Source organism: Haemaphysalis longicornis, unplaced genomic scaffold (assembly GCF_048455015.1).
Source record: "Haemaphysalis longicornis isolate Haplotype H1 unplaced genomic scaffold, Haemaphysalis longicornis Haplotype H1 scaffold_13, whole genome shotgun sequence".
In the NCBI taxonomy this organism is placed as follows: domain Eukaryota; kingdom Metazoa; phylum Arthropoda; class Arachnida; order Ixodida; family Ixodidae; genus Haemaphysalis; species Haemaphysalis longicornis.
Window position 1 is genome coordinate 61,788,844 of NW_027526233.1, and position 72,089 is coordinate 61,860,932.

A 72,089-nucleotide genomic window follows, 5' to 3' on the forward strand; every position below is an offset into this window, starting at 1 on the left:
GGGTGAACAGTTCTAAAGAGCTCACTAGACCTTTTCTCCTCATAGGACCCCCGAGCTACAAGGCGCCTTCTACCTCTCCCGCGTCGTTGTTATTTTATACTTTCTCTTTCTTTTTGTTTGTCCCTCTTTAATGGAGCGAGGATGCTAGTAGTCGCCTGAAGCAACCACCCCTAGGCAGAATACCTCCCCTCCTTCCATTCACGGGAATGCGACAGCTTTATACGCGCCACCACGCTCGCCGGGATCGAGGTACACTCACAAGCAGCCACTCCGCGTTCCCCCAAGGGTTTTACTATCTATGTAGCAGCAGTCGCTTTTTTACTTCGCCTTCTAAGCACTCCTTTCGCACGGTGTATTTTCTGCACGAAATCGCAATGCAGTCGCCACCTTTCCCATTTTGAACTTCAATCTCTCACCTACATTAATTCATCTCATATATCCAACTATCCAGGTCTTTCTGCGCCGTTTCCCTACCCCTAGTGGGCCTGATAAAACGTCGAAACCACAGGTCAGAAAGTTTCGGGCCCCTTTCACACATCTTTCCCTTCCCAACAACACCTTCGCCTTGCTTTGCCCTGCTTTGCTTTGTTCCTGTATAACCCCGTCTGAAGTTGAAATAAATTGCCATGTCAGCGTTTAGGTAGATAAGAAGCTACAAAAAGGTGTGGCTTCTGTCGTCATGCGGCACGCGGGCAGCAGGTTTCGGAACCCCTGGTGTTAAAGAAATTTTTCGGGCCGGCAGGGGGCCGATCGCTCTGTTTCAGTTTCCTTTTAATTGTTTGGTTTATTTCGGTTTTACTGATAACCTTGGAGAGCACTTGTGAGAGCAACAAAATGGGGCTGCGGGATTATTTGAGTACACAGGTATGATTTTCAATATGGCCAATCAGTGGCCTAGTGTATGCAGTTATATGCTCGTCTTTCAATGTGTCTGTGGCTGTGGCGTCCCTTTCGAAGGCGAGAGTAATAAATTAAAACTATCCTGTTCAAAACTTCTGGTACGGCAGGTGGAAGCCCTGCTAGATACGGGCTTCCACCTAAAGTCTTGTCTGAACACAGGGACAGCGACTGCGTGTACATAAATTGTTCAGATTACACCATTGCGGCGAGTAGCCCATCCCCTGTTACATGTAGTCGGTCACCGAGTCTTAAACTAGTTATTGACCAATCAACCATGGGTTTACATCAGTCGAGATGTTTAACAGTAAATAAGCCAAAGAAGGCATTATTCTTAATTTATTCCACAAGCGGCACGGCCAAGGCTTGTTGAGACTGTTTGAATGTGAATGCGAATGCTTGTTTTTTTTCAATCTTCTAGCCTGGGAACCATATGATAGCGATATATTGCCGCTCGTTTTAAAGCAGTGTATAAATAGCCATTGAATAAAAAAATTGTTTTTATTTGTGTGGGAATTTCAACGTTTCATAGCGGTGTTTAGAGGTCAAAGAAAAACACCATAATAGGTTGTTTATACTGTTGACGAAGAAGTATACGGGCTTGGATGGAGTAACGAGACAAAAAAAATTAAACTGGAGCATTCCATGCCTCAATATTATATGGCGCCCGTACCGTCACCAAAACGCGCTTCCTGGAAGCCTATTTCACACGATAGTCTTCACAAAATGATTAGGATTATAAGCCGAGGTACCTCAAGCGACTGAAGCGAGACAATGCTTCCCGCGGACTGGAACGAGCCTGGGTCTTTCGCGGTAAGAAGCCGATCGACGCGAATTCGAATGCGCCATTTTGGCAAGCTTGCAGCAGTTTGGATTTAGAGCGAAGCAATTTTAGTCTCCCTAATGGCGGCCCCCAAGCCACCATATTTCTCAGAACCCCCGTAATTCGAAACGTTACCGGGTAATTCCCTCACGAGAAATTTGAGCGTCGCAAGCATCGTTGTCCTTAGATTATTAGGCATTTGATTTTGTTACAGACATCGCCCAAACCCTGATCATATTTGATTCTACGTCTAGGAGGAAGCCCTTACATTTTTTGTACAGTTTTGATATTATCATTTTCGCTTTTTTGGTTTATTGATATATCGTGCGTGTTACCCAGAAAGAGAAATGCACTATATTCTCTTGTGATTACATTTAGCGTTAGCCGTTTGCCATCTGAGGATTTACAATAGCAATTAGGTACCATTCGCAATAAATAACTATATCTTTATTATTCTTTCTCCTCAATAAATCAAAGCAGCCATAGGCGTAAACTGCGGCTTACCCTTTTACCAAACAATTTTGCAAGCGGTTAGAGCTACACAGTAAACCAAATAGGTGCCAGGAAAGAGTACTGAGGCGCTGAATCGGCTATCGACAAAGAATAAAACACATAGTATTTAACACGCATTATTAAGGCCTCATGTCAGCAAGTTTGAAGTAATTATAAACTAATTCCTTGGACGCGATAACGACAAAATTGTGGGAAAACGATGCATTTAAAGAGGAATTGGAGAGGTTTTTGCATTCACATAATTATTCCCACACTAATATTGCTGAAAGCACTGAGGTAATAAAAACGTGCGCGGCGTTTATAAGGCCAATATATGCTAGATTTTGCGCAGGAGTGGCGCTGGTTAGATGTCATAATATCATGGATATGAAAGTTTGGATGCGCTTCCTGTGAATAGTGTGTACCTAAACGTTCCTTCCGCTGGGTCTGGCGAGAACTTTTCAGAAAGCGTTTCCTAAAGCTAGACTGTAATCCAAATGCGATGCGCTCTTTTATGTTTCTTTAACGATTACCGAGTTGTTTTCTGGGTCGTGAAGAGGTAGCCGGGACTACAACTTTAAAGATGCACATTAAGGAATCAGGCCGGATAATTGGTTGTAACTACTGTAACACACTGGCTGATTAGATACAGCTTCCGTTTGCGCTGAAACACATGCACACTGAGGCTTGCGGGTGGGACATTCATAGGTGGGACTCCGCGGCCAAAAACAGAGAAAGCAGCAGCTAAATTCCTGCCCGGCACCTTGGTAGAGCCGCGTCCAGGCTCCAAGCCAGCGCAGCTCTTTCGCCAGTCCAGAGTGAGTCGCGATGCGTGTCCTTTTGTTGGCGCACGTGTGCTCCCGCGGCTCCTGGTCGTTGCGACATGGTCAATAAAGTTACGAGACAAGGGGTAGTACAGCTTCCGTTCTAAAATTTCTTGTTTACTATGACACGTGTGGACATTAAAATTGTGCTACATTCCGTAACATCAGTATGACGTCATGAAAAGAGCTGTTGCGGCGGCCGCAAACGTTCTACGTGTTTTTTTTTCTTTTCTGTGTCTACCAATGATGCACTAGGTTACCCACATCGACTACGTGATTATGTTTTGGAAAACATAGACCAAACAGAAATGCGGGGCACAATTAGGAATCAGAAATTTCCTTAATTGCTTCTCCTCAAGAGCAATAGCATTTAGAACATCAAAGGACACATGTGATTTGGTGTATGCTAATTAGTTATGAAATGTTTCTCTTTTAAACAGATCCACAGGAACACCTTTTGGTGAGCCCGACACGATTGGTTCAAGCTCTACGAAAGAAAAGGATGTTTGAGCCGCCCTTCAACATTGAAGTGCAACACCAGTGGGCCCGACTTCTTCTTTACGATCTTGGAGCGATGGTGCCACCACCTGCAAGGCGATTCATGCCATGTACAAAACCTGGATCCCCGTATTCAAAAAGCATCATTTACCTCACGAACGAATTGATACAGGGCAAGGAGTATCATGCATAATCGTGACTAAACTCCTTGGTGCTCGCGCTTTTTTGCAAGCTGTTAGAAACCCACAGAAAAAAAACAATTTAAACATGAAACGTACCAAAAATAACACTAAAGTTCCAGTACAAATGGAACACAAAAATAAAATAGAAAGATCACATTGCGGATCGATTTGCACTTTAAAAAAGTATGCCGAATGTTCAGTAGAGCTAGGACAGCCGAACTTCTTGAGCAGCCAAAGCTCTTTAAACGAAGAAAACAGCCACGATTTTATATTCTACAGTGGAACTCCGCTAGCACGTCCCTCGGTCTTACGACAACCCGCTTTTTACGACGCATCTTCGCAGTCCCGGTAAACTCCCCTTAGAAACAATACATAAACACCCCGATGATATGACGCTTGGGTTCAGGCTGTCCACTTCGTACGAATGACCCTGCGCTGATAAAGCGGCGTTTTTTCAAATATTTAACGCCGCTTCGTTGCCTCGTCCCCATCCTTATTCTTAACCCCCGTTTGATACTGCTTGATGTGCAAAGGATCGGTTTCAGGTGAGACCATTGCTGAACAGACGCAAGCAAGCGGGTACTCGTGGGCGGGAGGTAACCTTCGACGGCCCCACGCAGCAGCATTACGACAATGCGCCAACCGCGATAATTCATAGTTCAGGGTTCAGGTGGCTAGCGGAAGCGTGAATTTGAAGCGCCGATCGAGCCGCTGACGAATGCGAAAACGCTATGACGCAACCCCTTGCGATGACAGAACACCTGCTTTCCTTGCCCGCTCCATACAAGTTTCTTCCTTTCACAACGCTCTTTCCCCCTCGCTCTGCTCTCTGTTTATCAGTGTCTCTGAAAGCAGGGTTTCCACTCCGCTTCATTTTTGGCAGGGTGCCCAAATACGCGATTGCCCACCTTTAGGGTGGAAACATGCTTACGTTGGCTCCGCCATGTTGGGTCACTCGCTGGCCGCCGCAGCAAGGCGCTGTAGCATACCCACGCTTTAAGTTTCTCTGCAAAACGTCTTACTCCCGAAGTTTGAATCATCTTATCTATTTCGCGTTGCTTGGTCTTGTGGGACAGGAAAACGCCTACGTGTTAAGCAGTTTGACCCAATAGCGCCAGCACGGGACCATTCAAAGAGTGTCTCCACATGTACTCCGCATGTACTATCATTCGTTTCGCTTAGCCTTGGCCGTTTCGCACTCGCCTTTTTCCCTTTCGGTTTGCTCGATCATGTCGGCCTGATCTCGCGCACGCAAGGCGCGCTGATAGCGGGCTGTAAATAATCTTGCCGAATGGCACGGGTTTCGGGCAGCGCGCGGCTGTTGGCTAGCGGGATAGCTATGATGCCCTGGAGTTGAGGGGCGCAAAACATAGACGGTTCTTCTTTTTTCAACTTGCATTTTTAGAAAAATGTTTTCAAATCATGCGAGAACACGCTAAATATAGTACTTTAAATAAGTTCTTAGCCCATCTGTCGCGTGAAACTGTCTACAAAGCCTGCATTTAGCTGCACCCACGGTCGTACGACACCCCAATCATACGACACTTTTTCGCGGTGCCTTGAAAGTCGTATTATCCGGGTTCCACTGTAATAATACCCGTAACATGCCATCCTCAAACTGAATATTGCGTGGTGTTAGACACTAAAACAACGTCGTTAACCACCCACTGGAAATCGCGCATAGGCCAAACGAGTACCAAACCCAGTCGATGAACAAGACATGAATGGGCAAACAAATGCCCGGGTAGCGACGGAAGCCCGATTCCTCTTAGAAACCTACCCGGGAGTGTCCAGGGACAGGCGTGAAGTCTACACAGCCGGTTTTTGAGATGGACAAAACACAAGCGGGAATGTGCCGCTCCTCGCACATGTGTCTGTCATTTGAAGGAGCCATGAGGACAAAAGACAAGTTTATTTTATTGAAAGATTTCGAATTTTATAGTGCCCCCATTCCCGTCCGGGTACAAACGATGTTTTCTTTACTGAGAAATAATTCAATGTACGTTAAAATTTTGATTTTCCTGCTAAAGCGTGTGTTTTCGTGGTCTGCAATGACATCACCAGAACCGACCGCTCTGCAGACTAGGATCCCTTGATTCAAGCGTCCACCGTACAGGGTGGAGACACGTATACGCTGGCGCTACCACTTGGGGTCACTCGATCGCCGACGAAGCAAGTCGTTGTATCAAAACCGCGCTAAAATGATCGCCGCAACGCGGTGTACTGGCGAAGTTTCAATCATCTTATCGGTTTCGCGCTGCTGGGTATAATGGGAAACAAAAGGAACAACCCGTTGAACATGTTGACCCAATTGCAGCAGCACGGGACCGGTCAAAGGTTGTCTCCACACTGTATGGCAGCGCTTTAATCGAGGTACTCGCGCGTTTGTTTACGTTACCGAACCTAGATGGCGCCACCATATCGTGGCAAGCCGTTTGTTTTTGACCGTATTTAAACCTGGCTTGTTTTTGTTCCGGGAGAAATTAATCCTTTCCTGAAACATATTCCCCGCTCGACAAATATGGTCACGTAAGGCACGGTTTCTTGCGTCAATCGGCCACTCGTCTCAGACAATCCCAAAGCCCCGCAGTGCTGTGCAGCTAAACCAAGCATATTGCGCGCAGTACCCACAGCAGTACGCATGGGTACTTCTATGTTTACGTTTTCTTTCGTAACTTCCAGTGTTTGTCCCACCATTCTTATTGCTTAAAAAGAATGCGCCCTAAATTTAAGCACAAACAGCTCGATCTGTAAGCTTATAAGCTCAGCCTAATTTGCGTTTGCTTTTGCCGGCCTACGCCAATCGCAGAGCATTCTGGTTTTTGTCATCATAGGTTCTCTTGCGAGAAATGAGCGAGTGGGTCAAGTCAAGTCAAGTTTATGCGACATCGAAATACAGATATTACTAGGGACGATAACTTCAGATGTCAGGAGCGCGGACAAAAAGCCAACAGAAGCGGCTTGACGGAGTCAGTTCACATTGGTCATGCGACGGGGCCCGTAGCAAGGTCATTTTTTTTCTAATTATATCGCTTATTTTTGCGAAGTTTACGTTAAAACTGGTGTCAGTATGATTCTAACGAGGCCGTCTTTTAAATAAACCAAACTTGTATTTTTTTTAATAAACCAACCTTGTGTTTTGTCTTCATGGTTCCTTTAAAGAGGGGCAAGAGGACTCAGGGAATCAAATAACTCACTAAACCGTCGCAGATTAAGGGCGTGCTCAGGAAGGCGAACACAAAAGCGCTGGGGTGTTTACCAGAACACACTACAGCAAATGTAAGGTTTCGAACTCATCACGATGCTAAACCTCTTAGGATCTCTTCCGGCACCCCCCGACTACCAAAAAAGAGACATGGCCTGACTGAAATTTTGACGTTCACAAAGCGCCAGTAATGTTATCTCTGAGCGTTGGCATCACAGCAAATAATTGAATATTCCTGTAAAATGTAAAACATTATTTGTACAAGCCGCACTTTGTTGCTGCTTTCTCATTGCACGTTAGCGTGGAGCGTGATGCAGGCCTAAAAATTCAGAGACACAACTTCTCAAACGACGCATGTTATACAGCCAAATACCGCTCCGTGCACTAACTTGTTTCTAGCGACAAATATAAACTTAGGGTTTTGGTTGTTGAGAGGTAACATAAAGAGTCGAACCTGTGGCAAAGAAAACCGAAATGTTTTCACGACCCATTCGAAGTAAAGGTGACTGACAACGTTACATCGCCCGTCAAACTACACTAAAAACATATCAAATGGCCTGTAAATTATTCCCGAAAAAATTTTGAGACGTGCTTGCTACCCTCTTGAATTGTATGGACCCATCGGAAAAAGTAAGCCAGAAGCGTCTACCCAGGAATTATTCATATGTGCATGACACCTTGACATTGCGTTTCCTTCTCACATGTACATCTGATGTTTGTTGATGTTGGAGAACGACCATTCTCATCCGAGTGTAGGCTTTTGTAACGCAAGTTCAGTAACTAAATGAATCAAAATTCCTCTGATATCTCAAGCCGTCAAAATTACGGAATTGGTCTAAAGATAAGGCATAACATCATTCCAAATGTTCATTGTATTCGAGAGTCATAAATAAAGTATCCCACATTAGCACGTTCTTCGTTCATCTGTATTTTGTGTATTTCTGGCATAGGTCGCTGGAGCGCAACCTTGCACTCCTGTATAGTGCACTGCGTGGAATTTATTCTGCTTGCAATGAAGCTTTAAAAATTTTCCACCCTTTGGAGTGGAATTTGGTGGCTTAAAAAGACAAAGAGAGAAGTTTATTTTAAAATTCGCTGTTGAAAGATCCGTCTTAAGAAAAACTGACACCTTTATGTTTCATTCTGACTTGAAGTCCTGAGACCTAAAATTCAGCAGTGTCGATGAATGGGACCCCTACTGATGGCTGTGCATTAAACGCCTTTGGTTTGCAAGTACTCCTCATTTACCTAACAGTATCGTTAAATTGTTTCTTTTGTCACCGTTTTTTTATTTTTATGCAAAACTATTTCCCCTTTAGGTAGAGCTGCAATGTTACACGTGTTCACTTAGTCAATTGCAATCGCTTAAGAGCGCCAGTACGGCTCGTCAACAGATTCATTCGCCAAGGGTGGTTCGAAGATCGAAGTTATTTTATACTAGTTATATTGGAAGCAACCAATTTCGAAAACTTGTTTTCTGTAAACGTTGAACTTACTTACTAGTTAAGGTCGAGATCCCTCAATTCGTCGATTTCATTGTGTTGGTTTTTTGGTTGTCGCTTTCGGATTAGCTGAAAATGTCGTCTTGGTACTACCTTTCGCAAGAATAGCTGAGAGTTTTATCATTGGCAGTGCCTATAGTTTCATTTTTACGCGCAACTACAGAAGTTTGTATGTTATTTGGCTATATATCTCTGAGCTCCCGGTTCTTCAGCACATTTGCATTCTAGATAAGACAAAACTACAGCGGGAATTGTTATAAGATAGGAGGCTCAAATGATAGCACTGGAAATGTCACCATTTAGAGAAATTACGTAAGGAAAAGCATGTCTGCCTATCATCATCAGTGTGATTAGTAAACAAGAACATCATTAGCCTACTCAGGTTCACTGGAAATGATAGTTGAAATAAGTAGATGGTGGCAAAAGTGATCAATGGGTTGAGTGATATTTTGTTTCACTGCAGTGGCTGAGAGCGCCGAATCAAGAAGATGGCAAGTGAGGTTTTCAGCACATGAAGGTAAGCAATTTAGGCAATTTCACCGATAAACCACCTGTCTTGTAGCGCGAAAGCGTATATCTTTAATAGCATGCGCATACATAATTGTTCGCTTCGGTAATCATGACTTTACTTTTTACCTTACACACTCAATGCGACAGAACAAAACGAAGGTGATGCCGACCAAATACTTCGTTGCCAGATCGAACGGGAAGACAGCATAAACGGTAAGCTAAGAACTTTATAATGTTTTATCTTTCACATCCTACAACGTTTGAGGTAAGGCATTTTGGTATAACGTGCACATATTCTAATTACTATTGGCAAATATTCAAGATATACTATAGACAAAATACCCCACCTTTTCGCTGCGATCGATTTCTGCGTGGCCCAGATAGTGGTTTACTAGTTCGCCTATATCGCCCCACAGAAATACCGATTGCATTAGCTGATCTGTACCTACAACAGCTTTTTTGTGTTTTCGGGCGTCGCTGTTGTGCAATGATATCCAATCGTTCCAAGAATGATTTGGATCCTAGTTAGGCTGTGGGTTTATAGACACGAACATATTCAATGTTACTTTGTAAGCACCCCCTAATTAGAGCAATGACCACTATCTGAACAACATAGCGTTGAATTGTCCCCACGAGTGTAAATATAAAGTTGCTCACTGTTACAGAATGAGTACTGTTCGTCAATACGAGGGAAAACACCGGCTTCACAGCGCACGCCCCCTTTCACTAAGGCTGCATGCTATTTCAAGAGAATATTGCTGCTATTTAAATACATAGAACAATACGTATTCATTATTGCCTTCGCTGAGCTCTAACAGATGGGATTCTTGTCTAGCTAAGGGGACGCACAGCTTAGGCACTTGGGTGAGTACAAGGACGTAACTAAGTGAACTGTCTAACAGGAACTCCTGTTTTTATACGATACGACGTTTTATAAAATTATTTAAAACATGTCATCATCGGGCACATAACGGTACCGACACAGGCGCATGAGCAGTCTTTCTTGGAACAATGCAAGAAGCATTTCTGAACTAAAAGACATTCAGGGTAGAAACCTAAAACAGCGGTCCTAGAGTATACTTCATGCCAAAGACAGCACAGCTCTTTGATACGTTCCCCTAATCCAATCTCCAATAAAGAACGTTTTAACCCTTAAACGCGCTGAAAGACGCCGTCGAGTTGCCGACTAAAACGTCCACGTCTGACTTTAAAATAAGTTTGGAACGAGCGGACTAATACAGTCGCAGCAACTAAGTTTGAAACAAAACATTTTTACAAAGCTGAAATAATTCCCATGAAAGCAATATGGCCAGTCCGGCATGAATAAAAGGCAAGTGCACGAAGAAAAGCACCCAATAACTAGAAATTGTGTGAAATATTCTCGCTTTTAAGGGACATTTGAGTAGATTTGTGGAACTTTCCTTTTGCTTGCATTGCTTAGGCTGGCTCAAATAAACACAATTTTATTCGTTTATCCAGTCGACAAAGCAGTATTGAATTATTAAAACCTGACAGAAGAATTATACCGTGCGACTTTATTGCAGCTGCGAGAACTAATACCAGTGATGCGCTTACAACATGCGATGTGATTGTACAATGCCGGATATTACTTTCGGCTTCTCTTGGGTTTTAAGTTGCGGTTCTTTTTCTGTAGAGCAACATGCTCGGCATTCTACGGATTGTTGGCTGCGTATTCTCGATATCTGAGTAATCGGCACACCATGCTTCTGCCATTTTGTTCGCTCAACAATGTCTCAGAAAAGCCTGCCAAAACGGCTTGGAGTGGATCAATCACTAATTCAGGCGTACGCTGTGGATTAACACCGTCGGAGTCACAAGAGACTATGAAATACAACGCGCAATGCCAGAACCTTTTGCGGTCGCCTCGATTTTATTGTAAAAGGCGTTTTCACACGAGACAAGGGTTGCCTAATTCACCAGTGTGCCTGCAAGCAGCACATGCTTATGGCGACACTCCGCCAACTAGAGCTTGCCAGCGCGTCAGTGTCAGTCTGCACGCGTTCCGCGAACACACTAGTGCAGCAATGCACGTAACAAAGAAAAAATGCTGAAGTGAGTATATAATATGTTAACCAAAGAACGATAAATCGTTTTCAAAATTGTGCTATCCGAAATTTGAACTTTCGAACGGCAACACACTGCACGTAATGCTCCAAACTACTCCGCGAAAAAACAGCGCTGCCTGGAATGGATAAATGAAATATGTTTCACATAGCCTATTTACAGTTTTATTTAGTTTTATCATTCCCACCAGCTTATATCTCTATTTTTGAATGAACCTCCCCACATTCGGGTCCACTTATCCCCCAAAATATCATATCTCTATCAAAGGCATGGAATAGCGATGGGTAATGTGGGGTCGAGCTACCGGCACCTTTGCGAGTTCACCTAGCGCAAAACAAATTGTTTTCACCACTTCGTTTTACGCTGTACAAAAATTTTTTCGTTGATTTTATATCCTTAGTGTCTTTATCAACTTCGCTGACTCCTGTTTCGCATCCATTTGGCCTTACATTGTTCTACTGGAGTTCCACTCAGGAAAGCGTTGCATGTGCGCTTGTATAGAGCTTCTTGAATTTAGAGCTCTATTCTGTCAAGAAGCTAAAAATATAAAGGCACATTCTTTCAGGCGCACATTGCCTCGTGTCAACTGAGCCAACGAAATGCGTCGACGCGACGCCAGCCCGGCGACTTAACGCTTGGCTGACTGATTAGGTCGGAGAGTAGGCGGTCCATTTTGTAGTGCAGTAAAGCCAAGTCATCTGCCCGGAGCGTCAGGCGAAAGGTGATGGGAGTACAGAAAGGAAGGTGCAGAGAGGAGCGCAGGACCTTCGAATTGATTTCTCTACTAAATCAAGTCGCCTAAGCGCAGCGAGAGGAGTCGAAAGACATCTTAGAGACCCCAGTGTACAGCTTTCGCAAGCAATCACACAAAGTTTGCAAATCAGTTCACTGCCCTTTGAAAAGAAAACCTTCTTAAAGTCTCCAATTCTAAATGACATTCACTGTCAAATACCCGCCACTTGTTATTACCCTCCCAACTTGATTTAATTGTCAGTTCTAAAAACGTTGAAGTATCACAAGCAGATTATCGACGAGAAAATGTTTTGACAATACCTTGCCTAGAAATCAAAATTCAAAGCATATACACGGAATGCTCCAAGAGTGATAATACTCACCACGCTTATTCACACTTCTTTAAACTTTTTCAAGCCCGTTAATATTCCACCTTGAAGCGATGTGAAAGATTTGAAGCGATTCCAATTATTGGAGAGATACGGGAAGCCAATCCGTTTATCGCATGACAAGGAGGTGATACATAATTTAGGTAAAAGGTGTCGGAAAATATATTTTCTGAGGTTTCGGGGTCATTCCACAGTAACATATTCATTCTCCCAGAAACTTTATTTTACCTCAACTGATCTTCAACCGCGTGCGCCTGTGAATAATAAACTGAAAATGCGTTACATATAGTGACGCTAATATATTTGAATGCGTAAATCCTTCTTTCACCGTGAAACGTGTATCCCAACCTCATTTAGGTAAAATGAATATCGCAGGACAGAGGCAGCCATATAGGCCTGTAGTCTAAAACATCTTTCCATTGGAATGCGACTATGGTGGTATCGGCAGTATCGGTCTGGTAGACTTCCGGTGAACAAAACATTCATTTAGCAAGCCTGTATTCTATAAACGTCTCGCGCTGAAAGTTAAAATACAGCCTCGGCAGTGTTGTCTATCCGAGACATGAAAAAATGCTGCGAACCCTGCTCCCTATTTTAATTAAGCACGTTCAAGGAAAGCTCTATTTTCTCGTATCGTGTATAACGCCACACCTTGCGTTGGCCTAACTCCTGTCTTGTTACAATAGCAATCCATGTCAAGCGAAGAAACTATGTCGCGCCAATGGTTACCTGGGTCATCAATATACTGACAGGAGAACGGTTGGTGGCCTTGACGTTCCTCAGCATGGCCGGCCGCGTTTCAGTGGTTTCCAGTTCTGATGTGTTGGCAGACGAAGTAGCAGTAAGAGCCCTGCATCTGCTTTTACACGCAGAGCGCCAGTAGCCCTGCCTGGTATGCAATGCCAGCCATTGCCCCAAACGTTTGTGTGCATGGCCGATGGACCCAGGTTAACCATGTACTGCTTTGACATCATATAAACAAATGAAGGTGACGACTTTCACAACGGATGCGTAGGACAGAACAAGCTGAACGAGCTGAAGGAGCTGCGTGAAACTTTTGAGTCACAATAGAACTGAAGCTTACAAGATTTAGCACCAATTGCTTAGGGCCATTTAGAGGAACTATGCCATGTTAAAAGCAGAAATATCGCAGAAATCATCACTTGCAGCGAAGAAATTAAGTATTGAAATACCGTCAGAGAACATACCTCTAGGTATGTCACTATATAAATATAATACAAATCGAAAAATACAAACGCCCGAAGCCACTATGGAGTGTTTTGCAAAGTACAAGCTGCTATATTCAGCCCTCAATCACTGCAACATTTGTCATCTAAAATGAATGGCTATGTCTATTCTATCTCTTCACAGAAATGTAGACGCGGTGGCTGAAACAAGCTTGTATGTTTGTAAACTGACAACAGCATCTACCCACACAACCTAACTGGAATATATTATGCTTTGTTCCGAGATTGGAAAACTCATTCTAGAACTGCTGCAATCACTGATGGATTGAAATTCAACACCCACCCCAACATATCGTAGTCTTAGTAAGCGTGTATGAAGAGGCCGATTATGAAAATGCCTTCATTTCTGGCGGTGCATCACTACTTAAAACATCGCTGGTGGCAGCAAGAGAAAAACGCACACTGAGCAACGAACCTTGCAGTAAGGTCACAACGATTGCTTGTTCCGTCAAATATACAGTCGTCCGAAACCAAAAATGGGTAAAAATCACTTTTAAGGCGAAGTAATCTCAATTAAAACGCAGCAACAGCACTTTTCGCACAGATATTGTTACAATACGCGTGTGTAGAAAAAAATTAGGATCTGTGTGGGAGCTAAAAGTAACATCTACGAAATAGTAGGACGCTGCCCAAGCGGTCGAATTATTTGCCACATAGAGCGTACATGCCACCGAGTACCCAGGCGATAAATAGGCGGTCTAACTACCGAGATATCTTGGCCGTTGCGAAATGATAAACGCAATCAAGAACATGGAGCAGGATAACCCACGAGGGGCATGAAGAAGGCAAAGAAGCAGTGGGGCTCACAGCATCTGAAGGTGTGGGTGGGTCGTGTCGGGTGGAAGCTTTTGAACGCACAAAGCTTTCTCGCTCAAAACGTCTACCTCTCAGGAACCTACAAAAACATTGCAGCAAAGCATACCGAGGCAAAGTTGGCGCGGCTCACTCAAACTCACTCACAATTTTTTTTTCGAATCACCACTCACTCAAACTCAGACCTAATGCTGAGCAGCACATCTGCGCTCACTCAAAATCAAACTCACATTGAGCGCAAAACTCAGAACTCACTTGGACTCAAACTCAAAATGTACTCAGAACTCAAAATGTACTCAAACTCAAAATGTACTCAAACTCAAAATGTACTCAAACTCAATATGGACTCAAAACTCAAAATGTACTCAAACTCAAAGTGTACTCAAACTCAAAATGGACTAAAACTCAAAATGTACTGAAACTCAAAATGTACTCAAACTCAAAGTGAACTCAAAACTCAAAATGTATTCAAAACTCAAAATGTACTCAAACTTAAAATGTACTCAAAACTCAAAATGTACTCACAACTCAAAATGTACTCAAATCAAAATCAACTCAAAACTCAAAATGTACTCAAAACTCAAAATGAACTCAGAACTCAAAATGGGCTGAGAACTAAAAATGAATTCAGAACTCAAATGGCCTCACAGAGATTGAGATAGTGAGAGTATGAGAGTGAGAGTGTCAGAGTGAGAGTGTGTGAGTGAGAGTGAGAGTGAGTGTGAGAGCGTGAGTGTGAGAGTGTGAGTGAAAAATAGAGAGAGTGTGAGTCAGAGTGTGAGTGTGAGTGTGAGTGAGAGTGAGAGTGTGACTGAGAGTGTGACTGAGAGTGAGAGTGAGAGTATGAGTGTGAGTGTGAGTGAGAGTGAGAGTGAGAGTGTGTGTGAGTGAGAGTGTGAGAGTGAGAGTGAGAGTGTGAGTGAGAGTGAGTGTTAGTTGAGTGTGAGTGTGAGTTGTGTGAGTCTGAGTGTGAGTGTGAGTGAGAGTGTGAGTGTGAGAGTGTGAGAGTGAGTGTGAGAGTGTGAGTGAAAGTGAAAGTGTGAGAGTGAGAGTGAGAGGTGAGTGAAAGTGAAAGTGAGAGTGTGATTGTGAGTGTGAATGATAGTGAGAGTGAGAGTGAGAGTATGAGTGTGAGTGTGAGTGAGAGTGAGAGTGTGAGTGTGAGTGTGAGAGTGTGAGTGTGAGTGTGAGTGAGAGTGAGAGTGTGAGTGTGAGTTGATGATGATGATGATTGTCTTTTTATGGCGCAAGGCCGACGAGGACAAAGAGCGCCAGAAACAATTGTGATTTAATAAAAGCGATGAGAATTAAAATTACAATTGTAAACTAAAGTGAAGCAGAAGCTGTTTAAAAACAAATGAGATGGCTGGTGTAGAGGGCCAGGTTGTAACGTGTAGTATGAAATGAGCTGTAAAAAATTAATCTCTTTTAAAAACTTCGCACCATACTTAAAAGGAATTGTAGCATTGTCGGCTAAAAAATGTCAGGGGTGGAGTGGGATATGTTGTCTGTATAGCTGTGGGAAGTGTTTGCGTCGAGTTGTGGAGAGTGCGTTACATTGAATTAGGATGTGGGTTACGGATTGGTGTTCTCCACACCTGCTACACAGAGGTCTTGGGGATCCAGTGAGCAGGTGGGAGTGTGTAGCATGTGTGTGGCCTATCCGTAATCTGGCTAGTGTAGCTTCGTTGAATCTGTTGTGTGTGTCTGTTGTGTATCGTCCCAAGTGTGGTTTTATTAGGTGTAGTTTGTTCTCTGTCAGTTTGCTCCACTGTGTTTGCCATGTTTTACGAAGTTGTCTGATGTGTGGCTTGAGGTCTGTGTAAGGTAGTGTTGTTATATCCACTGTGGTCGTCAGTGCAGCAGCGGCGGCACTTTCATCCGCCAGCTCATTTCCGCGTATCCCACAGTGGCCCGGAACCCAGCACACAATCACTTCGAGATTTGAGGCGTACGCGGACATAATGGTCTTAAAAAGAAGGTTGATCGCATAATTTTTAGAAGACTTTCCAGATGATAGCCCGCGCACAACACTCAAAGAATCTGTGTAAACGATGAATTTGGGTATTTTATGTTGAAGGATGTGATTCAGAATGAGGAGCACGCCATACGCCTCTGCCGTGAAGATACTACTAAGTAAATTCATAGTCTTAGAGATCCGTGTGCCTCAGAAGACACAGCGGAAGCAGTCTTTGAGGCATCGCTATAAAATTCTAAACACTGATACTTTTGCTGTAGGGACAAAACGTGCTGCAGAATCGCACTTTGTGGAACCCGGTTCTTCTGGATTTGCGTAAAAGATGTATCACAAGGAACTGGGCGGAGATGCCACGGTGGTAAAAGGTCCGTAAACGATGAATTGTATTAGTCTAAAAACGAGAAGTCAAAGTCAGAAGCTTCCTTCCTCGCTCTAAGGGAGAAAGGTACAGAAACAGATGGACGATTTAAAAACAGTTGCAATGAGTAAGTATTGTTAAATACTGGTTTCAAAGGATGGTTACTAATTGATGAAATTTTAAAAGCATATAATAGGTCTATGTAGATTCGCTGATGTTTTAGGCACCATTTATCACACTCAGCGTACAGGCTCTGGACCGGGCTAGTGCGAAACGCACCTGACGCGAGCCGAAGCCACAAGTGCAGCAATGGGTCCATCATTTTCAATGTGGTTTTTGTTGCTGACCCATACACCACACTCCCGTAGTCCAATCTTGAACCTATTAAGCTGGTAAATACACGCAGCAGGAGTTGTTTGTCTGCACCGTATGCTTGGTGTGAGAGGACCTTTAAAATGTTCATTGTTTTTAGGCATTTATGTTTAAGTTGTTTAATGTGAGATATAAATGTTAGTTTTTCGTCAAACACTACTCCTAAAAACTTGTGTCCCTTTTTAAAGGGAATTGATAGGCCGTTCAGCTTGATCTCAGGATCGGGCCGGATCGCACGCAATTTAGAAAACACAACACAGGTGCTTTTAGCAGGATTAAGTTTAAACCCATTTCGGTCTGCCCAGCTAGCTAATTTATTGGCACCAAGCTGAATTTGCCGTTCACAGATAGACATGTTACATGATTTAAAAGATATTTGTACATCATCTACATACATAAAACAGGATATTGTTGGTGGCAATGCCTTTCCAAGCGAGTTCATCTTCACTATAACAATGTGCAGCTCAAAACTCCAACTTGAGGCACGCCATTTTCTTGGACATGAACCCTACAGAGTGCAGACCCAACTCTCACACAAAAGGTTCGCTTGGACATGTAACTGCCAAGTGTGTTTAGCATGTTGCCCGACAAACCTAACGACTTCAGATCGCTGAGGATGCCGTAGCGCCAAGCGGTGTTGTAGGCTTTTTCAAGATCAAAGAACAGCGTAATGCACTACTGCTTATGAAGGAATGCATCCTTTATATATGATTCTAAGCCAACGAGTTGATCATTTGTGGATCGCCCTGCCCGGAAGCCTGCCTGGCAGCTCTCGAGAAGACCGTTGTATTCCAGGAAATATACAAGTCTCTTGTTTATCTTCTTCTCGAGAAGCTTGCAGAGGCAGCTTGTCAGGGCTATGGGATGATAACTTGCAGGGGAGGTGGGATCCTTCCCCTCCTTGAGGAAGGCCACTACTATGGCCTCCCTCCAAGACCTAGGTAACCGCCCCGAAATCCATATTCTATTGTATAGGTGTAGAAGTGTTTCTAAAGTGTCTTGGTGTAAGTGTTGTATCATAGTGTATGTGATGTTGTCTGCGCCTGGAGCTGAAGGCTTACAAGTGTTGAGAGCGGCCCTCAGCTCAAAAAGTGAGAACTCAGAGTTGTAAGACGTAGTTGATCTGTTCTTGTCACGTAGAGAGTTCTTTTCGGCAGATGTTTTGTGTTTCATGAAAGTGTCTGTGTAGTGTGATGAACTGGAGACGTGTTCGAAGTGTTGTGCAAGTGCATTAGCCTGGTCTTCTAGTGTGTCTCCTGTTGTGCTGACCAGGGGCAGGCTATGTGTATTTTGTCCTTTCAGTTTACGTATCCTTGTCCATACTTTACGTGTGTATGTGTAGGATTTTATTGATGTAAAAAAAGCGCGCCAACTCTCTCGTTTTGCCTGTCGGCGCGCACGCTTCCCGAAAGCCTTTGTTCGTTTAAATAAAATCATGTTTTCTGATGTGGGGTACCGGCGAAGGATACCCCAAGCTTTGTTCTGGGCCTCTCGCGCCTGCCGACAGTCGTCATTCCACCAGGGCCTCCTTGGGTGCCGCACGGCTCCGGAGGACTGGGGAATGGACTTTTCGGCGGCGTCGAGGATGTGCGCCGTGACGAGCTCGGTTGCGTCCTCTACGTGTAGGTGTCTAATGTCTGTGTAGTGCAGTTGAGATGTTTCTGTGAATGTGTTCTAGTTCGCTCTAGCTTCGTTGAACCTACTATGGGAAAGAGAACTGTTTGGCCCTTTACCTATATATGTTAAGGATGTTGGGAAGTGGTCACTACCATAGGGGTTTGTGTCCACTCCCCATTCAAGAAATGGAAAGAGTACTGCAGAGCCAATAGCAAGGTCAAGCTGTGAGTAGGTGTTGTGCACTATATTATAGTATGTAGGCTGTTGCTTGTTAAACAGGCATGCTTCCGATGATGTTAAGAACTTTTCGATAAGGCGCCCTCGGGCATCTGTTCTAGAAGAGCCCCACAGAGGATTATGTGCATTGAGGTCACCCATTAAGATGAAGGGTTCAGGTAACTGATCCACAAGAGCCTCGAACTCGGAGCTCAACAAGTGATAGTCTGGTGGGATGTAGAGGGAGCACACCGTGATTAGCCTATTAAAACTTATTACTCGGATTGCAACAGTCTCTAGGACAGTGTTCAGCTGGATGGTGTGACATGCCAAGGATTTGCGGGCAACGATGGCCACACCACCAGAAAAGTATGTGCAGCCGTCTCTGTCCTTTCGGAACACCAGGTATATATTTAAGAAATTTGTGTGTTTTTTATTCAAGTGTGTTTCCTGGAGACACATGACACTTGGCTGATTGGAGTGCAGTAACTCGCATACATCATCCAGGTTCTTAAACATGCCTCTACAGTTTCATTGTATTAAATTTTCTTTTCCCATTATTTTATGTTAGTAGCGACTCGAATGTGTGGTTATGTGTCGTTCGGGGCGGTTACTCTGGCTGGCTTCGTTCTTTCTTGGGATTGTGACGTCCGATCCCGTCTCTTCCGCGGCGCAGCAGCGACGAAGGGATTGTCGTCCATTTTCTCTTCAGATGTCCTCGGAGTTGCCGACTTGTCGGGCTCCTTGGACTGTGGACCCTTTCGGGGGCCCTTTTCTGGGACCAGGACCGCCAGGGGTGCCAAGGGTGGCACAGGTGGTGGGGCGGAGGTGGAAGCACCTGCCGGTCCCTCCGCGTCCATTTCCTCCGTGCCATAAGGTGAACTGGGGGCCAGAGGAGTGAAACCGGAAGGAGCGGCACCACTCCCAACCGTGTTGGTTGCCACCGCAACCGCTGAAGGTTCCCCCTGCGGCACGGTGACGGATTGAGCTGCCAACAGCAACTCAGCGGGGGGCTGGGGCCGGGCACAGTCTGCGTCGCAGTGCTGTGTCCCTGCCGAAGCAGAACGCCACTCCGCCATCCGGCGAGCTGCGTCTGCGTACCTCCCCAGGGGGAAAGAGACGAACCTCTTTCGCACCTCCGGGAAGGAAATGTTCTCGGTTACTTTTATGTTTATGATTTTCTTTTCTACTTGGAATTTTTCGCAGGTGCGGGAGTATGCTGGGTGGGGTCCCTGGCAGTTGGCACAGGTGAAGACCTGTGTGTTGCAATTATCAGTGGGGTGATCGTTCTGGGCGCATTTGGCGCAGGTTAGTCTTCCGCGACAAGCGTTAGTGCTGTGACCGAACCGCTGGCACTTGAAGCAGCATCGCGGGTTCGGAATGTATGGACGGACTGGGCAAAGGATGAATCCTGCATTTATGTGTTCTGGAAGTGTGGATCGGTCGAATGTTGGTATGATGTGCTTCGTGGCTATTTCTTTGTTATCTCTCCGGATGGTGATCCGCCTCACTGCCGTCACACCTTGATCTTTGAGGCCCTCGAGGAGGTCGATGTCTGTCTCGTTTAGGAGATCCGTCTCAGAGATCACACCCTGCGAGCTGTTGAGGCGGCGGTGGGGTGTGATCCTGACATCTAGATCGGCCATGTGGGTTTGGTTGAGAAGACTTGTTGCCTGTTGCTGATTATTCAGTTCTACTAGGAGTTCACCAGTTCTTTGTTTTTTAGCCTTATAAGATTTGCCCACAATATTTTCAAGGAATTTCGTGATCAGAAATACGGACTTGGAAGTGATGGGGTTTTCTTTTTCTGTTGATTCGATTATTAGGAAGCGGGGGTAGTTGTCCGGTTTAGGGGCAGCGATTGCAGGGAGTGGTGGAAAGGAAACTTCGGTGCAGCCCCTTTTTCAGGGACCGATCGTGTTTGGAGAGGGTTTTTGAAGAAGCCATGAATTAATAAATTCTATTCGGCCGTGGTGCATCCGCCCACCCCGGGGCACAACAAGGGGACGCGACAGGTACTTGCAAGCAAGGCCTGCCTGCGCCAGATTTACACCACGGCTATAACCACATATGGCGTAACACAGGGTTGTTAGCCACACCAGGTTAACCCTAGCCGCCAAGAAAAGGAGAAGAACCAAGAAGAGAGAAGGTGACAGGAAAGTTGTTAGAAAGAGGATAGGAAAGTAAAAGATGTAGAGAAGAACAGGAGAGGCGACTGCCGATTCCCTCCGGTCGGGTCAGGCCGGAGGTGCCGTCTACGTGAAGCGTGGGCCAAAGTGGTGTGTTGCCTTTGCCGAGGGGCCTTAAAGGTCCACACACTCGGCATTGGCTCAACCACCAGGTTCCCCTTTTCCCCGGACACGGCTCTGCCACGCACGGCTAGACGTGGGTGCTCGGGGTCCGTGGTGTCGCACATACAACAAACATCTGCTTCCGCAGATGCCCCCTGCGGGGGAGTGTGAGTTGAGTCTGAGTGAGAGTGTGACTGTGAGAGTGTGAGAGCGAGTGTGAGAAAGTGAGTGTGAGTGAGAGTGAGAGTGAGAGTGAGAGTGAAAGTGAGAGCATGAGTGTGAGTGTGAGTGAGAGTGTGAGTGAGACTGAGAGTGTGAGTGTGAGTGAGAGTGAGAGTGAGAGTGTGAGTGAGACTGAGAGTGTGAGTGTGAGTTGAGTCTGAGTGTGAGTGTGAGTGAGAGTGTGAGTGTGAGTGAGAGTGTGGGTGAGAGTGAGAGTGTGAGTGTGAGTGAGAGTGTGAGAGTGAGAGTGTGAGTGTGAGTTGAGTCTGAGTGTGAGTGTGAGTGAGATTGAGAGTGAGTGTGAGTGTGAGTGAGGGTGAGAGTGAGAGTGTCAGTGTGAGTGTGAGTGTGAGTGTGAGTGACAGTGTGAGTGTGAGTGAGAGTGAGATTGAGAGTGAGAGTGAGTGTGAGTCAGAGTGTGAGTGAAAGTGAGAGTGTGAGTGTGAGTGAGAGTGTGAGTGAGAGTGTGAGTGAGAGTGAGAATGAGAGTGTGAGTGTGAGCGAGAGTGTGAGCTGAGTCTGAGTGTGAGTGTGAGTGTGAGTGAGATTGAGATTGAGTGTGAGTGTGAGTGAGAGTGTGAGTGTGAGTGAGAGTGAGAGTGGGAGTGGGGGTGGGAGTGTAAGTTTGAGTGTGAGTGTTAGTGAGAGTGTGAGTGTGAGTTGAGTTTGAGACTGAGTGTGAGTGTGAGATGAGTCTGAGTCTGAGTGTGAGTCTGAGTCTGAGAGTGTGAGTGTGAGAGTGTGACTGTGAGTGTGAGAGTGAGAGTGAGTGTAAGTGTGACAGTGTGAGTAAGAGTGAGAGTGTGACTGTGAGTGAGAGTGAGAGAGAGAGTGTGACTGTGAGTGTGAGTGTGAGTATGAGTTGAGTCTGAGTGAGAGTGTGAGTATGAGTGTGAGTGTGAGAGTGTGAGAGCGAGTGTGAGAGTTTGAGTGTGAGTGTGTGAGAGTGAGTGAGAGTGTGAGTGTGAGTGAGAGTGTGAGTGAGAGAGTGCGAGTGTGAGTGGGAGTGAGAGTGAGAGTGTGAGTGAGAGTGTTAGTGTGAGTGAGAGTGAGAGTTTGAGTGTGAGTGTGAGTGTGATTGAGAGTGTGAGTGAGAGTGAGAGTGTGAGTTCAGTCTGAGTGTGAGTCTGAGTCTGAGTGTGAGTCTGAGTGTGAGTGTGAGTGAGAGTGTGAATGTGAGTGAGAGCGAGAGTGTGAGTGTGAGTGAGAGTGGGAGTGAGTTATAGTGAGAGTGTTAGTGAGAGTGGGAGTCTCAGTGTGAGTGTGAGTGTGAGTGTGAGTGAGAGTGAGATTGAGATTGAGAGTGAGAGTGAGTGTGAGTGTGAGTGAGAGTGAGAGGGAGAGTGTGAGTGAGAGTGTAAGTGTGAGTGAGAGGGGGAGTGTAAGTGGGAGTTAGAATGAGAGTGTGAGTGTGAGGGAGAGTGTGAGTGTGAGTGTGAGTTGAGTGTGAGTGTGAGTGTTAGTGAGAGTGTGAGTGTGAGTGTGAGTGTGAGTGTTATAGTGTGAGAGTGAGTGTGATAGTGTGAGTGTGAGTGTGAGTGAGAGTGTGAGTGAGAGTGAGAGTGAGATTGTGAGTGTGAGTGAGTGAGTTTGAATAAGTGAGAGAGTGTGAGTGAGCGTGTGAGTGTGAGTGTGTACCTTTTGCTGTATAGCTTTTGCTATATCCTCATAATTATAACCAGAAAACATTTTTCTATTTGTCCCACGTGATCCCCCTCGACGTGACCTTTAATTTGATACCCCACACACCCTAGCAGGGTCATATGTAGTTCATACCAGTCAAACTAACCATGACTCTCATGACTGTAACCAGAACGCAGTATTTAAGTGTCCGACGTGATTCCCCTAACTGGAACCTTTAATTTGACGCCCCACATGCTTCAGCGGCCTCAGCTTGAATTTAACCCAGTCTATGACTTATAATGACCATCTCATGATTCGAACTAGGAAGCCTTTTTTATTTGTATCACGTGATTTCCCTCGTCAAGACCGTAAATTTGATACCCTACACGCCCTAGCGGGGTCACTTCGAATTTTACCCCAATATAAGACTCGCCATGACAATCTCATGGTTATAACCAGGAAGCATTTTTGTATTTCTCCCACGTGATTCCGCTCATCAAGACCATTAGTTTGATACCCATCACATCCTAGCGGAATCAATTTGAATGTTAAACAAATCAATGTCTAACCATGACTATCTCTGTGATATAGCCCTACCACATTTTTTTCCCACATGATTTCTCTTATCGGATCCTTCAATTTGATGCGCCAGACACACAGTGGCATCATTGTGAATTTTAACCTAATTTATGACCCATTTTGACAATGTCATAATGATAATCAGGAAGCACGTGATTACCCTCATCGAGACCTTTAATTTGGCTCCGTAGCTAAGGCGTTGCTCTTCTGAGCACGAGGTCGCGGGTTAGATTCCCGGCCGCGGCGGCCGCTTTTGTGATGGAGGCGAAAAGCAAAAACGCCCGTGTGCACGAGATTTCGGGGCACCTTAAAGATCCCCAGGTGGTCAAAATTAATCCGGAGCCCTCTACTACGGCGCGCCTCATAGCCTGCGTTGCATCGGCACGTTAAACCCTTCAATCAATCGAGACATTTAATTTGATATGCCACACGCCCTAGCGCAATGAACTTGAATTTTAACCGAATCTATGACTTACCATGACTACGTCATAATATATCCATAAGTCATTTTGTTCCCGATGAATTCCCCACATCGAGACCTTGAATTTGATTCCCCACATGCCCTCGCAGCGTCATTTTGAATTTTAACCCAATCTGTGACTCATTATGACTGCCTGATGAATACAATCAGGAAGTATTTTTTTTATTAACCCCACGTGATTCCGTTAATCCGGACCTTTCATTTGATACCTTACACGCCTTAGCGTCATCAGTTTCACTTTTCACCCAATCTAATGTGGTCATTATTCTCTCCTAAGGGGCGCTGCCCAGTCAATCCAGATAATTCATTTGAAACAGTAGAGAGGACAGCCCCCGCCCCATTATCCCCCCGGCTCTCATCTCTTCCTCTGTGACCCCTCGTATATCAAGCCGTTAACAGTAGCAGGCGAACAACCAGCACGCCAGCGCCGCCGTGTGCTTTCCCACCACCCTTTCCAACGCTCTTAGTGGATCCGTCAGGAGGAAAAGTTAAGACAACCCTTTTTATGACCTTACGAGTCATTTGTCATTCACGCGCCCAGCCGCGAAAATTAGGTATACAGCAAGTGCTTATGGCCATGAACATTCAACAAGAAAGTAAAAAAAAACAAAAACATCCCCATCGTGAGGGGCACGGTCAAATGCAGAGCATTTTGGGGGGCGCACGACGTTAAGTAGGTTGGGTTACGTTAATGTTCTTGGAGTTGTTGCTATTGGTTGTTATTGTTGTTGGTGTTGTTGGTGTTGGATTGCGTCGCAGCACTGGTTGAAGGTCTTGATTTCGTCCCGTACAACGCTGACTACGACGACAGCATCTGAAGAGAGAGCAGGCGATGACTGGATTGGAGACCCGCGCATACCCGATTTTATCTGGTTCAAAAGAAATTGACAGCGAGAGCGAACGCCGAGAACCGCCCCATCACGGCACGACCGCGCCACGATCACGTCACGACTACGTCACGATCACGCCACAACTGTTGTTGCTCCCGCGCCAAACTACGACGCATGCGCGCCCCACCCGTTGAGGAACGCGATCCCAGCACGCAGAGAACACGCGAGGATCAGCGGAGAGCAGGCGAGGAGGAGTGGGGGAGAGGGCGCACCTGGAACGGATGTTGCGGACGCCGAGGCACGCCGACAACGCCGGGTGACATCGTGAGTTAAAGAAATGCTCTGCATTTAAAAAAAATTAGACACCCCCTCCCTCCAAACCGATCATGCAGATCGCGATTGGTGACGTACCCGCAGGTAACCTGAATTCTGAGCCCACAGTGACGCATGAAGCTTAGCCAACCATACCTGTCTTCTAGGTTACTCTTGTGTACTCAAACTCAAAATGGACTCAAAACTCCTATGTACTAAGAACTCAAAATGTACTCAAAACTCAATATGTAATCAAACTCAAATTGTACTCATACTCAAAATATACGCAGAACTCAAAATGGACTCAAACTCAAATTGTACTAAGAACTCAAAATGGACTCAAACTCATAATGGACTCAAACTCAAAATTTACTCAGAACTCAAAATGGACTCAAACTGAAAGTGTACTCAGAACTCAAATTGGACTCAAACTCAAAATGTATTTACTCAGAACTCAAAATGGACTCAAACTGAAAGTGTACTCAGAACTCAAATTGGACTCAAACTCAAAATGTACTGAGAACTCAAAATGGACTCAAACTCAAAATGGACTCAGAACTCAAAATGGACTCAAACTCAAAATGTACTAAGAACTCAAAATGGACTCAAACTCAAAATGGACTCAAACTCAAAATGTACTCAGAACTAAAAATGGACTTAGAATTCGCTGGTTCTAAGGCGTACTCAAACTCAATCAGACTGAAACTCAGTCTGGATCACTCGGCTCAAACTCATCAAGCTCAAACTCACCATGCCACACTAGCCTCGCGTTTACTCAAACTCAAACTCACGCGTGAGTTTGAGTCCAAATGAGTCTGAGTGAGTAGACTCATGAGTGAGTTCACCGACTTCTGCAGCAAAGTGATGTCTCGCCTATAACAAGAAGTTGCGTGAGACAAACACCGTGAAAGACTTTGCGGCACTCTACGTAGTTTTTGTGTATTTTCTAGTGTAACGTTACCGCCCATACATTTCAAAGGGCTAGCGTCATTGGCTGCGCAAGCTGGTTAAGCTACGTGCTAAACTGAAAACAATGCAAAAAGGAAGCCTTCGTCGTCACTATTAACAGTGCTAATCGACTTTGCACATGCACTTTACATCACCACATTAGGCACTCTTACTCTAGGCACGACGAGCGGGAAAGTTGTACGTGTGCTTCACGTTTGCGGGCGAAGGGGCTGAGGAGCGATTCCGCCAAGGTTGTCGTACGTCTCTCCTGTTACATTTACGACACCTGTAATGGTTGCGTGTAAACACCAGTGCACGAGACCTTCTACATTTAAGATCGACACCTTCTCGCCAGGTGGACGGGTGTTTTAGCAACCTGTTGTGGTAGATAATGTGGCTGAGGGAATTGTCCACTTCTCCGTCAGTATTTTGTGCGGAGTCATCAGAAAATACCAATTCCGTCACAATTATCTGCAAAGCGGGGAGAGCATTTTTGACTTATACGTCCCTAGGTACGCCGACGTTTACTTGAAGGAATGTACTGTGGAGAAGGTCATCGAGTTGCACTCGAGAATTTCTAGTGTTGACATTGAGCTTGAAAGCTGTGTTAAAGGTGTGAAACAAGAGTGTTGTATGTTTGATGATCTGAAAACATGACCTCGCACAGATGAAATGGGGGTGAAAATATTTGAAAAAATACAGTGGCAAAATCCAACCTACGAAATCGCAGTCAGAACGGGCTGTGACAGCGACGCAAGTTACCCTACCAAATAGCCTGCAGCCACCTCAAATATAACTGTAATATTACTGTTGTTATGAATAAAGGGGTTCAAGAAGGTATATAAACAAAACGGCCGCTCACGCTTTACTGCTTCGTGAGGCCATGAAATTTTGAATTTAAAATGTATGAAAATTTATAAATGCAGAGGAAATTTAACAACTTACCCATATTTGCTTTTCATATATTATAATGTGTAGTCTGTGACTCCCTTACAGCTTTCAGTAAAAGTGAAATGCCCTAAATGTCCCAAAATACAATTAATGGGGGGGGGACATTCTTGCCACTATTTTTTGTCATATTACATTCCATTACGATTGACCAACTGTCCCATATTTCGAGCAACCTGTCTTTTAAGGCCCTCATAAAGATAATAATATGACCCCGTTTAAATCATAATTCGTTGCCTCTAAAACAGTTTACGTATTTATTTACTGCCCAAGATTGTGCTATCGCGTCGTTAAAATTGGTTACGCTTACAAAAAGTTTTATAAGGCACCCAGACAGCCACAATATTATTTAATGCGTTTATGTAAGAGCGAGGATGGTTTCTTCAAGAAAAGCGTTGTGGTTCGTACGGGTGGCTGCCACGCTTCCTCTGGTAATAACCTTTTAGATGCGACTGCGTCTCATTCACTCGCCTTGTCCATGCAGTGTCGTCGGCGTTGTTGTCGTCAGCACCTCCCCCATTCCCTCGCCTCGCGAGCTGCACTCTCCGTCGCTCACCCCTCTCCTCTCCGATGCCCCTCTCTCGCGAGGGGCATTGGATTGGAATCGAATGGATTGGCTTGGCTTGCATTGGATTGGATTGGTTTTGGATTGAATTGGATTAAAGGGGTTTGTGTTGGATTGTGCTGCGTCATAGCCGCGGCAGACGCACTGGCGCCGGCGCATGTGCAGTACTCTCTCCTCCGCGCTCTCCTCTCCTTCGGGCCCGCTGCGCAAATAACCGGTGTGCCGCTCTCCGGCGGCCTTTCGGTCGACGGTTGCTCTCCGTTGCGCTTGAACCCCCCTCAGCGTCGCATGACACCAGGGTTCCCGCGAGTGGAGGTGGGCGCAATTTTTGCTGGACTAACTGGCTTGACCTACAATTGTTAGACGGGGGTACCAGACGGAACCGTAAAACTAGTGGAACAAACGTTGTGAAGATAACAAAAAGCGTAAAACTTCTGGTTCGCCATGATAAAGTTTTCCCGATACTGGATGAGAGATCTAGATGACTCTTTTTACGGTAACGGTATAGGCTGCCAGTGCATTTATATTTCGAGAAACATTTACTATCTCCGTGTTGCTTCTAGATATAGGGTTGGCTGCTTATCAAATAAGTGACAAAATGACTAGCTTTTTAAAACTTTACTGTTAAGGCTGCATTGGGCGCTTTGATATAATATTGGTTTAGTTATTACTATGTTTCGTCGAATGTTTTTCTCCTGGCATTTAAAATAAATCTTGTGTACAGGCCAAACAAGGCATCATTTAGTGAGCGATAATAGAGGAAGCGTGAAATTATAAATTCTGTTTGTATTGTTAGGCTTCGCAATTGTAAGTTTCAACTCAAAATATTTTTTTCTTTATTAAAAGAAAGTTGCATAAGTAACGGCCTTTAAATATTTATATTTAATATTTTTAAATTGGAAAGAAATTTTAAGTACATGTTGTGGTGTATTTTGCTTCTCTACATGGGGATCTCTTGCAGGTGTAAGGATGACGACATTGCCGATCGGAGTCAGGCTTCTTGTCCCTCCAGCACGTTATTTTATGGATGGCGACGAGGTGAGCTTTGTTCTGACACTGTAGGTTTGTACTAAAGTGGGTTTTCTATTATCGTAGTTTCACAGCGTAGTTTCACAGTCGAAGATATAAATGTTTGTATGGGGTACACGTCTACGTTGTACGTGTCTGTCATCAGGTATTTCTTTCAATGTAAGTCATGGTTGTAGACGGCTCATGCACACAGAAGCCCTGGTCTGGAACCAATATTCGCTTGCGTGGGCTTCGGTGTTGGTGTAGGCTGTCTTCCAAACGTAACGTATAACCCTTTGCCTGTACTTAAAAATGATTATTCATCCACTACGTGAAATCGCTGAAAATTGGATATAAATTGCAGGTTTGTAATGACGTTTGTGGTCTGGTTGCAGTGCGTAAAAAGTGGGCTTAGAAAATATGTATGCTAATGGTGGGTAGGTCTCCACGGGATTACAAGCGAGAACAATACATACAAATGCTTCGCGCGCTCCATGCCCATATCCATTTTAGCAGAAAACTGCATAACCTGCAACTACGTGCATGCGATGCAGCTCATCCCCACGGTCATTGAATGGGGATGCAGGCCCTTGCTTACTTTTTTCATTTAGGCTATTATTGTTCAAGGAACAATCGCCCAGTGGGAATAATATGATAAGTATATGAGAAAAAATCTGTTTGAAGAAAAGAGGAAGAGCACTGACACCTTTGAGTTATCGCGAAGTATTAGAACAATGTAAATGCTCCGATCACGGGAAGCAGCGGAAAGGCGTCAGGGACCTCTGCAGCTGGGACACAGCAGCCTATTAGGAAAGGCCGCGGCTGACGGGAGAATGAATTTAGTCTGTGCACAAGAATTCTTGAATGAAGCGCAAGGTCACAGCAGGAGAAATCGCCAGGATCGGCATCTCGTCTCCGAGAAGGAAGCCAGATAGACGCGACCATCCCGTCGACCATACTATGCAAACCGGGTGGGCGCAGGCTGACGCCGTTTTGCGTGGACACTTAGTCGCTTCCCCCAAGCACTGTTCTGCCGACACAGCCCCTTCCAGGTCGCTGTTACGGCAGACGCAGCGACGCTAACGGCAGGAATCACGAGGTGACTCCGGCTGGCACAGCAACGCTCCCGTGGCACGGGGCTGTTGATGGCCCCCAATTCAAGGAAGCCCCGTTCGGTACCACTGGATCATATGCAGAGACCTCTGGTGTATTGAGTGACGCTAGACTTAAAAAAATTCACAGCATATCCACGGGGTGAATGATGATGAGTGGGCGAAGCTCCTGAGGGGAAATCATCGGTAAAACCGTGACTCTTCAGTGAAAGTTCGCCCACTACATCTGTGTCCGAACGTAACGTCTAGAAAGTCTCGCTTAAACCGCGCGTCGGCACCTTGGGGCTGAGCTCGCCTGACGCATTTTGCAGACGCCTCACGAGCTCTCACTGCATCGGGGTCTGCCTGCCGATACGCGCGCTTTCTCGCCGCTTCCCGTTCTCTGACGTTTTGGAGATCCTCTTCGCGCCGCAACCGTGCCGCTTCGCGTACGGCAGGGTCCTCGCGCCGTTGCCGTGACGCTTGGGCCTCTCGTTCTCGAACGCTGGGATCTTGGCGGTGTCGTCGCGCAGCCAGACGACACGCTTCGGCCTCCCGCTCTCGTACGGCAGGATCTTGGCGGCGGCGTCGCGCAGCTTCACGGAGCGCTTCTGCCTCGCGGGCTCGCACATCTGCAGCCTTATCCATCGGGCGACTCCGAGCGCGAGCCAACAGCGAACGGATTTTATTACAACGCTCCCCGCCATCTAGTAAACAATCCAAGAACTAAACTAGAGGTAGCCACGCCATCTAGTAAACAAACCAAGCGCATTTTTTCATCATATACAAGTACCGCCATCTAGTAAACAATCCAAGAACTAAACTAGAGGTAGCCACGCCATCTAGTAAACAATCCAAGAACTAAACTAGAGGTGGCTACATACATATGTCGAGGATGGACAGACCCACGCCTTAAGGAGCTTCGCCCCTAAAATGACGACGATGACGTAAAATGACGATGAATGACGACGATGACGTAAAACATAATGCTAGGACCTCCGTACAAGGACAAACAATTTGTTTGGGGCGTGTTTCTTGCGCGAGCGCCTATGGGCGCCTTCAAAATATAACTAGATCGCCAATCATTCCCATACTTGGCTTGCCTAATGTTTTTTCTGCCCCTAGGCCATATTAGTATAGTTATAAATTGTTGACATACGCCAGTCTGTCAAAGCCGGAAGAGGCTCGTGAAACAGACTGGAAGCCGAAAATACTTTATTACTATAAAGAACGTGCCGGGATAGGCTCAATTAAATTTTCTGAAAGTTTTTGGTTTAACATTTGTAAATTTCCCGCCCTTATTTTTTAGGGTTTGTAATGAAGGGCCATCACTTCGCAAAGAGTTGAGGCTACAAGGGACATAGTAGTTGCTCATTTGTTCACGGTATTCAGAGCACAGCCAGCGTAAAGACAACGACAAATTTGGAAAATTTCCACGACAGGAACATCCATAGAACAAAACTTCTTGATTCATACACACTCGATCCCAACAGACTGCTTTGTTGTGGGATAAAAAATTGTGCATATGGGAAAGGAAAAGAGTGTTAACATGTTATTAGGTTGAATGCCTAAGAAACCACAGCATTCTTCAACCAATAGAAAAAAAATAAAAAATTTGTTTGCACACTTCAAATTAGCAAAGCCCCAGAGTATAACAGCGAGCGCACTTTTAGGTGCCGGCTGCAACAGATGTAGGATAACTTATTGTGCATTGAAATTCACAATCGCAAAGTACGCCTAACTACATTACACTTTACACAGGGGTAGCATGAGACAATACGCAATCAACGCCAATCGAGCAGTGGATAACACAAAGGCAATGATACTGAATCTCTTTACCGGATTGAGAATGTAAACCATATTCTTTTTTTATATCAACTGTTATCACATCGCTACTACACGAGCTTAGTTTGTTGACTGTTATCTGGTAAAAATATAGTGCCGTTTTAAATGACGGCGCATCCCCAAAGTACAGAAATTTAGAAAGAAGCGAGAATGAATTGCCGAAATCAAGATTTACAAACATTTTTGAATGGTAGCGAAACCTAAAGAACTCCAGTTATTTATGTGTTCGAATAAATTTGTTTCGCTCCTAATCCAGACGTTCGACAAATAGATGGACAGCCAATTACGTTTTAAGCAGAAATACTGCCCGTATACAAAAATTATTAAGTTTAATTGCACTACTATTTAGTGCAATCTCTGGGTCTGGGTATTTAGTAAAAGCAGTTTATACTAGAGTACGGTCTGAGCATGTATAAGAGTCGAAAGTAAACTCAGCTTGAAATTTTAAACAGTTTTTGAAGAAAATTCTGGCACACGCCATAATTGAATCGCACACAAAAACAGAGAGAAAAACTCTCACGAGCATCAGTGTAGAACCATTGTGTGAACCAACATAACTGGGCTGATGGACAGAAAATGTGGTATGCACTAAAAAGAATATTACTGTACTTATACCACACTGCGACCATTTGCAAAATTTGATGTTAGGCGGGCAAGCATCAAGGCCGCGCAGCTCAAAAGTTTCACGCTAACAAGGCTATTTCACCGAAACCTTTCAACCTTTCAAGACTTCTAAAAGCATCACTGCAGTAACTTCTGAGGCCCATCATAAAAAAGAGTGGTAGTGCTGAAGTTTATAGGTGAACAATAAATAATACAATGTCAGCAGCTCTTCAGCATGCCTGACACAGTGACTTCATTTTTAGACTTATATTTTTGGCGCTTACGTTTTCCACAGAAACGAAGTTACGAATTGGTTCGAACTATGAAGTTAAGCCCCGCAGAAAGCAATGCAAACCTTACGCAGCAAGCGTTACAAAGAGCACTACCAGCACGCTTACACACCTCGCCGCGTCGCGATTTTGCCGGCGGGCTCCCCTCCCTAATGCGGCGGGTAGTTGTTATTAACGCCTAATACGAACAAGCAGCTCCTTTAGGCGAGTTACAGTTATGATAGTAAAAAGGCGAGTGAAATCAAAATGGACAATGCAACTAGTGTGGCCAAGGGGCCCTCCCCAGAAGGTGCGGTGCACATTTGCAGGGCTGTAAAAGCCGACACACACAAGGCATTGGGAACGTACACATCGGCAAGGTTGTCTTTTAAGGGTAATTTTTAAAGAAAAGCTTTGCTGCTTTCGTCCAGCGTTTTCACAGAGCATGCGCAAGGTAACTCTTTGACCGGAGACACACCACCGGCGGGACGAGCAGACGGGTACCCGGGACATAAAGGATAATGCCGAAAGGGAAAGTAGTACACAGGAGATAGACTTTCTACCAGTTACGACAGAAGAAGTAAGGAAGTCTTTGAAAGAAAGGAACGGCGGCAAAGGATTTGGTGAAGGCTAGTTAACAACAGACCTCTTGAAGGATGGCGGGCAAATTGTACTAGTAAAACTGGTGAACCTGTACACGCAATGCCTCATGACCGCGAGTGTACCGGGATCTTGGAGGAATGCAAACATCATCCTAATCCATCCCCAAGATGACAGGAAGTACTTGAAAAAGTACTGGCCGATCTGCTTACTGTTGGTCGGCTACAAGGTGCTTACCAAGGTAATCGCTAACAAAATTTCGGCCACCATAGGTTGCAGTCAACCTAAAGAACAAGCAGGGTTTCGTATAGGTTATGCAACAATGAACCTAATTCACACGGTAAATCAGGTGATAGAGAAGCGCGTGTAGTATACTGAACCCCTATGTATAGCCTTCATAGACTATGAGTGAGAAAGCATTTGACTCGGTCCAAATCTCAGCAGTCATTCAGGCAAACACGAAACCAGGGTGTAGACGAGCATTAGTTGAGAATACTGGAGTATATTTACAGTGAGTCCACAGCTACCATCACCCTCCGTCAGAACACTAGTAAAATACCTATAAGGAATGGCGTCAGACAAGGAGACAAAATCTCTCCGATGTTATTCAAAGCATGTTTACAAGAAGTAGACAGAACATTAGATTGGGAACAGGTGGAAGTAGGGAGTAATTGAGCATACCTCAGTAACCTCAGATTTTTTGATGGCGTTGCCTTGTTAAGTAACTCGTGCGACGAATTGCAAAGCATGCTAACTGCCCTGGACAGAGTAGTACCGTGAGCCTGAAAATTATTATGCGGGAAACTGAGGTAAGGATCAATAACCTCGGCACAGCACAGCGTTTTCAGATAGATGGCGAAGCAGTGGAAGTGCTTAGCGAATACATCTACTTAGGCCAAGTTGTGACCCCGGATCCCAACCAAGAGGCCGAGATGTTTCCAGGGATAAGAATGGGGTGGAGGGCATATGACAGAAATTCTCAGATAATGAATGGCAACGTACCATTGTCAGTACAGAATTAAGTGTATGACAGCGGCATCTTACCGGCACTCACCAATGGGGCAGAAATTTGGAGGGGCACTGTGATGGTTCAACGTAAATTGGGGACGACTCAGCACGCAATGGAACGGAAGATGATAGGTGTAACATTAAGGGACAATGAGAGAGCGAAGTAGGTCAGGGAACAAACGCGTTTTAAGGGCATATTAGTAGAAGGTAAGAAGAAATGGTCATGGGCAGGGCGTGTAATGGGGAGGCAAGATAATCTTTGGTCATTAAGGGAACAGAGTGGATTCCTAGAGAAGGCAAGCGTAGCAGGATGCGGGAGAAAGTTCAATGCGCAGATTAGATCAACAAGTTTGCGGGGATAAATTGGTCACAGTTACCACAGTACTGGGGTAATGGGAGAATAATGGGTGAGGCCTTTGCCCCGCAGTGGGCGTATATAGGCTAGCGATAATGATGACTCCGAAAATGTCTCTCACCCGGGCTCGAAGAGGACCGCAGTAAGGCTCGAAGAAAAGTTCGAATGGAATAACCAAGAGTAATGTCAAAACTCTAACCCTTAGCGTATGTAAATGGTTTTTTTGAAAAGGAGAAACAGGTCAATAGGAGTCTTGTGTTGCTGATCCCCGCTCAGAATACTGTGTGGACAAAGAATCGCTCTTACTTTGAAATAATTATGCCAGCACATTAAACTAATAAAGAAAGTTCACGTTTCGCTTTAAAGAAAGCAGACCTCGAATTCATACTACCGATTACTTACAGGAGAGAAGGTTAGCGCTCATCTGAGCACTTTGAAGAAGGTCTTCTCTCATTGGATCGATCAATGTAACGTTAGTAAAACAAACCCCTGTAATTGCAAACTAGCATCCTATATATGAGAACAAACTTCGGGTAAAGACATCCCATCCCGCCCTAAATTCAATATAACAACTTATTTGTTTTGGGAAAGCCATGCCTCGTCCAAACTACCCTTACAGAGGACCAATCTACCGGTAAAGATACGTAGAGGAAGACAAAAAATTAGTCCCGTATCCGCTTGCTTCTCTGGAATTGTCATGGAAAGGCAATGGTAGTCTGCCGCCCTTGCAACGTAATTATTTTCCTACTAAGCACTCCCATCAGTTGCGCTCATCGCATCCCGCTCGCTCTTCTCGGAAACAGTTGGATGATGTTTTTAAATGGAATTCCCATTTCTCCCTTTCAATTGGTCGCGTGCTGTCATTTGACAAGGACGTTGGGTTTTCTTTTGTTGTTCTTGTTCAGCGTGAAACAGCACATGCGGGATCTGCCTATTTTGCTCGCGTGCTCTGTCTTTTACGATCTGAAGTAAGTGTGCTTTGTTCTCAAGAGTTTTCTCTTGGCACTGGAAAACCAAATAAACGCGTATTTGCACCTAAAAGAAGGCGGTACTTGCCGGTTGAGTACTTACCTTTTCAAAAACAAATCCTGAAGATTCTCTTTTACTAAACACCTCAGACATAGACAACAACCGCAGCTCTAGTAGTTTTGTATTGTTTTACTTATATCAGATATGTTTTAAGTTATTGCCCATGTTTAGGCAGAAAGCGAAATGTACGGACGGAGAGACGGACACTTGTTGAAACCATTCAGCGCTTATGTAGTCCTCGAAAGAATATCGTCTTACGCAAAACGATATTGACCTGCCATTGTAGAAATATTCATTGCATAGAGTACAAATGCTTAAGAAGCTGAGATGTAACACTGCGGTTGGTGTTTGTTCTTGTGTGACTGTTGATGTTTCAATGATGCCTATTCCGTCCACAATGCAGAACTGGCACTGCATAAAAAAGCTGGTTTTGCGTGGAAGTATATAACGTGGCAAACCAGTGTCGATGTAACGCCTGGACAATGTTAGTGTCCCTCTTTACACAGGCCCGCCCACCACGCCACAGCCTGTGTCACGGTCATCTCGATATCTCTGCTTCACGCACTCTCTCTGCCACTGCGTATTGCTCTAGGGGGACCACTTTCTCCACTTAGTTCATAGTGCTGTCAAACCTACCTTTTTTCCGTGTGCATATACGTAGCGCAGGACGAGTCTTCTACAAACACAAGACCTCGACATTTGCGCTTTGCCCAGAAATATAAATGTTCCCTTTAAAAATTGCAGACACATGATGGTCTAGGGATGGGAGAGAGGAGAATGGCCGATGAAACGTAAAACAGGCTGAGCTTTTCAACCATTTTCGGCGGATAAAAGCATAGTTCTCCTTGTCTACTTGCGAACACTAACAAATCAGCGTCTCTTTTACAGTGAATATTTTTGGTACAGCCAGTAGTAGGGCGCCGTTTTTTCTATCAGAGTGATGGGTTTTGCTGATTCCTTCATTGAAAAAGAAGTGGCCTTCATCGTAATTGTATATATTGTCCATTTATTTTATCACACATTCTTTCAGCAGGTTTGATACACAACCGCCACTGAATATGTGTGAGCAGGTACCGTTAAATATAGATAATATAAAAACAAGTTCCCCAAAACGGGGTTTATACAGATTGCCCTCTTGACTGCGCTTCCTCCCTCCCTTGATCGCATAGTTCCCGAAGGCTGATGCTATCGCTTCTCTGGAGGTTGTGAAAAAACAACGTAACCACCGCTACGTTTGAATGTTTAGCTATTCATCGACCGCTGTTATGAAAGTGTGATGCATCCTTTTTTCTTTTTTAGGTCTACAAGATGTCAAGAATTCCCAGAGGAAAATGCATTATAATTAACAACAAGGACTTTGAAGGTCGTTCTACACCACGTCATGGCAGCGACATTGATGTTGAGCGCATGGAGCAGCTCTTCAGTGCTTTACACTTCGATGTAAACATTGTAGTCAACGTGAGCGTGAGGGTACGGTAAATGAAGCGTAACCCCTAATTTTGCTCTTTATAGAACTGTAATAACGTTTTTGCGGGGCATAACGTCTCCCGCGTTAATAACTCAGCATGTCAAGTCGCCTTTAACTTGTTTTATGAACAACTAAATATTGCTTTATTTTCGGGATTGCTACCAAAAATATCTTCTACTGGTTTCACACGTAATAGATGTGTTCCACAACACTTATTTGACGGTGTTTTAACGTACCCCGGTACAGATAGCGCCGCGACAAAGACAGAGGTAAACTAAACTCAGCAAACGAATATACTGGCAATCAATCAAGTTCGCTACTCACGAATTGTAATAGCCTGCGCTATTGTGCTGCTATCGCACCACCATGCTTCTATTACCTACCAACAAATTCCAGACGAAACATAGTCTGTGACCATGTACATTGTATGAGTAGTACATGTACACCTGATTGTAGTAAATCTGCAATCATCACCATCCACTCTCAGGTCCACTGCAGAACGAAGGCCTCTCCCATCGACCTCCAATAGACGTTGTGCCGCCCTGCTGGAATCTTTTCTCCGTCTCGGAAAACCGCCAAGTAGCGCTTACATTGCAGAATTGGCCTTCCGGATGTTTATATTCGTCCCTTGTTGCCCAGTTGTTTCCCGGTGGTAATTTTGCCTGACTGCGTAGCCAGCACGAGTCATTTTTTTTATTTTATGAACTATGATATCTTGAAGTCTATTTTGTTCTTTTCTCGGGCTTTCAGGTTCTCAGCTTTTCGCTGACTTGAGGCAAATTCCTATACTCACACCACTATCCTCCATGCCATGTACCCTACTCTCTATAATTCGGCACGTTATTTCCGTCCCCTACGAGGCCGTCTGTACCAAATGCTATGAGAGTGTCAGAAAACCCCAAATCTTACACTTCATTCTGAACCAACGTATGAGCACTAGGCGGCCCAGCTGGCCAGCTCGGACCTCTCAGTCTAGCGCAGACTGGTGGAGAGGGCCAGTATAGCCAGTGCAGGCCAGACCTTCCCGGACTAGTGGTTGCACCGAACACGGGGGCTCCTAACCATCAGTGCCTGAAGCTCATTTAAATAAAGTGTATTCACTCACTCACTCAATTTGTTTACTAAGGCGACATGGTCCCGCTCCTAATGTCTTTACAGGCAAGAAGAATTCCTTGCACAATGTTACGCGGCAAGGAGACGTGTATTTACAACTATGTACAAGGCAGGATGAGCTGGGAAACGTTGAGGTAGCCCTAACCATGAGGTAGGAGCCGAGCGTCGTCGTTCTTTTCCTCTTCTACTAGCGGCTTAGATTGCCAAGATACGTGGCCCCCGGCGGAATGAGCGCTCTCTCAGTTATTTGCAAGAATAACCTCTTGGAGGTAGCTGATATGGGTTTAGACGGCCCACAAAGACAGCACTAGTAAGCAAGCTAGTAGAGGAAGATGCCTCCATCAATTCACCAGTACGCCGAAGATAGATTGAACACAGACACTGAACTTTTGGCCGCCATTGACGACGATGATCTGGTTGGTTAATGAACATTGGCCAAAGAACGATGATGGCCCTCCATGCTACGTATAAACGTCAAATCCCCTGACATAACGCCGAAGAACCTGGTAGGAAAGTGTCATCGGGTTCTTGACGAGTGGCTGCTAGTCATATCGGCTTCTCTCGGTGGGTAACAGGCAGAGGACTCCGGGCTAGGCAAGGCTCAGGTAAAATTATCCCCGAGATCTGGGGTGCGTAGACACAGTCCATAGCTTGATAGGGCTTCAGGAGCCGAGATGAGGCAAAGATGCTGGGCTAGCATGGTGTGAACACCGAAACCTCTACCAACGCATGCCATATGGCAGCATCACGGATAACATGGATCACAGTTGATGCTGAACTGATCCGTTTACAACAAAGAGATGGGATCTATTTACCATTTGGTCAATGGAGAGAGAGCAATACCCGGTGCCCCGGTCTTCGTCGTCATTTAGAGATGCCCGTGCGCTACGCCCCATAGTCCACTTCAATTTGTTGTGAAAATGTTCTACTTTTCAGTGATTGAGGTAGCTTACTCTTCATTATTTCTCAGCGTTCGCCGAAAGCACTGCAGCCCATTGGCATTTGGCGCCGGGTTTTGGTGTCGTTGCGATTAGAACAAACCACCTGTCCGAGGAAATTATATTTTCCTTCTTAGCGTTTTCTCACAAACGCTGAACAGCGGCACTTTGGGAATCTCTATTAAGCCTTACTTTGGATTTATTCATATTTGCTTTTAATCCAAACATCTTGCTCTCGATTTTTATATTCTCACTCGGTGTTTGCCGGAGCTCTGCAGACTGGTATATAAGACTATGTTGTATGGAAGCCTCAAATGTCGGTACTAATCACCATTCATTCGTAATCGTATTTTTTCCTAGTCAAGGTTCCTGAATGTCCAATCAGATAATCTATGCATGGTTTGGGCGAGATGGTATCCCCTGTCACACATCCCGACGAATGGAGAATTTGTCATTTGGCTTGCGAAGGATTGCCCTGCTCGTACAACCTATATAAATGTGTTTAGGAGTCTTATGTAGGACTTTTTTATCCCCTGTACTTCCATTACTCCAGCACCGCTACGCGCCACACTGAATCGAACGCTGTTGCGTAGTTCATATATGTCATGTAAGGATGTTTATTATAGTATCCAGATTTTTGCATCACTTGTTCCACGACGTCGATGTAAGGCCTCGACAAAAGAACAGAATTCCGGTTTTATAACCTTGTACCGAAGGTTTAAAAAAAACACTCAGAAATAAAGACAGAGGAGCGGTCACGGATTACGTATGCGGCAAAATGTAAGGCTAGAATAACAGAAAGTAGACGTCCCATAGTGCGTACTGGTAGGCTGCGGGAATTTAACGGCAGCAAAAAATATGTGATGGCGGTCCCAATGTTTTCGCCACCTTGAACGAACCCGTTGCATGGAGTCTTGAATACCTGATGCAGGGCAATTTTATTTGCTTTTTAAACAATTTGCGAGCGAGCCCCCTTGGTTGAGGCTCCACTCAGCTTCTTATTAACTTCGCGAAAATATCACTCGTAAGTGTTACTGGTGTATCTTTGCTCTTCATTTGCTTGGTGGGATAAAATTCGCGAGAGTACGAGCTAGCGTGTGGCCACTGATTGCTTGGCGGCTGCAGTAGATCCTTTAGTCATGAGCTTGTATTCCAAAATTGTGGTCTCTCTTCTCATCATCCACGAAGTAGAAAGAGAGACAGTAGTCCCCGGTACCCGGCTGTTATTATCACAGTTGTCGTACGGAAGTGTGCCATTCAAACTCTGAAGCCCACGTCTGCGTACATTGAAAACGTGCCGGGTACCAGTTTTTTATCTGTCCAGTCAATGAATTCACAGCGCTGACGAGTGCAACTGAGGTGCCAAACATCTTGGAGTAGCTGTGCCATGAATTCTGCTCCCGTGTGATTTTTGACAACTATGAGGCCAGAATGACAAGTGACAAAGCTGTTAAGAACTTCGCAAAAACCTTCGTTTCAGAACAACCAGTTCAGTAATCCTTAGAATGAACCCTCCAACGTCTTCCAGATAAGTAAAGCGGGAAACGCTCAAATGAATACATTTCCATCTGGTGAGACGGTAAGATCGGTACGCGAACCGGCAGGAGAAAACCAGCTGATTTTGCGAACAGTGTTTAAAAATACAGGCATCCTCAGCAAGCTTAAGATTTCTACTACATTTGTCAGAAAATTTATGCAAGTAATATTTGGGCGTAGGCTGGCAAGTATACAAATAAGTCACAGATGTCTAGATGAAGTTAATCACGGCGGACCCCAACGGTTAATTTCCGGCAGTTGGTCGTTCCAAAAACTGGGTGCGTACAGGCAGAGGAAGAATTATTTGTATAGGTAGTCGCTACGACGAAAAGTGATGTATATGTAGGTGCAGGCGATTTTGTTGAAAAAAACCTATGTACTTTTACCCTATGTCCCTTTAGGCAACCGAATTAAGAAAAATGTGAATTTTTCGGCACCACCAGAGCAGTACACGGTAACTATAAAATAAGTATGATCAGCTTTATCGGTGGAATTTCTATCTGCAGAGTCATATAGTTGATATTTATCGTCTGTAATCAGTAGAGACCGGAACTTTAGGCAAAATGCCTATTTTTTATTCCAGTCCGTATCGAGCCTATTTAACATATAAGCATGAACTAAAGGAAGGGGAACATTTTAAGCAATAGTTGATTGTGCCTATACGTGCCTATTTTGAGGTTCGTGCCTATACAAGCTTTTAAGCGCCTATAAATGCCTTTTTTGTGCTGTCGAGTACAGACTTTGCCTCAATCAGTCGTATATCTCGATGGAAAAAAAGGAAATCTATTGTTGGACTGATGGGAATGCATGAGCATCTTGTCTCTCTCCATTGCTAACTTGAGGCCTCGCCCGATGCTCATTCCTTTCTCTTCAGACATCCGCCACGCAGAGTTTCTTTCACCCCACTCAGTAAAGCGTATAACCACAAAAATATCATCATCTTCTTCCTACACTATGCCAACCATGCTTAGCGTTCTAATAATCTCAGCGGTCTCGTTTTCTCGCTCTAGCAGCGGCTTTGGCTGCCTGTCTTTCCTTTTGTAGTCTGCCAGTATCGCCATTAGCCGCAGTATTTTTCATTTCTTCCTCGTTTGCCACCCTAAACTGGCTGCGTGCTCGATAATTATACAACGCGGGCAATCAGTGGCAGGAGCCACAGAGACCCGCCGAGACTCCCCGTGACTGACGGGCACGTCTGCAGAGGCAGCTGCCGCTCAGTCGCACTCCTGTTAAAGTATTCTTAGCACCGTCGCTCTCGTCACTCACGCAGCCGGCGATCTCTAAGCGCTATCTCACTTTACCGTTTTTGGGTTTATGTCGCTGGCTGTTTGACAGAGTGACGCGTAGCGACGGAAATATTACCCGAAATGCCCTATATATTGTTCGCGCAATAATACAGTGCTAACAGTGGCATAAATTGTTTTGTCACAGACAGGAGAACACGTGTTTTGAGGAATGGTCTCGTCGAATTTAGTCTGCAAGGCATGCAAGGTGAAAATAAAGAGTACGCGTTGTCCCCCAACCAGTCGGCGTGCAGCGAGTATAGAAAACAGTATGTTTGTGAATGGGGGTATGAAGTAATGAAAATGACGAGGCGCGCTGGCGTTGGAAATGGGTTCGCACTGGCTTGTTTGGAAGAAAACAAGAGAGCAATTGAAAACGTTGTATTTAGCATTTTTAAGGGTTTTTATTGAATGCTAGCGGCATAAAAAGATTCTTGCGGGTTCCGTCGGCGCGTCGTCTGCTAGCGCCCCCAACGATAGCGCGCAAGCGCCAGCCTGCGAGGGAGCCGGCCAATGGAAGCCCTACCTCTCAAGGCCAGGACGGTACTGCGGGAAAGCACAGCTACTCTCTCGGCAAGATGCGCAACATTGACTTTCACGCCTTTCCTTCTGCTTAAAAAATTGCAAATAAATCTGAACCCTTTCCCACTTATTTACCTCGGACGGGATTTCGAAAAGCCTTTCTAAACAATGCAAAACAATTACAAATTGCTCGCGAATCCCTCCCCCCCCCCCCCCCCCAAAAAAAAGGTCGGATTTGTTTGGTGTCGAGAATATTGCAGCGCAGATTGCACGCGGGCGAGGCTAGAGCGTGCCCTAGAGAGGCAGAGCGAGGCTAGCTTGTGGCAAGATTAAGAGAAAACCTATTGACCCTATCACTACAGCCAGCACGTCAGCGTAGTTGGCGTTTCTGCTCTCTCCGTAATCCGTCCGAAGCCTGCCGACGAATGCCGAAGATTAAGACGCCGAAAAGTGTCCTTATCCGGCAATGGACCAGTGGATCGCAGTGCTACACCGTCGACGGAGAAACAGTATTCTGCCAACCCTGCGGAAAGCAGGTGAGAATACAATACTTTCCACTTGATCTTAATTAACGATATCATGCACTTGACGTGAACACTGGACAAACCGTAAACGTGACGCCTCCAACAGTGCTTACGCTAAATTTATTCTGAATGCTCAGAACTTGCCAATAATGTGCGTTTTAAGAACTTTTTACGGTAACTGCTATTCATTGTTGTGCAATGTTTGCAACCTAATTCGGGAACTGGCTTCCTTATTGAAAATTTCCGGCACAGTGTTGGTCGGATTGTTGTATAAGCATCATGATTTTAAAAACGGTTACCTGCTATTGCGCAGCTGGCCAACTTCGCCATTCCTTGAGCTATTGTCAGGTTTACAACTCTACATGACTAAAAGCAAAAGTACACTAGCAACGTTTCACGTGCCTTACGCAATATCTTAGTTTTCGTTACTGTTTTCTTCGCGCAGGTACCCTGTGAAAAAAAGTTCCACTTGCAGCAGCATGAAAGAACAGCACTGCATCAAGCCAATGCTCTGCGCAACCAGCCGTCGACATCAAGACAATCGTTCCTGGCTGAAAGTATTGCTCAAGGAAAAAAAAGTGAATTCAGCGCTGACCTGTGCGAAGCATTAGTCGCTGCTAACATCCCTTGGGCGAAAATCGAAAACAAGACTTTCAAGAATTTCTTGCAAAAGTACTGCAAACAAAAGGTACCATCAGAGTCGACTCTTCGCAAGGAGTACCTGCGACCACTGTACGAGAAGACGCTACAAGAAATTAGAAGAGAAATCGGTGAATTCCACATTTGGATTTCTGTGGACGAGACGACAGATGTCACCGGACGAGTACTCGGTCACTTTGTAGTCGGAAAGCTTGACGCAGAAGAGAAAACAACACCCTTCCTGGTTTGCTCAAAAGAGCTAGAAAAAACTAGCGGAGAGACCATCGCCCGCTTCGTGAACTCGTCATTGAAGCTTCTGTACCCCTCCGGAGCCCACGACGACCGAGTACTGCTGCTCTACACAGATGCAGCAGCTTATATGCTTAAGGCTGGTGCACTTCTCAAGGTTTTTTACCCAGAACTATTGCACGTCACTTGTCTTGCTCACGGGATTCATCGGGTGTGTGAAGAGCTACGAAAGTCGTTCAGTTCGGTCAACGAACTGATAGCTGTAGGGAAGGCGGTGTTCCTCAAGGCTCCTTCCCGCGTTCGTGCTTTCAGGGAGCAGCTGCCGGGTGTACCTCTTCCACCGGAGCCTGTTGTTACCCGCTGGGGAACTTGGCTGACGGCAGTGGAATACTACAACCAACACTTAAACGGTGTCAAGGCTATTGTAAGCAGCTTTGCTGAAGATGAGAGTGTCGCCGTGAGAAGGGCCCAGAAGGTTCTACATGATGTTACACTTGCATGTGACTTGGCCTATTTGTGTGCCCATTTCACGTTCTTGGCAACAACAATACAGAAACTTGAAAGTTCGGGCACAACGCTGACTGAAAATATTCAGCTGATTTTGGACGCACAGGAAAGGTTCGCTAGTGCTCCCAGGGGACCGGTTGCTGACAGAGCTATAGAGAAGCTTAAGTCTGTGTTGGACAGAAATCCCGGATTTTCGACGCTGACGGAACTGTCTGAGGTTTTGAGCGGCGGACATACCGCGATTCCAGATGGAATCAAAACATCCAACGTGCCAAAGTACAAGTACGCTCCGCTAACCTCAGTGGATGTGGAGCGTTCTTTCTCTGCGTACAAGACGATATTGACTGACAGAAGGCACAACTTCAAGCCCGAAAACCTGGAGATGGTGCTTGTTTGCCACTGCTTCCACAGCCTTTCGCACAGTGTTGCGTCACCCTAGATATCTTGAAATCGTCACCCTTGAGTGTTTTATGAAGAAAATAAAATTGCATTTTCAAAATACCGATGTTTGTAGCCTGTGTTTACTCTAAACCGAAAAATTGCACTGAAATACGCCGCCTGAGTAAATATTATTCGAGCCTATATATGCCTATATGGTAGTACTTAGTGCCTATATATGCCTAAATTTCAATTTTGAGCGCCTTCAATAGGCGCCTAAAACCCGTTTTTTTATTGCCTAAACTTCCGGTCTCTAGTAATCAGTGTCTGTAACGAATAGTTTTGATCAGCGGTTCCAGCAAGCAGGACATCCTAAGAGATTTCATAGTTTCCCAGGAAATAGCTGGGATGGTGTCTGTGGCCCAGTTTCATGTCACCCGTATATTTCTGGCTCTTCCGTAGCAAGCCTTTACGCACCTTAAAATTAGATGCCTCATTAGGACCTTCGCCCACCTGCCCGCGCAGTTCTGCTACTCTTTGTTTTCGCACCAGTGCTGCCAGGGCACGTTATGATTGCTATCACTAGGGTTTTAGCGTCATGGTAAATTGATAATTCAACATTGAACTTTCCTCTTGTTTGTAAATGAGGGAAATGATTTCCACGTGGTTCTTTTTCCCGAAGCTAGGAGTTTCTATGATGCATTACCGTCCACTCGACAACTATCTGATTCCCTCTTGATACCTTCCTTGCGGAAGATGTGTGCTGGTGTAGAGGTCGCAATAAGCTTGTATTTATCATTTTTTTTTTTGTTTCGAATGCTTTCTAAACTGTTATTCCGGCGAGCCTGAACAGCCCATAGAAAAGCACACTTTGTTACAGAGCCACAAATGTTCATTAAATCAACAGCCCATACTTTGTCGCATGGCTTGAACACAGTATGTTTTATAAACCTTGGAAAAGACCAATCGCATTGGCCTTTCACATTGATTTTGTAGTATGTGCAGTTTTCTTCATTGCTCACTAGTAATATAAAAGCACAAGAACTTGGTGATAGAGTTCTAGCCAGTCTGTTTGTTTCGTCAAATGCTATTGGAAAAGTGTTTAGGCTGATAGACCAAGGGCCAGATAAATAGATGAACTCGATAATTTCAATTGTTCATAGTTCGATACTGCTTGATTACATGCCGACGTTACATGTGGTTGCAATGTGAGTTCCCCAGTGGCGTCTACAAATGGCGTTAGTTTAATTCTGTATTTTATTGAGATCTGTTTTCCAATTTCATTTCAAGCAAGCATAGTCATTGAAATGCCAGCGGTTCGCGGGGTTATGTTTCAAGATATTTTCAGCAGATAGTCTGAATTCCAACCAGTTTGTTCGCGTGGTTTTTTGCTTCCTTCTTTCTAGGCTTGTAGAGTAGCAGAAATATTTTATCCATTCACGCACAGGGGTACTAGTAGATGTATACGCTACAGCCATATTACGTCGGCGTGAAAAAAAATATGAACATCAAAGACCGCTATATTTCCAATAAACGGCCGAAATGTTTAATTGTCCGAATTTTTACTTCGGTATACGCCCCGAGCGCTGCTTGAAGAAGTGCACATAAATTCCCTTAGCGCCCTGTTTTCAAACGAGTCACGGGACGCCGTCAATTAAAGGCTTGCCCCTTATAGAGTGAAATAAATCAGGAAACCTTGTAACTGGGTATGCATAATACAAAATCGAGAAAACAAAGAAATATACTTAAAAGAAATCGGCGATGAAGAATGCACTGCATACGCATGGTTCACCAACACCTTTTTCTGGGAAGAAGACAGTTGCAACACAAATTGAGGATACAGTTACCACAGCTGTATTTACTTGTAGTATGCTGTTTATGTCGAATACAGGCAACCAGTAGCTGATGATAGGCGCCAAACTTTTCTTACTTTTTACAAATTCACACAGGACATTAATTATTCTCGGCAAGGATTCTTTGGGAAGAACCTTACTACCCACTTTCTAAGCATGGGCCCAAAACCTACGTTTAACTAGAAGTCATCAATCTCGTACCAGCTGTAAAAACGGTCACTACTTGCTAGTCACGCTGAAGTCGGCACGGGCGATCAGTTATTGGGCATTTGTTTTCTTCTCACCAGCTTACGCAATATATGCTTGATCTTGACAGTTAAACAACCAATTTCCCAATAATTTTTTCTGTGTGCTACCTATGCCAAAGCATTAAAATAATACATCGGCGTCCATTTCAGCTAACACGAAGGCCTATAGGTATTGTTACAATATAAAACATGCTCCCTTTTATGTTTTGTACAAATGAATAACATGAATTAATTTTTGTTTTATTGCTGGGAACAGCCAGTGTCGCGCTAATTATTCCGTGCATTACGCAGGAAATGAAAGATATGCTGGCAGCTGCTGCAGAGGCCCAGCGTTACGAGAGCTATGATTGTCTTGTCGTCATCATTATGTCGCACGGAAGACCAGGTGAAATAGAAGGCTCCGATGGCGAGTACCTCCATCTCATGAACGACGTGTACAGCCGCTTCAATAACCAGAATTGCCCTGAGCTGAAAGGAAAACCCAAGATATTCTTAGTGCAAGCTTGTCGTGGTGGTGAGTAATTCTGACCTCTATTCTCTCTTCTAGCTGCCGTCTGCGATATTTTAGGCTGGCAGATGGTAATGAAGTTTCAGGGAAACCAAGTTACTGTGAATGAGAAAATAATTCACAGTTCACAACTTTTTACATGTTGTTGTAGCGGAATCACAAAGTGCGACGCGCTAAATAACATATAAAAATGCCTAGAGAACATCTACTGAGTGTAACTAATATTGGTTGATTCTTCATAAACAAACGCTAAAACGAATAAGATAAAGTTATCCTTCTTTGTCTACTGCGCCTTTAATAAATGTATAACGCCACTTAGGTTATTTCGGAAGTGTCTGTAGTATTGGTTCCGTAACTTACAGAAGAGGAGAAGGCACTTCGAGCTGCTCTTAGTCATAGGTGAGACAACCGTCCTTATGTTCTTACTGGTTCTTACTGCCATCTTGCTTTTCGCATGCTATCTCAAAGATTATAGCTTTAATAAATGATGGTGCTGAAAATGGAAGTGATGATAACCAGTATTTCGAAATGAAAAAAATAGATTCACCATATAGTTATGCCACCTATAGTCTTTGGTGAATTCAGTAATTGGTAAGACAAGGCTGTGCGACCAAACCAGCACTTTCAAACAGCTGTTCTGTTTTACATTTGCGTAAAACTTTTGTAGGAAGAACTCAGAATAAAGCTGTAATTCCTGAGTACATTTTGGTCTGATATTTATAAAATGCACACGTATCAGCTGAATGGTCTTAGTTGTTTCTGTTTTGAACAAAATGATCACTGTAAAAGCACCGCTGCACACTTCCCTACGTTTCAACATAATTATTATATCGATTTTTAAAACCTGCTTTTTCTGTTATAACCCTAATTCTCTACTAGGTGTTGCCATAAATGTAAACACCGCTATTGGCTCTACCAAGAACTTCTGTCATGAGTGGGAGAACAACGAGGTAATATCGGTGTCCCTGATCACAGCCGCGTCTGCGCGACCGGCTACGGGAGCAACAAAGAAGGAACAGATGGAATCGGATGCCATTCTCGGAGAACAATGTGGTTGAGCTCTGTGAAGTCAACGGAAATTTGCACGTCTCCTGAGTGCTTGGGAACGACCACCATTGGCGCGCACCTTTTGGTTGGCTCTTCGACTTTAAAGATTACTCATATTTTCTCCATCCGTTGAAGTTCTCGTTTCGTCTTTTTATACAACGGAATGGGAACTCCTCGGGGCGAGCTAAAAGCAAATGGCTTGGTTCTGTCTTGAAGACGAATTATGTTTTCTCCCTCCGAGACAGCGAAGACGGACGGAAATTGCTGTTTAGGCTTGATGACACGCTGAACGTTGTTGATGCAGGTAATTAGCTGCAGTTATTCAATAGGAGGCTTTCCAAGAAGTAGACAACGAACTTCATCAAGAACGTAGATATCTTGAGTTGTCTGGCGACCTCGATACGATAGCTGTAATCGAGCGATTCCCTGTATTGCCAAGGTTCTCCCTTCAGGCCCGTGGAGCTGTCGGCGTGGTTTAGACAGAACATCAGATCTTGGTCAAGTTGCAACTTCGCGGATAGCTGTCTGTCTCTGATGCCGACGACTAACCGATCACAGATAAACTCTTTTGCAGGCTGCCGTATTCGCAGTGTTTGGAAAGAGCGTGAAGGCATGCGGCGAATTCTTCTACAGACTCTGTCTCCTGTTGTACTCGAGTGTTGAAGCGCGTTCTTTCAAAGATGACGTTGGGACACGGAATGGAGTATTTGTCAAATCGTTCCATCACAACTCTGAACATTTTGGAATCATCACCTGTGAAGGTGAAGGTGCCAAAGATGTCCTCAGCCTGGTCACCCGTTCTATACAGCAGGTGGTCGACTTGCTGTTCTTCAGGCTGGGCACTGAGACCAGAGGAGGTACGAAAACGTTCGAAGCGTTTCTTCCATTTCGGGCACTCGTTGTACGACGAGAAGCAGAAGGCTTCCGAAAGTTGCATCGTGAACGGCGCCATGGGCGCTGCTGCTGAGGTGGGTGGCGTGGCAGTCGGAGTGGCGGCCGTTCTGTTTGCTGCGTTGTTAAGGTTTGATACCGTTCCAGGCGAATTTCTCCAAGCGACTTAGCTTACGGATGATCGCGTACCACTTCTGACACCATGTTTAATACGACCAAGGAGGTTAAAAAATTTTGTTAACCTCCTTGAATACGACTTCGACTGGTTTATGCAGTTGCGAACAGACGGGTGACTCCAGCTACAGCGAACATGGTTTATTACCACTCAGTGTTTATTGTTTATTTGTTTATTTGATACGCACAGCGCCATAAGGCATTACAGTGGGGGGAATACAACATCATTACAACAGAGAACACAAGCTCAATTTGCAGTAAGTACAGTACAGCCTAACCAGCTAGTAGCAAGTTCACTCAATACACAATGTAACCCAGATTGACAAAAATGACACTCAGTGTTTTCTTCTTCGTTCTCCAGGAGCGCGGTAGCAGCTCCGAGGCGGCCGGCCATACAACAAAATGAACAACGATTTTTTTCTTTGCCTAACAGGAGTTCAATGCACGACGCGGCATGATATCCCCGAAGCCCCATTTGCAGAATGGCAGCATAATGTCTCATTATGCCCATGCGTACACGTACAGAAAGAGAATACTGGGAAGACAGTTGAAATTTTTTTCTTGTTCAGTGCATAATACTGGACGAGCTACAACCTACAAATATAATTATAAATCCCACTTCAAAGCGGTGCGTTTGCTTCACAGTATACTTCTTGCCGGAAACAAAGAATCTTTTATGAACATTTTCCTCGTATGCAGGTGCCGAGGCACTTGCGCAGGTATGGTTGTGATTCTTGTGACGCTGTAGTCCTGCTTTGAACATGCTAGTAGCCGCGTTGCAAACACTATTTTGTGTTTAGCCTAAAGAAAGGCTTTTTTGCCCTCGTAATTGCAGTGATTTGGGTACGTTCAAATTGACAACCAGCTTTTTTACCTGTCCGAGCACTGGAAAAGACCGAAAGACCACTACCGCAATATTCTGTCGTACGACTTCATTTTGGAACAAACATTTGTCCTCTAACCAGTAAGTGACGGATGTCATACATCACCTTTGTTACGAAGTCATCGCGGCAAGATTTAAGCGCCAGGGTAGTTTGGAGGTTAAAGCCTTTTTAATTAAGTTGGTAAGGCGGTCTTTAGATTTCGGGGAAATCTCGTTGCAGGTAGAAATCATCATTTATAGCGTTAGACAAGGAACATGATGCCCATGAGATTTACTCACCAATAGTCTGAAAACTGAAATGCAAAGCCTCACCCACATTCTGTATTACCACTACTGCGTAACAAGATAAAACCCGTCTCACGGAATGGCGTTCGCCTCAGCAGTGGGCATGCTAAATTTACTTTGGAACGGAGCACGCTGGTTACCACCTGACGACGAAGTCTGGTCATTTTAGCTGCGTACTGGAAGGGAAGACAGAACGGAGTGCTATAGAATGATGTGGTTCAAACACATAAAATCAGCGCAATGAACAGAAAAGTCGACATTCATCCCTTTAGGTGGAGAATGGCCACAAAATAATCACCGTTTTTCGTTAGCGCATCGCCAATTCCCATCCCGGAATGCGTGTTGGGGGTCCCAACAGTCTCAAAAGTGCCTTACGCCGAAACCTAAATGCGAACGTTGCAGGCGAATTGTTTTTTTATTACTTTTCTTAGTTCCGCAAGCCTTCCTACTTGCTCCGCTGGCACTGATATTTTACGGTTTCTTCACAGTGTAACAACCAGCGGCAATAAAGCTTACTCTGAGGATAGGATGGTTGGTCTGCCTAAGAACGCTAACATCGGTACGTTAACATCGGCTCCTGCTGGTCAATTCCTGCGAATAAAATGATCATCGTTTTCTTGTAGCCGCATTTGGCGACGCGTTTTGAAGTAATTCGTCGTACAGAGCATTGAAGATGAAATACCGCTTTTTTTCAAGTACTGTACAAAACGAACAGCGAAGCTAATCATGCTATTTCTTTTGACAGGGCTATTTCACCATTTTGCTATTTCACCACTGTCACTGATTGTAGGATGTATGCGGTACCGTTTGAGTGGTGTACGTCGGCTTATTTGAGATGTTTTAATGCAACAATTTGTAGTATGCTACCAGGTTTCTTTCGAGCAAACAAACTTCTATTAGTGGCTGACACCGGCAACATACCCGTCTGCTGAGAAACAAGATAACTTTGGTTATGGCCATCTAGTGGAGACACTGAGGGCACACATTAGGCACCCTACACGGTTGTCTCACCGTTACCTTGCATCCCTGCCTTCAACAGGACCACAGGTATAATTTTGTAAGGTGGTTGCCGCTCACAGGTGGAGCTTTCCATCGAGCTATGCACCTGCGACTAGGCCCTCGTTGCCACGTTGGTGACTTTTACAGCCACAACTGCACCTAAACATTCCGGGGAATAAATTAAGCGGACCTTCCACCTAGTGGTCTTCAACAGCTCTCCCTAGTCTTTCTATATCAGGCTTACAGAGACCGGGTCCACATCACATAGTTGAATCAGTAACAACGTCCAGTTCTGCTGGTGCTGGTATAATACCACAAAAGTCAATCGTCATTCATTTTAGGCTTTCAAACTCGACGACTTCAACCGCTTCAGTATTGGCAGCTATTGGGGAGGCCCTTCTATTGGTCCAGCGGGAACCGCCAGAAAAAAAGGCTGCGCTCTGTGACTCGAGGCCTGCTCTTCACTGCATTCAGTGTGCCCTCCGCCGCGGACCCTACGAAGAATTCGTGGCTGAAATCCGCCGCTTATAAGACGCAGTAGTCAGGCATGGGCATGATATTGTTTTCTAGTGGCTGCCAAGCGACTGTGGCATTACTGGGAAGGAGCATGCGGATAGAGCGGCTCATGGCGCCCACGAAAGTGCAAGGTTGACCTGCATCCCTCTATCCCGCACTGATACAGTAAGGCCGCTGCGGTCCATGGCCCACGAAGTCACTCTCGCTAAGTGGAACACAGCAGACTTCTTGAACGCTCGTCTTTACTCGCTCGATACTGTTTTGCAGGGTCACCTACCCAATAAGAACGTGCCACACTCGGACGTCACCTTACTTTGTCACCTGTGGTTAGGTGTTGCCTTCACCTGTGCTTAATCCTAATGCATTGGAATGGCCAACAGCCCTGCTTGTAATGTGTGCTTCATAGACGAGACGATTGAACACCTTCTGTGCCGTTGTTACCGATTAAGAAAGCCGAGGCAACCGCTCTCCACCGCACTTTGCCGACTCGACGACCACCCCTTTACAGTACAGACAATTTTGTGTCATAGGCGTTGTCCGTCACAGGCCGAAAAGGCAATAAAAGCCTTACTTCACTTTTTAAAGGACACGGGCCTCTTTGAACGATTGTAGGGAAACTACTACAGTGCAGTGCCCTTAGTTCACCAGTTTTGTCACTGTACATGCTTAGTTTTGTGCATTTCCTGGTTTTGTGTGCGTCCTTTGTTCTGCCTTTGTAGTTGCCATGGTGACACCTTGTGTTTTTCCTCATTTTCTTCCTCTTATTTTCTCATTTATATGTGCCGCTGTCCTGTCTTTCCGTTTCCTTAACCCTATCCCCTCCCCCCTCAGTTGGGTAGAACCCCGGACAGAATACTGGTTAACCTCCCTACTTTCCCTGTACTTCTCCTTCCTTCCTTTGACTGGCTTTCAAGCATCGACACGCAGCAAACATTTTTTTCAAAAGAGTAATTGTCCCACAGTGCTCCTCTTACCCCTCATTTGTCTCTCACCTCACAACTGAGAAATACGACCCAAGGGCAAATAACTGAAACGTTCGTTTGTAACTGCACCAGACTGTAAGTGCATCATTACATTCCTGCTCAGGGTCCTGAAAATTGGTCGCCGCTGCGCAGTCTTAGCTACTGGAGCCGACAAATCGCTGCGCACCCAACAACGTGGCACATTTCCTGTGCCACAGTTGAGTTCCACTTTCCGTTTTCCGTAATGACACTGAACCGCCTCTGCGCAGAACGTTAAGAAATATTCTAATGTCCCTGAACAAGGTAAGAAAAAAATCGCGCTTGCTAAACTTCAGAAGCTGCCATCTTTTGAAGACCTCCGGCCCCAAAAAGGGCTGAGTTTGCTCTGATAATGTCTCGGAAAAGCTCTACGCCGTTAACTAAACTGGAAGCGAGTTAGAGGGGATGTACAGTTGTTCGAAGAGAATAAAATGTAGTTTCTTTTTTATGGAACTTCCCGATTACTTCTAAACTTCTAATCTTCCATAACACTTTCTACTATTTATAATACTAGATCCATACGGTACGAATAGAATACGAATTCTTCTCACCTGGGAAAATTTCTGGACCTTTCACCTAACGACAAGTGCACAGATAACCGACATTTTATAAGGTGTCTCGTCACCCCACGACATCAATCACAGCACATGGCCCCGAGTTTGAAATATCATGCAAGAGCCCATCTTTTAATAAAGGCACCAGGCTTCTTCATAGCCTTAAAGAGGGCGCCACCGTTACACTTAATAAACGGTTGGCGATCAAAAACAGAAATTACATTGCGCTGTTCAGTACTCCTGGGGAAGTTCAAAAGTTCTGAAGATTTTATCAGGCACAGCCCCGTAATAGGAAAGGTCCAACTGCACAAGTAGTGCCGTATCTTCGTTTGTGTATAATTAGCATGTATCCTTGGATTGCATTTTCATCTTTAAACAAATATCTGGTTGGGCGCACCATTGTGACAACCTATCATTTGGATATATTTCAGGCTTAGGTGACGTTTTTATGTAACGGAACATGCGAGGTTGAGAGGAGAGAGGTAATGTGGATTCCTGTTTGAATACGTAGCGCCATTCCTTTGCCTCTAAGAGTTCGCGCGTTTTTTGTGAGTGAGAAGCAAAAACAAAACGATTCCCTGGCATTTCGTAGTGTTACTTAGTGTTTGGAGTCTTTGATTTTTATCCTATTTTTCCAGAATGGCAAGACAACGGAACGCCTGCCGTTTTTGACGCTGCGGACACTAGCATTTCCGTGAAAAATTCAGCCGAGAAGTCCGACTTCGTGCCCCCATCCGACAAGCGCATGCCTTCTTGGTCCGACATGTACTTCGCCTATGCAACTATTCCCGGCCACCTGGCATATCGCGAGCCAGATATGGGGTCATGGTTTATTTCCTCTGTCTTTAATGTATTTTGCAGTAAGGCCTGTACAATGGATCTGCAAGACATGATGCGTCTTGTTGAAAAACAAGTTACAGAGAGGTTTTTGGACGACGGAAGTAGGCAAACAGCCACAACCAGTACCGTGGCATGGACAAAAAAACTGTATTTTAACCCAGGACACTTCAGGGAGTGCACTCTGGAATCCCTCTAACGGGGTTTAACAGTTCGTTGTTCACGGCAAGTGTTGAAAGAGTTGATTCTGGTCCTCACATTTCCCAGGTGTACGACCATTGGTTCTATAATTGGTTCTAGCCTGATAATAAAAGGTTGTAAAATTGCAGGGATAAAACCCCTGCGAAATCATTATCAGTTAGCGCTAACGGGCGCCATAAAGCAAAGAAATAACGCCCAAACTTTAGAAACCTCCGTGGTCTTGTTCTTACATGCCCATTGTCGCCCGTACTCAGCGGCGAAATGGCCTTCCCTCTTACCCAGCCAAGATGGCACGCAGTGTGCTCAGATATTTTACTTTGATTTCCCTTCTGTGAGATTGTTAGCTCTATTGCTTTCGGCCTGGTAGCGGCTAGGCAGCACTATTTCCTACACCCCCCCCCCCACGTGGCATCCGTAGGCACCTAATATTGCCCTAAATGCCCAAATATTAAATGTGAGACAGGCGGCTTGTCACTACACTAGGTGGCTTTCCTCTAAGTGAACAGGAAGCAAACAAGGCAGCCGAAGCTGTACATTTCAGATCACTCATGATTTTGTGGATTGCAGAGGTGTCATCGTAGGAGGTACTGTTATCTCATGAAACTCAGACATAGCACCGTTTTATCCCAAGTAGCGTGCAAAAGGTTATAAATGCACAAAACGTTTTGTTAACAAACGAAGTGCTGTATTTTCACCGAACATACCAAATTAGCTTCACGACCACCGTGGACGAGGGTCCTCCTTTTATACCGTTAACAAAAATTTTTTCAAGCGCCACCCAACTGGCGAAGGTGTTGTTTTGTCAGCTCTTGTATAACACTTGCCAACACGTTGCCATACCCGCACGTGAGAAAACAAGGTGAAGGGATATTAAAGGTACCAAGGAAGATCGCCGGTATCGTTAGAGCACGGTGCATAGAGTCCAAATACAGCATTTGTTTGGACTAACAGTTGTTTAATGACGAAGAAAACTCAAATAACTTGAAAACAAGTGACGATGCCCCGTACACTTTTGGGTACTCCGGTTTGTGACGTCAAAGTGGTGAAAGTCGAGAGCTCACTGGCGAAGAATCTATGTTAGCACTTGGTAAAACAGGCAAAAAACGTCATAAATGTGAAACGACGGTTTCTGAAAGTACGGTTACAGAGAGTGCAGTTTCTGACGTCGCAAAAGTGGTGAACAGCGAGAGCTCATTGGAGAAGCTCTATGGATGTTATTGTGAAATTGAAAGTTAATAAGTGGTTGAGCACGTGAAAGAAACGCTAATCAATGCTTTCCGTGACCTCATCGTATCTCAAAAGCACAGACTACATCTTTTGTACGCCGCGCGACAGGCGTCTTGCATCACTATTCAGTCTGCCATGATGGTTTCAGTTTCGTTTTTGACATGACTGGCACTCAAAAAACCTACGACAGAGGACACCGGAGCATCTATTAGCAATATACCCTGCTGGAAACAGTTAAGCTCGCTTTATAAAAAGGGGGAAAAGGAACAAGTCTCTGTTAACAAGGCAATGCACAAGGTGGTTAGGCTATCCGCCAGAAGTTCTAATATTCCGTTCTCAACGCGCGGATATTCCTATCGGCAAAACGTGCCCGCTCCTTTTGCGAACATGTTCGCCCGTGAAATGAATTTACTGCAAGTGGTTATCTGACGGATCCGTCCTTGTGCGTTTCTGTTGGCCTGGAACCGCCGTTGATAATCCGTAAGCATGCGTTGCTACGCCATAGTTGCAGGGGGAACAGGACATCAGGCAATGACGACTAGACACGGCTGCCGCGAAAGGTGGTTAGTACACGCTGGGTCGCCGCTGCGCGACAGATAATATGAGATGGCTGTAATCTCCTGACGAGGTAAAATACGCGCTGCCCACTGAACCGCACCTTCCGGCAGCCCGGGACACAACGAGCTTGGTATTCGAAACGACACTTGTTGGTTATAAAGAGGATTCGCTGGTAGCCCGCTGAATGAGGTCTGGAAAACCGGAATAGGCAGGCAAATTGGCAACTCGAGCATCTAAATGCGTTTCTCATTCCGTAGGTGAAAAATCATAAGCGCCACCTCAGCCTTCTCCGCATGAGAAACGTTGCCCTTGTCAGACATAATTTTGAGACGTAAAAGGTATCCGTTACCAGCGTTTAGGCTATAGAATGCGCCGGTGCTCGCAGTGCTTCGCTACGATTTTTCGACGCAATTGACAACGTCACAAATATGAAAGGACAGAGGGTGAAAGAAATAACAGCTTTTTCGCCTATTTTTCGGCAAACACCGCCTTTTCGAACAAACGTCGTGAGAACTACCAAACGCATAATCTTTCCGTTAGCGCAAAAGTTTCATTCAGCCTTTAGTGTCCCTTGAAGTCTTGTATGTTCCAAATACAAAATAGCAATATTTTACCATCTGGGAGTATTGAAAAACTTGAAGGGTGAATTGGGAGTGCAACCAAGAGTCCCCAATCCTTTGTAGAAGAAACAGCACCACGTATAGTTCAAAACATTTTTACAATGTATTGCTGGTGGCTATTCTCGGGTACAACATAAAAGAAACAACAATGGTTTTGAAAGTGGCCATATATGTTACATGCTGTTATATTTTAACTGGTAGAAACAAGTGAAAAGAACCAAACACCTGCTATTTTAAAAGCGCAAGTTTGCTGCATGTATATATTTTAACCCTTTCGATTTTTTTGTGTGAACATTTTTAAGGGTAGCATGTGTTTCTGCAAAGCGCTGCTTCTTTATACTCTTAATAAGTTCAATAAGGTACGTTAGGTGAGGCTGCAATGAAGTTTTCCTCTGCTAAATGCAGGCGGCCCACCCTTTTCGTCTATGCATGCATTAGTATTCCCAGGAACTGTTAGTAAATAGGGGTGCAATGTACGGTTCGTGGTTTTAGTTAACTGAAAAGTTCGTAACAATTGTGGTTTTTTTTGTGCTGTATTTGCAGTGTTATTTATATGGAATGCTTCTGCATTTATTTGAATGACTTCGTGGGGTACAGCAACGTTGCCCCGCCATATGTATATTGTTTTTCTGTGTGTCAAGCTTCCGCGTGTATTGTTCAGAAAACGTGATTTCTGTTCGTTTCATTGCTTTTTATTACTATGCATATGCAATCACTACGCAAATCTTTATGACTATACACGGGGACAACTTTCTGGAAAGCAGTCAAGGGTGCGGATCGGAACCACGCCTTTTCGCTGCACACCTGGAAGTGGGTCAACAAAAATTATTGGCTGGCGCTAACCTCAGCGATGCAAGTATACATAGATGGTATACTTTACACTTCGATTGATAATAAAACTATAACTATATTTTATATTGCGGCTGTCGCCGCCGGCATCGCCGACAAAAGAACAAGACACAAAACATGGACTTCCTGTCGACGGCTGTCGGCAGCTCACCACTTCATTCTCCGCATAGGCTTTGCAATGATTCGCTGTCTAAACGAACAAAGTGGGCGGTCTCATAGTGTACTCACAAGTTAAGCTGATGCAATCGGTACTCTCCGCCGTTTTCGCACCTGTTCGGTAAGCCAGTTTCCCGCCTTAAGCGAGCGTGTGCGTAAGCATGTGTACATGCTAGCTGTTTCGTTATACCGCGCCCATGTTATGTAAGCACGCTGCAAATGCAGGTGGTGCTGCCTAGGTTCGAGTTCCGGAAGAGTTTACAAATCGCGTCAATCGTGAAAACTGCTGCCCCTACAAAAGTTACTGATGTTCTGAACGATTCAGAGTCCACGGTCTGTATAAGTTCTTCAGTTCACGGCCGCTAGGGCAGCCGTGTTCAGTCAAAGAGTTGGCGTGTGTTTACAAACAAACGAAGCGTGTGGAAGGAGACGCCAATATGCCTTCTTGTTCGGTGATCGTGGTTCAGCGCACTTAACCACCGAGCTCCTGCGAAAACCTTAACTGTATCAAAGGCGTATCGGCCACCCCGAAACTGAAAACGGAACCATTTTCTTGGGAACTACTTTGGCGCAGTAACACAAAACGGTTATCTTCTTCCTCCCGCTTTCCTCGTAGTTTTTACTCCATTGCCACAGGAAGTTGTCCCTGAGTATACGTACTTTTTTTTGCAAGATAGGGGCATAACTATTCCTTGCTTGCTTTGTTGAAATGATTTTCCTATAGTGGAATATTTTGGAGATATTGTTAAACTACTCCGAGTTGCAGCTTCGTTCTACCGTGCGGGTACCCTTACAACTGCACCGGTTGTTGTCGAAAAAGATTTCATTCATTCATTCATTCATTCATTCATTCATTCATTCATTCATTCATGCATCTTTGTTGCTTGTTTTTAACACAATGGCGGCATTTGAAATTGGGTGTGTTTGTGTGGTCAAGGGCACCACTGTCTTTGTAAGCAAACTTTTCACTTTGTACAAAGATCTGCTCGTGAACCATACGTCCGTATTCGTTCCTATAGTTCAGTTATAAATATTTACATTATTTGTCACATTTTAAATGTATTTTGATCGTCTGCAGTTGCACCGTGTTGCGATTCTGAGCTTTGGTTTTCGTGAGAATTGTGTGCGATGTTAAATTATAATCGGTTTTTTGGCGAAACTTTCTTTTCTACACAATGTATTACAATAAAACCATTGTAGGCAATCGAAATGTTGGCAATTACTGATTATTTGTGACAATACTATACGTAGTGAAAAAGGCTGTAGATAAACAATGACGTTAAAATTGCATTCGGTATTTGAAGAATACACCGGTCAAGCAGGTTGTAGGAGTCAGTTATATTTGCTCTGCAATTTGTAATTACCGTGTGACTGAACTGAAAAAATGCACTTGTGTCTGCAGCCAGCTGCATCATCAACTGATGTACGGAAGCGTAACAATACAGGTCACGTCGGAATGTCGTTTGTGGGCGTTCGCCTCCTGAGTTTTTGTTTTTGCCGTTCGCAGCAGCCATAAGAGCAAAGCAGCTTTTTGAACAAGTGTGACAAAAGGTACACATGTATGTAGATGACTATATGAGTGACCCGGGTGCATTATTTTCAATTCGAAAAGCCTTAGTTTACAGAAAAACTGGAAAGGAATTGCCTCATTCCCGGGGTTTTAAAACTCCTTGGTGACTATTCTGTAACTGGAGGTTACAATGTAGAACCATTCACCTCTTGCTTCAGTTCGTGTTTCTTTTGCTTTGGCTTGTGTTTATTTATCTATTTATTTATTCACAATACCCCTAAAGGCCCCCGTGAGAGGCTATTACATAGGCGGGTTACATAGTACTAGCATTGTGTTACCGCAGTAAATGAAAAAAAAATACAAAACAAAAAGAAGCAGGAGTGTCCAAACTGTAAACGCCAATAAATGCATATTTTAAACTTGAAAAAACAGATAACACAATAATCAAAATTGCATAAAAATAGAAATTCATGAATATAATACAGATGGTTGAAATTCAAGCGCGACACGACGTACAACCTATCAGCAGAACAAGAACAAAAAAAGAAAATGCAGACGAAAAACAAAAATGTTTAGTGCACGTTTTGAAGGACGGAAAAGAAAAACAAAAATTACCCAACCTTCCCGCGAGGGGAACCCTGTGGAGATGCGGCGCATCTTAGGGGTTCATTTGGTGTTTCCGTTGGGTTGATTCTCTAATCGCGTAAAACGTGTGAGGAACGCGTATGGTGTATTCTTTATTTAACACGCGGCGTAACGTTAACGATGACGGCCTTGTGGTCGCTGAAGTGTACGGATAGTAGATGGTGAAGTAACGCGACCACCGTGCAATTTGCAGGGAAGATCAAGTCTATGCACGTGCCCGAAATCAGAACGCCGGTGCTGGAACGACCGCGGCCATGACGCAACGTGGCGCGCCTAAGACGCAACACAATCCAACACAATCCACTTTAATCCAATCCAATTTAATTGTAATCCAAACCAATTCAATCCAATCCAAGCCAAGCCAAGCCAAGCCCAGCCAACCCAATCGAATCCAATCTAATGCCCCTCACGAGAGAGTGTTCGATATCGGAGAGAAGAGGGGGTGAGCGGCAGAGAGCGCAGCTCGCGCGGCGAGGAGAATTGGGGAGGGGTGCGGACGGACTACAACAACGCCGTATGGAGGGACAAGGCGAGTGAATGAGATGCAGTGGCATCTAATAAAAGAATAGGAAAGTGTTATGTTAGCTGTTGAATTATTTCGTGGAATTTCTTGTTGTCTCTTTTGAGAAGCGATATGCGATGACAGTATATTTCATTCGATATGGTACGTGGGATGAAAGAGCGGGAAAAAGCGGATGAATGACAATTTATGCTTTTAACTGTGTACGAGTAGTCTAGGTGAGGGAAAATGACGGAAGGTGGCTCGAATAAATCATCGTGAAGTGACGCGTGGTGATAGAGCTTATGAAACAGTGATAAGCGGTAAATTTGGCGGCGATGTGCTAGGTTAGGTAGTTCGGCGTGACGTTTTAGTGCTGTGACGCTAGAATGTGGTTAGTAGTCCGAATATTTAAAGCGAGCAGCCAGGTTTTGCAGAGATTCAATATCAGTTACAGATGTATGGCAAATAGGGATCCCAAATGGCTGATGCGCATTCAATTTTAGGGCGTATTACTGTAGTAAAGGCAAGTTTGCGAATTTCCGAAGGAGAATCTTTAACGTTACGCTTTAGAAAACCGAAAGAGCGAGTAGCAGAAACCAGGGTGTGTTTTATGTGATAATGCCATGACATATCGGGTTATAGATAAATTCCCGGATACTTATGTATAGCGACGAGGTCAATGGCACGGTTATTCAACCCGTATGAGGTAGGAAAGCGGGAGGGGCAATTAGTGAAGGACATAAACTCGGTTTTAGATGGTTTTAGGGTCATTTCTCAAGATGAGCACTATGCATTTATGGCGTTAAGATCAATTAGCAACGTTTTACGGTCATTATCGCTAGAAATTGTTGGGTCATCACACAATAATGAATTAATAAGAAATAAATAACACAGTCATCAGCAAAAATTCTTTTCGGAAAGAGACATAGGATGGTAAGTCATTATTATAGATTGAATAGAGTAGCGGTCATAGTACGCTGCCCCTGGAGCCCCCGGAATTAACAGGTTTGAAACAAGAGATACAAGTGTTACAAGGCGTGAACTGTAGGCGTGATGAAAGAAAATCTCTTACCCATTATAAAATATTAGAGAGAATGTTAAGACGAGAAAGTTTTTTGAGCAGCCTGTGATGAAGAACTTGGTCGAACGCTTTTGAAAAGTTAAGAAAAATGGCGTCAACTTGGGATCCACCGTCGAGAGATGAATGAATGTGTGCGACCTGTGTGTCACAAGAATATCCTCTGGGAAACCCATGTATAATGTTATATTCCTCCAGGTAGTTGATAAATTGTTTGTGTATTATATGTTGGAGTAGTTTACTAATGGTACTGGTTAAGGAAATACGACGATATTTTAGCAGTGAAGAGCTTTCACCAGATTTGAAGAATGGAATTACTTTTGCAAATCCCCAGTCATGGGGAATGCAACATGACGATAAGGATTGGGAAAAAACAGCACACAGTATGGGACAAATGCCAGCTGATAGATTTTTAAGTATTTTGTTATTGAAGCCTACATGATCCCAAGCAGTAGAAATTTTGAGTCGGTTGAGAAATGAAAATATTCCCGCATCACTGATTATTATTTCTGGCATGCTGATGTCTTGAATCAAGTTAACTTCAGGAGATTATGTGGGGTCGCCACTCGTGAATATTGCTTTGAAGGCGTCGTTTAAAACCTGTGCACTTTGAGACATTGGAATGGCATCATTATTACTGTCAGTGAGGACAATGTGAAGATGCCTTAGAGGATTGATAACCAGCCAAAATTTCCGGGGGTAATTATTACCATAGATGATAAGTCATGTTTGAAAAATTGCGGCGAATCTTTTGTAACGAAGCCAGCTATTGGAAAAGTGGTCTTTTTTATGGAGGCGGCGATAAAGACGTTTCTTTTTGTTATTGAGGCGTCGAAGTCGCTGTTTGTACTAAGGAGCGGTGTTTTCTGATTTTATAATGATGGTTGGAATGAACTGTTGAATAAATTATAAAGTGTGTTTTTGAATATGACCCAATTATCTTCAACTTAACGCGATCCGTGTTCTTCCCTGTGTTTGTGTTGGTGTCGTCCGCCTCCCCTTAAAATGGTTACCATGTACATCCATTCCTGAGTGCGTATTAGAAAACAAAAAAAAAGCTGAATGCCTTTACGAACCCCCAAAAGCGCCAAGTTCGGCTCCGGTTACAACACTGCTGTCATTTTCTTTTGAGCTGCTGAAAACGCGAATGTGCAGTACTTCAGACTTTATAGGACTACAGGCACAGTCATCCGTTCCCACGGAAGCAGCCTGTCTTGGAGTACCAGTATGTCTAAATGGGTTTTGCCAAAGCCAGCTATTTCTCATTCCCACATAGTTTATGTTCAATTGTACACATTATTTTAAAAATAAGGAACATCTTGCGTTTTGTTTTTCATTACCATACTAACCCATTTTTTATTTGGGGGGAGTTTCTGGTACAACAACGAGAAGAGGCGGTGGTGGTGGTGGTGGCCCATAAAGTGACGCATACCCACTCAGGGGGATTGGCCAAGAAGAGTGTTTTTTTACTAAAAACCCAGATAGGCAAAAAGGTGCAGACGAAGAAAGAATTTAAAATATGGTTGAAGACAGAAATAGAACAAGAAAGAGGAGCGAGAGAGCCTGATCAGAATCATTTTAACAAGGCAGACGAGCCGTCTCTGAAATGAAGGAATGAATGGCTTGACAGACATCCCCATGGCAGTGGCCTAGCTGCCTGCCTCCAAAGGACAAAAGCACTGGAAAGGTTAGTGGCATTCCAAGACGCCGCAGGTGAGCCTCCAGCAGCCTTCTCCCGTGATGCGAGAATCGGCGGCAAAAAAGGAAGAAATGCTCATGTGATTCAATTTCATGGCAGAAGTGGCACAAGGGTGAGGTTGCTAGATCTGCCCGGTATAGATACCTGTTGGAAGAAATGCTCATCTGATTCAATTTCATGGCAGAAGTGGCACAAGGGTGAGGTTGCTAGATCTGCCCGGTATACATACCTGTTATGTGGGGGAACACCACACCGAAACGAAGTCAGCGAAACTTTGCACGAGCGAGTTTGGCAGAGGCTTCTTTTCCACCGAAACCTGAGGTGTTCGAGTTCCGGAGAGGTGTGCAGCCCGTGATCGCACACGTCCTGGGCCAACAGGCGCAAGGGGCATGCCTCTGGCGATCAAGGCTTGGATGGGTCGGCAACACATGGAGAGGTTCACCCGGTATGTGCCGAAACTCGCCCCCTGTAGAATAAGGTTTCTGAAAAAGCTCACTTTTTGCATCACTTTACATTGGATACACATATGAATGATCAGCATAAAAACACAATTAGGTTTTTATTTTGTGGCGACGACGGCAACTTTTTCTGTTCATGTTGATATGAGCAAAAGCAACTGCCACGCCTCCGACGACGTTCTTTTGATACACGGGGGGGTAGCTTGCTGCACTTGTATGGCGAAGCTGGTTGCTTTTATGAATGGCTGGATGGGACCGAACAGTAGCCACTGGTTTATTGAAAATCGCCCCTTCAAAAATTGCGTGCTCTTTATTTTTGATTCTGCTATAATGTTTCATTTTTTCTTCAACATTATCGAGCAATAGAAGAGTGCACATCTAAGCTTATGAAGTGTTCCGGTGCACCTTTTTTGTCGAAGACCTACCAGACCATGTTTTATGACGTTAACATTTCATGGAACTTCGCATGTATTGAATAACGCCCATTCAAAGATGGCATGAAGACTTTTATTTTTCATTTTTTTTGCATTTTTTGTAAACAATATCGAACTATAGAACACTCTCAATCTGGCCCTATGAAGTTTTGCGGCTGACCTTTTTTTAAATACCGACAACACCGAGTTTTATGAGGTTATAATTTTTTGTGACTTCACATGCGTATGTTTTATATATAACAGTGCTGGTTGTTGTGCACATTGGAAAATTTACCGTCAAGGTAGCAGAAGCGGGTCTCAAAGGGGGAGGCATAATACATGCTGTACAACTGAAACAAGGCGACAAGCAACGGCGTCTAGCAGCATGGGACCTGAGCGGTTGGAGGTCGAGGTGGGAGGCGTTCATCCTGCGGTTGATGATAAAGATGATGTTATGCTAACTTGTATCTTCGTAAGATGTACTGTTATATATGGGTCGTTCACTTCTGCTACATACCTTTTCGACTATGCGATTTCCAAAGTAAAAATACTGGGTTTTTCGTTAAACAAATAGCACGGCTGTTACGTCGGTTACTGTACTTGCTTTAGGTTTCTTCACAAAAACGCATGCGTCCATCGTAGTCCGCTAGGCAACGCCGCGCTTCCGAAACCAACTTTGCCCGAGCTATCAATGATTTCTGGTTCTCGAACCGGCTACTGCGTACACAGCGGCCATCGCTATAGAATATCGGGATCAGGACGCATCCTAACCTACTGTTAGCAGTGTTAAAAATAGTCTAGTGTTATGTTGACATTCTTGAAGTCCAGCTCACTAAGCGAGCGCATGGACAGTGACGAGGGCACAGCGATGACTAGATAAAAGAGCAAAAATGGAGCTGTTGTGGAGTACATACCCTAAGTTGTATACAACCTAAAGACCACGGGTAAGCGTTCAGGCGTGAATGGTGCTTTTTCGCCATTGGTGAAACTTATTCTTCTATTCTCGAAACTGAATAGAAGGTAATATCGACCTCGAGATTGCAGCACAAAATACCGAAATTAGTTTGTATAATGCACTGAGGAAGATGTTTGTTCATTGTCTTTGTTCTGCGGGGAAAATACGTTGGGAAAAAGGGAGAGATGTGTGAATGAACCGGTTCGATAACATCCCAGAAGTTTTGAAAGCTCCTCTCTTCAGGGCATCTTGCAATTGACTGCAAGAAGTGTGGTTGCAAACCGCTGTACGATAAGTGAAGTCTCATAGTGAAAGATTCACTCGAGAAATTATCGAGACCTTTAAAATTCATATACAGATGGATAATTGTATTAGCATGCCGAAAGGTCAGGTAAACCATCAGTGAAATAAGATTACGTATTTGAAGTGCACTTGTTGTTTTGCTTTTTATATTTGTTTGTAATATTTATATATGTTCACTGCTTGAATTATTCCCTTCATTGTTTTTCAGCGCTGTCTGCGTCTCCCTCTGTCTACTATGTTAGTGTGCTGTTCTTGTAGAAGACTGTCAGAGTTGCCGTAGCGGGAGCAGTAGGGTGCGTTGCAGGTGAGGAAAACCGCGGTGTAGGATGACGTGATTGTGACAGGTGTGAGTTCCAAGTCTTCACCATGCTAGCGGCGAAATCAGAAAACCAAGTATGAGTAGGTAGATAATCGCGTCCAGAGGCCCGGTAGTGGTACAGGATGCATGTGAAGTTTCAGGTAGAGTGGCCAGAACAGGTGGACCGTCGTAGAGATCGAAGCGGCCAGCGTCGTCTGTGAGTGCCCGGGTAAGAAGATGACGGACCTTGAAGTAAGGTCCTCCGTTCACCGAGAAGAAGCTGCGGCTGGGTTTCCACACGATGCGGGTAAAAGGAAGCGTGGGGCATTGGAATATGATTTGGAGTGCCAGGGTGGACATTTTGCCTTTATAGTTGCAGCGGCAGGCAGCTAGTGAGTCGGTAAGCACTGTGATAGCTTCAGTCAGAGCATAGGCAATAGTAAAAGCTATAGCAGCTTCTTCTGGCTATGCTGTGTGCGGTAAGGAAGTATCGAGGTTGGTGGCGGCGGACCGCGGACGCCAGCTACATATCCGTCAACAGCCTACTACAGCAGCCTGTTGACGGAGATAGGGAGCTTGTCCGTGTAGAGCCAATTTCAATAATTTCCGTATAATTGAAGCAAGAAGCCGGTGTGACCATGTCATGGTCTAGTTTTGAATGTGGGGCGCACTTTGCGCGGAATGAGGAGAACCCAGATGTCCGTACATACAGCCGTGGGTATTCGTTGAGCAAGTACAGAGGTTTATCGCCCACTCACGATCGGGCGCCCAGTAGCAGCAGGCGGGAAGAAACCGACCACTGCTGGTCGACGACGGTGAGCACGCAGCGGGACCTCGAAGAACGGAGCATCCCAACGTTGCGCGTCCCATGAGTCAGCCACGCCTCGACCCTAGGATGCCAAGTCACCTGGTACACCCTTCTCAAGCTTGAGTCCCGAAAAGCGGCGAGATTGGAGCCTGAAACCTGGACGTCACACTCCTCCAACCTGCTTTGCTCGATCCTCGAAGCGCTCTTCCCTGCTGCAGCCTGATCTCCCCAGCTGTTCGGTTGTGGCCGCCTCTTATTGGTCCACGTCACTCCCTCGTGTGTCCTGCCGTTTGTTTATCTTCGGCGCAACCACATTGAGGGCGATCGCCAGAGCAGGCATTCGCGGCCCGAGCACTGTGGGTAGGTTTCGGACACGCTGTCGCAGTCGTCGTTGTCGTCGTCTTTCGACCTCAAAAATTGTTAGCTTGCCTTATTATTGTAAGTTATAATTACTGGTCATTAAACGTTGTGTGCACATTTGCACGTTCACCATTCACGGTTGAATCGGGCGTTGGTTCCCGTTACCAATTGATATTGCCGCGACTGACGAGCGGTATCGGCGGGACGTTGCCGAAACTGCTCACACACCACCGCCCAGTCGCGTTCACGGATTCTGTGTCGAAGGCTCACGGGCGTCTCTCGGCAGCATTCTCTGTTCTGTTCTCTTCTCTTGACTTGTTTCTCTTCTCTACTTAGCGTCTCTCGGCAGCATTCTCTTGACTTGTTTCTGTTCTCCATCCCCTGTGGGACGAGCGTCGAGGCGAGCGGCCTGGTTATTTCGGGTGGGAACTATTCGTGGGCGACCAATTCGTGCTTCTGAGCCGCCGCACTTCTGTGACACACACGAATGATGAACGCACAGCCGTATATCGTGAGCAAGAGCAATCGAATGACGCAAACAGTGTTGCGACGATTACACTGGAGGTTTTTTTGGGGAAAGGGCAATTTCGGCTAGTCTCTTTAAGTATATGTTTTTGATGGGACAAACGTGCGGCGAACCTGTAATGGGTGAGTAACGTGAGCAATGGCATTGCGACAGTGCAAGAGCTGCCACGACAATGCGGAACTTGTTTTGGGGTGGTGCGATCTTGTCCAATCGCTCTGAGTTTCTTTGTTAGGAGTGACAAACGTGCACGGGGTTTTATCTGCTGGGCTGTCGACAAGAGGCCCGTGCTCACGGGCTCGCGGTCTGCAATTCCTTGGCACTTTCAAGTGCGGACACGAAAACTTACAATTTCGGAAATAGATTCATTCTGAAAAGCAACCATATATGGTACCGTAAAGCAAAAAGATGAGCATTACCCGTTGTGATTTTTGCATCTTACCACTCACGCGGAATCTTTCTCCGAAAAGGTTGCAGAGGAAGTCATTGCAACTATGTTTACATTTTTGGAACACTTCAATCATATTACTCTGTTGCCTTATGCACATTTTACCACAACAAAAGGTACGCCGTCAACAACATTTGCAGCGCAGTTCGTGAATTCAGTAGCATGTGGGTTGGTGCAGATATTTATTGGTTTACGGTTTTTAATTCGCGATGAAAGGCTTCTGACCATACTGGCAACGAGAACATTGCACAATACCATATGACCCACGAGAAAACTTCACGCCAATGTTGTCGACCAACTTAATTTGTCGTGCTCTAAATAGGGCATATGCGAGACAGGATGTAGTGTTTAAAGATGCTGTGCGGACGCGATAGTAAGTTGCTTTATGTGAGAAAACCGGGTTCTGTAGCTCTCTCAGCTGCATTCCAGCCATGAAAGACGTCTTGTAACCGACGAAAGGCAGAAAATATTACAAACTTTTAAATGGGACGCTGCACTTACGTAACATGAGGGGTAGTGGTGTAATGTATAGATTTTTCACCGTTCCCTTCAAGGGGTATCTTCTCTTTGCATAATCGAGTGTTCCTGGATAATTGTTCGAAGATTCACTCGAATCTTATTTATAGAGGGTTGTGCGTGTCTACTGACACAAAAATAACCGTAATGGTGTTTACCACTGACGGCGTCAGCAGTGGCTCTACGACGGCTCAAATGTAATAAATAAGGCTCAAAGGACTTCTTCCAGATGATGGTCGTGACACGGACGAAAGTTGCAAAGATGCTCCTTTTGTGAAGGGTCCCATGATGCTCATGGCAACAGCTGTTTGCGTGCATCGATGGCCCTCTCAGAGATGATCAATAAACCAGTCAAGGTTTAGTGCAGTGTTTGTGCAACTCTGATGGATGTAGTCAACACGAACCACCAGTTGTTCCCTGTTGCCCCCGAGCCAGCAGTATGGCCCCAGACAACCGATCAATTCTTTTTTTAATCACAGGGGTGCCCGTCTTAAGCAGGTACAAATATGACGGCAACCATTCGAATACGCCAGTCAGTTTGTCGACCCAAGGCAGTGTTGTGGATCTGGTAGCGTGACCAGTGATTGTGTCCGTCGGTCCGTAGTTGGGGCAAAGATTGGGGCTGACTAGGAAGAAGAAAGAAATTTCATCTACAGAAATGTACCTGGCGTTTGACTGAGTGAACACGGTTTTGTGCTCCTGCGCACGCGAGCATAAATACCCAGTTCGGGTGCGCCCCGTTCACCCTTTCTCCCGCTCCTTTCAGGAACGCACAAATCACAAAAATCCGTGACACTGCAATTGACGTCCACGCACTCACTGAGAAAAGGCACTTTCCCTCTCGCACAGGTCCGAATCAGGTTGACTGCCCTGTTGCAATCTCTCTAAGGTAGAACGCCTTGGGACCATCCGAGTTTGAAGCTACAAGAGGACGCCTGGGCCCCGACGGAAATCCGCCATCGGGAGCTCGCTTAATAGCGGCGTCTCGGACCCACCACAAAGTCGAAGACAGGACTACTTCGATTACCATCGAAAGAGAAATGCCAAGCGACATCTTTGTCAATCGCTCCGTGCAACAATCTCGGTCATTATGACTTGCCTCGGCGGCGGGTGCTGAAAGCGGCTTGTGTCCAGCAGCAGCGTCCTTCAGCGCCGCGTCATTGCATACAAATGCGGGTCACTACCCGTCGATGAGGGTGGAGGGAAACTGGTGAACACCGGAAGAAGGTAGGATTGGGTGATTTAACCGGTCAATATTATAGACGCTCTTTGCATCGTAACAGCATCTCCGACCACAGGGAAGCTCCCGAGAACATTGGTTTCTAGCCTGTATAGGACAGAGTCTTGTCCCAGGTAGAGATTTCGGGCAGGCACACAAACACGTAAATCAGTCTTTCCAGAGGGTCATAGTTTTAACACGACGAAGCGGCCGAATCATAGCCCAGCCACTTGCGGGATTACCCCTGGCTTTCCATGTCGCGGATGGCTTCATGGCCTTCTCATGGGCACTCGCCAGTTCCTAAAAACACACATCTACTAGGCAAGCGGGGGCAAGAAAAATCTTTTGCAAAGCCGAAAGGCTGCTCGAAAGTCATTTAATGTGACAACACTAAACGCGAGAATATGAAGTGAATAAAATAAATCTCTTATGCAACACGCATAAACAAAGGGACTCACAATGATACCAACCGCGTAACTCATTATAGGCAATAAAAAAATTTCAGAAAAGAAACGAAACCCCATTCCTCGATGCCATCTCTCCCCTAAGGACAGTGCCTAAGCCCGTAATCGTTGCTATTGAGCTTTCCCTTTTTGTACCAGGCCTCAAAAGAGAACCGCTGCAAAGTGAGGCTCCAGCGCAGGAGGCGGCCTTTCTTAGCGGACATTGTCTGCAGCCATGTGAGGGGACAGTGGTCAGTTTCAGTGAGGAAATGCGAGCCCGCGAATAAGCAAGCTAGCTTTTGCACTGCCCACACGAGGAATGGGGACTTCTTTTCGGAGTCGCTGTATGCTTCTTCGCTCACTGTCAGCTTCCGACTGGCGTAATGCATGGGGCGCTCGTTACCCGTCTCCACATTCTGGCACAATAGCCCCCCCCCCCCCCCCCATGCGTCGATCCCTAGCGTGGCACTGAATGACGAAAGGTTTGCTGTAGTTAGGGGCTGCAAAGACCGGCTTTCCCGTCAGTGCTCTTTTCAAATTATTGAAAGCTTGCCGCTCCTTCTCATGCCGTTTTATTGAACGGGCTTCCGTTTTGCGAAGTGCGCCAGTGAGGGGGCTGGCTAACTCAGAATACCAGTGAATATATCGCTGGTAGTAGCCTGCTACGCCCAAAAAGGAACGAATGTCGGTCTTATCGCTAATCGCAGCTTTCTTTACTTCTGATTGCCGTCTGCAACCTTTATCATTCACGTGGCCATGAACCAGGTGTGAGAGGTTCGTACGATAGGCGTCTGGCACAACCAACTGATCAAATTGCACTCTTTTTTGTCGCGGTACTTAGGGTACTGTATACCATTCCCTTCCTGAAAAAGAACATTTTTGTTTGCACCTCCTTCGATTCCATCACGCTTAATGTCCAGAAGTGGTTTATGTAGACTTTCGTCATCTATCAAGGCTGCTTTAGTTACATTTAACAATTTAGGAAAATTCTCGGAAGTGGTTGGGAACAACACCTAAAGCAAATTGGAACAGTCTTCCTCGTCTTCGGGGTTTTCCACGAGTTTAGAGTCTTCTGATGTCACCTCGATTTCCGTGGGCGGTGGGGGCACCTGTACACTTGGAGGGCTGCTTTCTTACACGTGTGGACTATCGGGTGCCACCTAGCCTGTACTTGGCAATGTCACCGCCAACTCCCGAGCATTTGTGCATGTCATCGCTTTAAAGATTACTCCAAATTGCAAGCCCTGTTAACACAACATTTCATCTGAACCGTTTATAAAGAGGTACGGATGTTCGGGCAGCAAACTGGGCGACACAGCAGCCTGCGTGTAAGATGTCCCGAATGGACCCTCGATACGTATTCGTGCGATCGAAAGACGAACGCTGTTTGCCTCAACCACCTTCCGGATCCATGCCAATCACCCAAAATGTGCTCTGGTGCTACGTAGGATGGATGCCCTACATCCATCACTGACTTGGAATCACGGAGTTCTCGGGAGCATATACCGTTCACCGTCATCTCCTGAATACACATTTCCAGCAGCTTCCTATTCACGTCGCCTTCAATGGCCGCCAGAAAAGTACCCAGGGATTTCGACACCCGGTTGCTACACGACTCGGCTGGTGGCAATGAAAGCAAATCGGTGGTAGCCTCTTCTTGAAGCTATTTGCTGGTGCTTTTCCTTGTCCTCTGTAGCCTCCGCTTTCTCACCGTCATGTTGCTTCAATGTTTTGTAGCCAGCGCCCTCGGTATCTCGGGAGACGCTGCCTTTTTTTCCATTTGCGTTTGAACTCCCACTTCGGACCCTTCCTCGTTGCACTAGCATGACGCGACATGAACTCGTCAGCAAGCTGGGGTGCTCGTGTCACCATTGTGACATTTGATTTGTCCATTACACAGCTACGGATTCTTGCGGGAAGCCGGCGGTGGAACTGCTCCAAAACGAGGCCTTGAACCATTTCATCGTGGTCACAAAACGCGCCATCCTCCGTTAGGCACT

General features: G+C 45.1%; 2 protein-coding genes across 2 annotated transcripts; both read left to right on the forward strand.

Annotated features, from left to right (window-relative positions):
• The first annotated feature begins 3,497 nt into the window (after positions 1-3,497).
• On the forward strand, positions 3,498-59,052 carry LOC144164303 (caspase-14-like). Its single transcript, XM_077694802.1, has 7 exons — positions 3,498-3,644; positions 8,887-8,940; positions 9,081-9,146; positions 28,501-28,577; positions 36,647-36,817; positions 46,897-47,119; positions 54,102-59,052. The coding sequence occupies exons 1-7, from the start codon at positions 3,539-3,541 to the stop codon at positions 54,497-54,499; spliced, it is 1,095 nt and encodes a 364-aa protein (XP_077550928.1). The 5' UTR covers positions 3,498-3,538; the 3' UTR covers positions 54,500-59,052.
• LOC144164302 (uncharacterized) lies at positions 42,526-44,627 on the forward strand. The gene is made up of 2 exons (XM_077694801.1): positions 42,526-42,743; positions 43,177-44,627. The coding sequence occupies exons 1-2, from the start codon at positions 42,633-42,635 to the stop codon at positions 44,563-44,565; spliced, it is 1,500 nt and encodes a 499-aa protein (XP_077550927.1). The 5' UTR covers positions 42,526-42,632; the 3' UTR covers positions 44,566-44,627.
• Positions 59,053-72,089: the final 13,037 nt, after the last annotated feature.

What these genes read in the sequence shown, in the direction of transcription:
- LOC144164303 (XM_077694802.1), top strand. Translation starts at nt 3,539, where the DNA reads ATGTTTGAGCCGCCCTTCAACATTGAAGTGCAACACCAGTGGGCCCGA. An exon ending in TGCAAGGCGATTCATGCCAT is followed by an intron (nt 3,645 to 8,886) that starts GTACAAAACCTG and finishes GTTTCACTGCAG; the next exon opens with TGGCTGAGAGCGCCGAATCA. An exon ending in ACGGGAAGACAGCATAAACG is followed by an intron (nt 9,147 to 28,500) that starts GTAAGCTAAGAA and finishes GATCTCTTGCAG; the next exon opens with GTGTAAGGATGACGACATTG.
- LOC144164302 (XM_077694801.1), top strand. Translation starts at nt 42,633, where the DNA reads ATGCCGAAGATTAAGACGCCGAAAAGTGTCCTTATCCGGCAATGGACC. An exon ending in GCCAACCCTGCGGAAAGCAG is followed by an intron (nt 42,744 to 43,176) that starts GTGAGAATACAA and finishes TTCTTCGCGCAG; the next exon opens with GTACCCTGTGAAAAAAAGTT.